The sequence below is a fragment of the Callorhinchus milii genome, unplaced genomic scaffold (assembly GCF_018977255.1).
Source record: "Callorhinchus milii isolate IMCB2004 unplaced genomic scaffold, IMCB_Cmil_1.0 Scaffold3, whole genome shotgun sequence".
Lineage (NCBI taxonomy): Eukaryota > Metazoa > Chordata > Chondrichthyes > Chimaeriformes > Callorhinchidae > Callorhinchus > Callorhinchus milii.
Window position 1 is genome coordinate 846,329 of NW_024704744.1, and position 51,912 is coordinate 898,240.

Here is a 51,912-nt window from a genome sequence, read left to right on the forward strand (position 1 = left end):
GTGGATAAGAACACAGTGAGAATTAACAATAATCTGCCTTATTGTCTGTATAACCAGTGCCCCAGCTTCCTCTCGCCATGTTATTTGGTGGCTGTGGTGTCTGGTGGCTGTGGCGTCTGGTGGCTGTGGTGTCTGGAGGCTGTGGTGTCTGGAGGCTGTGGTGTCTGGTGGCTGTGGTGTCTGGAGGCTGTGGTGTCTGGTGGCTGTGGTGTCTGGTGGCTGTGGTGTCTGGTGGCTGTGGTGTCTGGAGGCTGTGGTGTCTGGTGGCTGTGGTGTCTGGTGGCTGTGGTGTCTGGTGGCTGAGTTCCTGGCAGGTTACAGTTTCTGTAGGAATTTGAGCACCACATCTCGCAGCTTGGTGCGGAGAGGTTCGTTGTTGTCACAGATGATGTGCGTGGAATCCTCGTCGATCTGGATCAGGGTGTCCTCTGCCTGCAGGTGGATGATGTGGCCCTCAGGGGTGTCCTCAACCTTAATGTCTGCGATGCCATGCTGTGTGACAGGGAGCGGAGAGAGGGCACAGCTCAGCAGCAGCAATAACACAACCAACAGCAATTACATTTACATTTACACAGGGCCTTTCACATCGGGAGGACGTCCCAAGGCACAGGACAGGCAGTGATTTGGACCCGAGCTGGGGTTTGGGATCAGCAGGGGGGAGGCCAGGGAGGGTGGGGGGGGTAATAGGATGGGTGAAGACGCTTTCGAAGAGGAGGGTCTTGAGACGTGCCTTGCACCCTCTGCCTGCCTTTCTGCCCGTCTGTCTGTCTGTCTGTCCCTCACACCTGTCGCTCACACAGAGAAGACGGGGCAAGGAGCGTGTACACGAGGGTAGGGTTACTAATGGGCCACAATAAACCTCGGCAGGAAGGTGATGTGATGTAATATAATATCCAGTCCTGCGGTAGGAGAATGGAAAATCAATGGAACAATTTAAAGCAAATTGCAGCCTGGCTCAGTGGCAGCTCTCGTCAGCGAGTCAGAAGGTTGTGGGTTCAACCCCCACATCAGGACTTGGTAACGCTGACGCTCCAGTGCAGGGTTGGGGGATGTTGCATTGTCGGAGATGCCGTCCTTCGGATGAGAAGCCGAATTGAGCTCTCGTCTTGTTAAAGACGTTAAAGATCCCGCGGCTCTATTTGAAAAGAGAAGGGAGGTTCTCTCTCCCTGTGGCCTGGCCAACAATCCCCCAAATAAAATTGATCATTCATTTCATGGCTGTTTGCTGCGCACAATCCGGTTGTCACGTCCGCCTAAAAATATACAGTCACTAAACATCACAGTAGAAATTCTGTGAAGAGCCATCAGATGTCCCAACAACATGACAAGGCGCTGTATCAAATGCAGGATTTATTATTCTAATATAAACTACAACCTGCTAGCGACTAAGTAACAATTTGTTGATTAACAGCATTACTATGTAGTACACAGGAAACTATCAGCTATATATATTAACAAGATGTCCTCGGCTTAATCTGGTCCCAACAGGAGGCATCTGCAACCAGTAACAAAGAGATACTGTAATTGCATTTGATATAGTGACTTATCACATCATTGAGATGTCTGAAATGCCTCACAGAATAAACCGTAAAATGAGTCGAGTATGTATTTTGTCGGCAAAACGCAGCAGCCAATTGCACACAGTAGCTTTCCACAAACAGTTACGGATTGAGTGACCATATTATTGTTATTTTATTTATTATGAAGGGATTATTTCTCCCAGAAAGTGATCCGCCAAACAACTAATAACCGGGTTCCTATTTATTGCTGGGTAACACAGAGGCGTGTGGAGTAAGGAAACTTGCCTAAGGTTTTCACCCGCCTGGGAATCGAACCGGGGTCCTCTCGCTTGCGAGGCAAATATTCTAACCACTGAGCTACAGGACTCGACTAACTCTGTCTCTGTTGGTTAGATCCAATACTTCGCTGGTTTTGCTTCCACACACTTCACTAAAGCACCAGCCTGCAAACTCACAGTCACTACACTTCACAGTAATTCCCTGTTAGAGATGTGAATCAGTTGCAAGTAGTACTATTCGTAAGAGGATCTGCTAATCATCTTTCAATGTCCTGTGGGAACGACTGTGAGAGGAGGTAGGAACATACCCCGGGCTGAGAGACTTGGGCTGTTTTAATAATAATTCTTGCATTTGATACAGTGTCCTATCACGTCGGAAGCACATCTCAAAGCGCTCACAGGATTTACTGTGAAATGGAGTGACTGTGTATTTTGTGGGCGCTTTGTAAGGTCCCACAACAGCCACTAAGTGAATGGCCAATTTTATTTGGGGGACTGTTGGCCAGGAGAGTGAAAATCCCTTCTCTTTTCAAACAATGCCATGAGATCCTTAAACATCCACCTGAACAGGCAGACGGGGTCTGTGCTTAACATCTCATTTGCAGAACGGCAACACCTCCCCCCAGCACTGCCCTGGAGTGTCAGCTTAGACACTAATGTGTGATGATAAATCCCAATGTATGACGTGAACCCACAAACTTCTGACTCAGAAGTGAGAGTGCTACCACTGCGCCAGCCGTAACCAGAAGGCAAAGATTTTAGACGGCATCAGAGAGCTGTAGGGATTAGAGTCAGTCACACACAGAGTGCACAACCACACGCGAACACCGATAGAGCCACAGGGACATACACACACACAACCACAGATACACACACATACAGAGCCACAGGGACACACACAACCATAGAGCCACAGGGAAACACACACAGTAAGCCACAGACACACACACGGTGCCCCACACACAACAACAACAAATTTCATTTGTATAGCACCTCTCATATCAGGAGGACACACACGCAGAGCGCCGTGGTGAGGGATGTGATAGCCTGTGATGTTGGTGTGAGGGGCAGGAGGTATTGAGGATCCCACAGGTACAGGCCACAGGGCTGCTCACCTTCTCCAGACTCTGCACAAACTGCTCGATGCTGATGGAGCCGCAGAGCAGTGGTTTGGGAGGTTTGAATTCCGGGGTGCACTCCATCACCCGTTTCCTCTTCTTCCCCGTTACAGGGGGCGCTGGCTTCGGCAGTGACTGAGGAGAAGATCAGCACGCGCGTCAGTCACCAACAGTAACACATCAACAATAATCATCCTTTTATTTGATATCGCACATTATTGCATGTCGTCGAGACGTCTCAAAGCCCTTCACAGGATTTACTGTGGGTGTATTTAGTTTGAAGCTATGACTACCATTTCCCTTCCACGTACCACCGTCTTTGTTTATGCCACTCAGTGTCAGGGCAGAGATCATTCCCAACCCTGTCAGTAACTAAAGACAGATTTGGAGGGCGTTTTATACCCACGTGATAATAATAATAATAATATTAATAATAAGAAGAATCCTTGCATTCGATAAAGCATCTTATCACGCTGTTGGGAAGTCTCAAAGCGCGACTGTCTGTGGGACACTACTGTCCACAATTGGTTGCCGTGTTTCTCCCACAAAATAGATAGTCAATTCACTTTCCAATATATTCTGCGAAGCGCTTTGAGATGTCTTGATGAAGCGATGAGACATTATATCAAATGCGAGAATTATTATTATGGAACCTACATAGAAAACAGTCACTACACTTGACAGTAATTCCTTGGGAAGCTGATTGAGGCATCACAATGTGATGAGAAGCCAGTTTTTGCTGTTTCTGTCCTGGTGTGACCAGGGCCTTCCGCCTGCTCTCACCTGTAGAACATGTTTGTTGTCCTTGGTCTGTAGCACGGCTGAGACTGTGGCCATGCAAACACCGGGCTTGATCTCAGAGGGCACCAGTGATTCAGCCAACTGTCAGGGAAGCACATTGTGCAAGTCATTACCTGGATTAAGAGCCATTTTACCCTTCCCCGTCCCCACCCATCCAACCTTTACCCCCACCCCGACCCTCACCCGACCCAACCAACATCCCATCCTACCAACCCACCCACTTAATCTGGAACTCTCTCCCCCAAAAGGCTGCGGATGGTGGATCTATTCACATTTTCAAGCCTGAGGTGGGTAGATATTTGTTAGTCAGGGTATCAAGGGATATGGGACAAAGGCACGTAATTGAAGTTGAGGTGCAGATCAGCCATGATCTCATAGAATGATGGGACAGGCTCGAGGGGCTGAATGGCCTCCTCCTGTTCCTATATTCCTACCCATCCAAGTAACCTACCCACTCATCTCATTAATGTACTGTATTGCATTCCATCCAATCTGTGTGGCATCAGTAACAATAGCTTGTTTTTATATAGTGTCCTCCATGCAGGGTAATGTCTCTGGGCTCTTTACAGGGATAGGGTTCAATGTCAAGTGGGATGGGGGGGTTTGGCATTAAACCCATTTAACGCGGCAGGATTTGAGGCAGACCTTTAAGACAGAAAGAGGGAGCGAGACAGAGTGGTGCGGGAGTTGCAGAGGTTAGAGACGCAGAAACACCCATGAAGTGAGCGACTAATTTTATCTGGAGTATTGTTGGCCAGGACACGGAGACAGAAACTCCCTTCACTTTTCAAATTATGTCATGGAATCTTTAACATCCATCTGAACAACAACAACAAGATTCCATTTATAAAGCGCCTTTCACGTCAGGAGGACGTCCCAAGGCGCTGAACAGCCACAGTCAGGACCTCGGTTTAACGTCTCACTCGAAGGACGGCACCTCTGACAATGCACCGCTCCTCCAGCACTACACTGTAGCGTCAGTATAGACCATGAAGCATTGGCCAGTCTCTCCTCTCATCCCAGGTGACAAGACGCGGTCACTTACGTCACGCATGAGCTCGATCCTCTCGAAACGACGTTTGAAGGGGAGGGTGAGGACCTCTGCCCTGCGATAGGCCATGGCTGCCGGCTGACAGTCAATCATCAGGTCTGTGCGGTGGGACTGTGCTGGGGGGGGCTGTGTGTACTGCTCCGGGCACACAACGTGTAAGGGCTGGAGGGGAAACAAACACAAGTCACTAAACTGTGCCAAACACTCAAAATATTCATACAGTAAACCTCACGTAAGGAGGGCGTCTTCGAGCGCTTTACTCTAAAGTTAGTGGCTATGTACTTTGTGGGCAAAAGCAGAAGCCAATCTGTGCTCAGCAGTGCCCACAAACAGCCATGGAGTGAGTAACCAGTTTTACCTGGGCAATTGTTGGCCAGGACACCAGGAGAGAGAAACTACCTTCTCTTTACAAATTACACCAAAAATCTTTAGTGTCCATCTAAACAAGCAGATGGGCCCTCAGTTTAACATCTCATCCAGAGGACAGCACCTCTGACAATTCAGCACTGCATTGGACTGTCAGCTTAGACTATTTAAGTTCCATAATCTTCTGACTCAAAGGCGAGAGTACTACTAACTGAGCCAGGCTGATAACGATACACACTCAGCAAAGAGCCTCATTCACTCTCCCTACTTACCTGCACCTCCTTCAGTAACTTAGAAACTTGTATAAAGTTTAGTCGAGTGTCAATGGGACAGTAAACACACTTCATAGCCAGTGGCTGGTAAGGTGCCAATGCATCAAGGTAGGAGAAATCTGGCTCTGGAAAGGGGTGGAAGAGAGAACAAGATCAATTTAAGATGCCCAGCATGGAGCAAAGCAATACACTTTACGTAGCGCTGTCATGTGCGGAGGACATCTTAAAGTGCTTCATTTTTGGGGAGCAGCCGGGTGTCTGACACACGAGGAAACCTGTGGAGTGTGAATGTGCAGGAATGTGGAGTCCTGTAGCTCAGTGGTTAGGGCACTTGCCTCGCAAACGAGAAACCTGGGTTTGATTCCCTGCAGTGTGAAACCTTGGCCAAGTTTCCTTGCTCCACACGCCTGATAATAATCCCTCAAAAAAACAATAATAAATTGGTCACTTCAATCCATGACTGTTTGTGGGACGCTGCTGTGCGCAACTGTCTGCCATGTTTTAGACCAGCTAAAACTGCATAGCTTCCCATTGCTGTTGCTATTGAGAGCACTGCCTGGCAAGGTTTCCCGCTGCTTGTCCAGTTTGGAGCACCCTACATTAGGGCTTTGGTTTGTAGGGTTAACAGGAGCTGAGCAATGTATTGGCGTATTGTGGATCTTCCAGGCTCAGGAACCGAATGAGAGACCGTTAGAGGGCTGGTGTGATTCCGATATTCCAGTACCAAACATGTCACCTTGGAGCCAGTTCATCTCCCACCCCCCCACCGGAGGATAAGCTACCTCACACAGCTGTGGGACGATACAGTTACTAGATTTGATAGTAAAGGCTGTGAAGTGTGTTGAAATGTTTCAGTGATGTAATAAGGTGCTGAAAACCATAAAGAGAAGGGTTCCTGTATGATCTGACCCCTGTGCTCTTGCTCTTGCCTGTGAAGATGATGGTGTTGAGGCTGGACTTGCCCCAGAGCTCCAGGAAGTGTACCACATCTCCGAAGCGTAGGGAGGGGTGGCCGGTGAACACCACACACGGCTGCTTGAAGTCGTTGCTGAAATCCCCATGGATGCTGGGGTAGTGCTTGAGCTTGTTGGTCTGGATTAGCTGTAGGAAAGGAAGCCGAGTTGAAAGGAAGCCGAGCAAGCAGCGTGAGATAGAGCCAGCAGGACACAGCAAGTCTGAGCTACTGAATATTTTACCCCTTCTCGCGCTCTCACTCTGTGTGCATCTCTCTCTGTCTCTCTCACTCTCACACTCACTGTGTGTTCTCTCACTCTGTCTCTCACTCTGTGTGTGTGTGTGTGTGTCACTCTGCGTGTATTTCTCTCTCACTCTGTATGTGTGAAACTATCTCTGAGTGCGTTTCTCTCTGTGTGTATGGTCTCTCTCTCTCTCACTTTTTGTATGTGTGTGTCTCTCTGCCGCGCTCTCACTCTGTGTGGGTGCGCGGGTGACTCTCTGTCACTCTGTGTGTGCGCGTGTGTGTGTGTCTCACGCTGTGTGCGTATCTCATACCCTGTATTGTTGGCGGTGCCATCCTTTGGATGGCGGGAACCGTACCATTTTGAATAGTGCCCTGGGATCTTTAACATCCACCTACCGTGAAGATCCCAAGCCACTGTTCTAAAACAGAAGGCAGTCTCTTCCTTTGCCAACAAAGCCTCGGATACAATTGGCCATTCACTTCATATATTTTATGGGCAAACGTAGCTGCCAATTTACACACAGCAACATTCCACCAACAGCCATGAAGCAAACACACACAGACAGACACACAACCAGCCATAGAGTAAACACACACACAAACAGCCGTAAAACAAACACCCACACAAATAGCCATGGAGTGAATGAGCAGTGTTATCTGGGGGATTGTTGGCCAGGACTGCACCACAGGAGCTTTACTGTCCACCTGAACAGGTAGACGGGACCTCTATTTAACATCTCATGTGAAGGATGGCACCTCTGACAATGCTTTGCTCCCCCAGTGCTGCACTGGAGTGTCGGCTTAGATTATATGAGTTCCGAACGTGAGGCTTCAACCCACGACCTTGTGACTCAGAGGAGATACTGCTACGGACTGAGCCAGGCTGACACTCTTCAATGGGAGAAGGCGCCTATAAAAAAGCAATGTCTTACCTCCGCGTGTGGGAATGGGGGTTCCGGCAGATAGACCTTTGATTGCTTATTGTGACAGAGCCTTGTGATGGAGGGAAAGAGGAGAAGAACAGGGCTATTAGCTCAGAGGTCACAAAATTAATGCCTATCGCCCCCTATTGTTAGACAATAAGACCTGCAGTTAGGTATTAATCTCTTGCAGAACAGCCATCACCATAGGATCTTATTCTGGTCAGTGAAGTGTCTGACACAGACCAAACCCATCACCAAGTACTCACACCAGACCGAGAGCTGCACATAAGTAAGTCACCAAGGCTTGGGGACCCCAGAGTGTGCGTCAGGGTAACTGTTGGAGTCTAACAGATAAAACTAAAACATAGCTTGTCATTGAGAGCACTGTCTGCCAAACTTTCCGCTGCTTCTTCAGCGAGGACCACCCTAAGTCCTGCTGATGAGTCAGGCTGGCTCCAGAAAGACTCTAACCTCTCCACTTCTCACCCCCTGAGCACAGTCTGAGTACGTGGAGCGTCCCCACCACCCCCATTTACCATTCTGCAAAGATCTGTGAAAATTCGAGTGAGCTGTTGGCAACAGGTGAGATGAAGTAGAAGGGGACGCTGGACAGGCCGGCGGAGTCGATGTACTGGTACAGACACTCCAGCAGGTCATAGATTACCCCTGAGGGGTAGCATGGAACCAGCACGTTCCCACCACTCCGGATGGTCACAGCTGAGGGAGGAGCAGAAGAGGGATTTGAATCAGTGTGGCTGTGAATTATAATGTGAACCCACATTGTTTAGTCTGACAACATCAAATATAACACTCAGTTCACTGAACAGCGCTGGACATAGAAACAGGAGGAGGTCATGCAGCCCCTCAAGCCTGTTCCACTAATCTATTAGACCATGGCTGATCTGGACCTCAAACTCCAATTACCCGCCTTTGCCCCATATCCCTTGATACCCTGACCTAACAAAAATCTGTCCAGCTCAGTCTTGAAGATGTGAATGGATCCAACATCCACAGCCTTTTGAGGGAGACAGTTCCAGATTTCCTCTACCCTTTGCATGAAAAAATACGTCCTGATTTCACTCCTAAAATTGCCTTGATTTTAAGATGATGCCCCTTGTTCTGGATTCCCCCACCAGAGGAAATAGTTCTCTGTAGCTGCCCTATCCTGTTATTATCTTAAACACCTCAATCAGATCACCCCTCAACCTTCTAAACTCAAGAGACCCCAGCACAACCCCACGGCCTGACCCTTCACATCTCGCCCCTCCCTAAGCCAGGGTTGACTCATTGAAACACCATCTTCTGGGTTCAATATCTCAGAACTGCCTTATAAAGTGCGAAAAGGACCTGGTCAAGGCTTGCTTTGAGACATTCTGCTGATGTGAAATGTTCTATAAGGTTATTATTGTCAGATCACTACCGACGCCACTTCTTAAATACTCTAAGAGTGAGAAGAACTGCTAACAATATTCTGTGTGAGCAAAATCTTTCTAACCTCTCTCCCTCCCTCCTTCCCTCCCTTAATTCTCCGCAGACCCCAGAGTCTGATTGCCACTTTAGATAAATAGTAAGTAACCCTTGTATCTAATACAGCATCTTTCATGTCAGGAAGGCAACTCTGAAAGCTTGACAGGATTTTACTGTGAAGCGTAATGACCGTAGTTTATAGGCAAACGCTGTACCCAATTTGTGCACAGCAATGCTGCACAGACAGCCATGAAGTGATGACTAATTTACTTGGGAAGATGGTTGGCCAGGAAACCAGGAGAGAAACTCCCTTCCCTTTTCAAGCCACAGGAGTGTTAATATCCACCTGAACAGGCAGACGCGACCTCAGTTTAACGTATGTTCCGAAAGGCATCTTCCACATCAAAGTGCTGCATTGCTCAGCCTGGACTGCGGGCTCATAGTCCCCAATTTGGGGCTTGAACCCACAACCTTCAGTCTCGGGGGCGAGTGTTAATAATAATAATCCTTGCATTTGATATAGCGCCTTATCATGTCATCGAGACGCCTCAAAACGCTTCACAGACTATACTGTAAAGTGAATTGATTGTATATTTTGTGGGTGAAACACGGAAGCCAATTGCACACAGCTGTATCCCACAAACAGTAGTGGATTGAGTGACCAATATATTATTGCCTCAGGTTTCGCCCTGCCCAGGAATCAAACCCAGGTCCTCTTGCTTGCGAGGCGAGCACACTAACCACTACTCTACAGGACTCCAGTGTTACCGACTGAGCCAGACTGATTATACTTCTGATTAAACTTGAGAAAGCTCAATGCCCTCCCCCATCCCCGTCACCTAAGTTACTGCAGAACTCCCCCAGCATGCCATCAGGGTTGGCGGTGGGAATCTGTGTTAGTCCGGTCAGGATTAGCACATCACTGTTCTTCAGTGATGTCTGTTCCATGGGCTGAAAGAAAAAAAAGAGACATTTTTCTCCCAGTTTATTAAATAGTCACCCTGCCCAGGAATCGAACCCAGGTTCTGTCACTGCGAGGCAAGTGCTCTAACCACTGAGCTACAGGACTCCATTATAACATGTGCCACGTACCTGGGGGTGGGTGGTGAGCAGGGAGGACCCCGACACGTAGGCCACTTTCTCATAGTGCGACTGGATGATCCAATTAGAGCTGCCCAGACAGTAGCCGGAGCTGAGTGGAGTAACCTGCACAGCCCCGAACAGCTCCTGACATCCCAGAGAGAGAACACAGTCAGCACTTCAACATGGTCCACGGTTTATTATCCTCTCTATCCTCCGGGGAGATCAGCGGGCTCTCCTTACTCCAACGTGATATGGTTTGGCCACAGAATGTCAGAGTCCAGTCAACCCTAATGTGGTCGTCGCTCAATGGAAAGGGGCGTGTGTCCGAGCTGTGGGCAGGAAGATGGTGGCAATGCCCTCACGCATTTCATGCTGAAATGTGTTCCCCACCAGGAAACTGGTACCTACCGTCCACCCAGTGAGGATCAAACCCACACTTGTCGGATGTCAAATTACTAACTAGTGACTGTTCTCTTTGGGGGTGGAGGTAAGTGGGGTCAGCTTACAGCTGATATGACTGTTGTTCTTGAGACAGAGGGGTCTACAGTATTCCAGGGCACTGCTGATGACAGCATAGCCTTGGAAGGGAAGACCAGTCACTCCCACTCAGCCCGTTAACCCTGCAAGCCAAACCCCTAAAGATAGGTTGGTCTTAACGTGGACTAGCATCGGGAAAGGTTGCCAGTGTTTGCAAAGGTAAGCCTTATAATAATAATAATCCTTGCATTTGATATAGCGCTTTTCACGTCGGGAGGACGTCCCAAAGCGCTTCACAGAACACACTGTAAAGTGAATTGACTGTATATTTGTGGGCGAACGCGGCAGCCAATTGCGCACAGCAATGTCCCACAAACAGTCGTGGATTGAAAATGACCAATTTAATATTGTTTTTGGTTTTGGAGGGATTATTATTAGGCTCTGTGTGGAGTAAGGAAACTTGCCCAAGGTTTCGCCCTCTGCCTGGAAATGAACTCAGATCTCTCGGTTGCAAAGCGAGTGCTCAAACCACTGAGCTACAGGACTCCACAGGACTCCATATGGTTATAGCCTGTAAAACTAAGAGTATACGAATGCACCCTCTGGGATACTAAGCCCTGGCTCTTGCCAACCTGAACCCAAACGTTGGAATTCTCTCCCTCAATCCCTCCGCCTTGCTCGATCCTTCCCCATTTTTAGATCACGCCTGAACATCTTCCTCTTTGACCACACCTACGGTCACCTCCCCATTTCCCTGGCTCGGGGTCAGGCTCCGCCACTTTTAAGCACTCCGAGATGCTACCCTGCATGAAGGGCGCTATGCAAGTTGGGATCAGGCAAGCAGGGTTTGCCCCTCAGGGGAGAGAGCGTGCTCCATTCCAGACGAAACCATACAGATGTGGAACTCTCAGTAAAGAATCTCAATAAAGAATCTATTAATTTGGAGAATCTTAAGCTTTTCTGTGTGTCAAACATTATAGAACCTTACAGAACAGAGGCCATTTGGCCCATCGTGCCTTTGTTGGTTCTTTGAAAGAGCTGCCGAGTCGTCCCACTCCCCCGCTTTTACCCCACAGCCCTGCAAAGTTTTCCTTTTTAAGTACCTATCTAAATCCCTTTTGAAAGCTACCATCAAATCGGCTTCCACCACCCTTTCAGGCAGTGCATTCCAGACCGTAACAATTCTCTGGGTAAAAAAAAATAGTCCTCTCGTCTCCCCCCTGGTTCTTTTGCGAATTAAATTAAATCTGTTCCCTTGGCTACTGAATCACTGGCCAGAGGAAATAGTTTCTCTACACTATCTACAGCTGAGCAAAACCTTGTGTGACAGAGGGAGTGAGGAACGAGCAGGAGGCCAGAGGTGGAGGAGAGGGAGGCAGGTACAACATGTGGACTTCCATCACAACATCAACATGAGTGACAGCCTGGGAGCTGGACATGTCAGTGTGTGTGAGCACCAGCACAGATCAGTGTGTGTGAACATCAGCACAGATCAGTGTGTGTGAGCAGCAGCGCAGATCAGTGTGTGTGAGCAGCAGGAGGGGAGTCAGACTTACTATTTTCTGGGAGTAGCCGACTAGCTGGACTTTGCTGAGGGCCAGGTTCACCTCCTGCAGCGAATAACAGCGTTTCCATGTGGTAACTTCCACCGCGTCCTTCAGGCCCCCAGGCAGCAGCCTGTCATAGCACAACAACAATAGTGTACATTTACACAGCACCCTTCACACGGGTAGGGTCTCAGAGTGCTGCACAGTAGCGGGGTTGGATGCCGAGCAAAAACAACTTGCATTTATATAGCGCCCCTCACGCAGGGTAGCATCCCAGAGCGCTTGACGCTGAGCCAGGGGGAGGTGACCGTAGGCACAGTCCAAGAGGAAGGTTTTCAGGCGCAACCTGAAGATGGCGAAGGAGGGGTTAAGGTGGTGGGGCACAGTGGCTGACCACGGTCTAAGAGGCATTGATCCCAGGCAGGCCAAGTTTCCTTACTCCAACGCAGGTCAGAGAGGTAAGGAGGTGCTCGGGCCTGAAGGGATTTGTGTGAGGGGGTGAGGATCTTGGTGTTGATACTCGGGGATGGTGAGCCAGTGGAACCTGGTGAGACATGTTGACTCCTGGGCAGAACAAAATAACCAAACATATTTAACCAAACCGAGCGATTAAAACGTATCCCTGCGTCACTCCGCACCGGAATAAAGCAGTGAAGTTTGTGGCTTTTTTAACCCACCCCTCGCCATACAGGGTACAAGAGCCACGTCATGAAGCTGATTTGCCCCCTACCCGTGTGAGTCGAAAAGACAACATTCTGAGTTCTCACACAGAGTCTCAACCAGGATTAACACTGTCGCCATTACCTGAGCATTTCCCGGGACTTCCAGTTGGTGGCTGCCTGTGCCTTGGGAACCCTCTCGATAAACTTCACCAGCTCTTCCATCAGCAGCCTGCAACAACAACACACTTACACAGGGCCACAGCGTATAACACATATCAGTATCTAACACCTTACACAAGGTCACACTGTACATTGGCTCAATGGTAGCGCTCTCACCCCCGAGTCAGAAGGTTGTGGGTATTTTGTGTGCGAAACGCGGCAGCCAATTGCGCACAGCAGTGTCCCACAAACAAAAACAGAAAAAGTGGCCAAATGGTTATTAATTTTTTTTTGAAGGGATTATTACCCCACGAAAACTGATCCATCATTCGACTGACAAGCGGGTTCCTAGTTACTGCTAGGTGAACAAACAGAGGCGTGTGGAGTAAGAAAACATGCCTGAAGTTTCGCCGCACATGGGAATCAAACTCGGGTCCTATCGCTTGGGACCACTGACCGTCAGGAATGCACACCAGGCTTTTTAATCAAATACACAATGTGAAAGGTGAGAGTAGTTAAGTAGGCGTGTGAGCTGCTTACCTGCCGATCTGCATGGTGGGCTCTGTGGCGTACACTGTGCCAGTGAAGCCCGTGTGCTCCGTGATGTAAGGCAAGGCCATCATACAATGGTAGTTCGATATGAGGATCACATCGACCGTGGACAGATCCAGCAGCTCAGTCTGCAGAGAAGGCAACAAACAACATCACCAGCTGCACTCATCAACCAACTCCCTACACCCCACTCTGGTCTCCTCGTTTCTCACTATCTTAGTTAGGTGTCACACTGGCTGTGTAAGTAGGGACTCTCACCTCAGAGTCGGACGATTGTGGGTTCAAGCCCCATGTTGGAACCTGGAGCTCACAGACTAGGCTGATGCTCCAGTGCAGGATAGGAGAGAGCTGCATGGTCACAGGTGCCAACTTTTAGCTGTGATGTTGAACTAAGGTCTCGTCTACACAGTCCCTACATTTCACAGTAAAAATCCTGGGAAATGGTTTCCCCCAGAAAGCCATCCAGTAAGTAGGGTTCCTTACTGCTAGGTAAACAGAGGTGTGGAGTAAGGAAACTTGCCCAGGAATCAACCCTGGGTCCTCTTGATTGCGAGGCAGGAGCTCTAACCAATACGCTACGGAGACTCCGAACTGATGGTCTGATTTATTCTTACCTCAGGCAGGCAGAACTCTGGGACAGAGTCAACAAACACCCGGCCAGCACATTCCTTCAGCTCCTGTAGAACATAAGCAGATCATTAGTTCCTATAGTACAAGTACAAATGCATGCGGTAAGAGAGTCGGCATTAACAGCACATGAGGTAGAATCATACACAATAAACAACAACAGCAACATCTCACATTTCAATAGAGCCCTTCACAGTGGGGTGGGGGAGGGGGGTGGTGTAATGGAGTGCTTTACAGTGGGGTGACCGTAGCTACGATCGCGAAGGCAAGTCATCAGGTGTGATTTGATGACGAGCAGAAAGGGATCAAGATACAGGGATTGAGACAGATTTGCTGGAGATTCAGGATATAGTGGCTGAAAGCACAACCCCCAATGGTGGAGCAGAGGAGATGAGGGATGTGCAGAAGACCCGAACCAGCTGAGCAAATGCAATACAACAGAGTAAAACACAAGTGAGAATATTATTCATAGCAACAGGAAGCTGTGAAGAACTAAACGGTCAGGACCGGACTCGATTCTCCGTCTCTTACCTTTTCCAGCACATTGTTCCCGTCTTTCAATATCCAGCCTGGGAGTTTAGACAGCCTTGGGCTGTAGGGAAAAGGAAGCACGTTTTAGTCCAGTTCAGATACTCGCCTACAAAATACACAGTCACTACACTTTACTGAGGAATCATACATTCATAGGGATGGTGTTGAATGCTGAGTTATGGGATGAGTGTAAACTCGATCGAAGAGATGGGTTTGTAGGTGGGATTAAAAGATAGATAAAGGTGGAGGGTGATATGGAGGGATAGGGAGAGGGAGCACAAGAAGGTAGGAGTGTAGTTCCTGAAAGTTCGGCCATCGTTGGTGGAGTGGACAGGCCGAATACCCTCCTCCTGTTCCTAAATTTCACCCACAAAATACAGTCATTCCACTTTAGAATATATTCTGTGAAGCGCTTTGAGACGTCTCAATGATAAGCCTCTACATCAAATGCAAGATTATAAGTTGTGACTTACCTGTGCACAAGTGGGAGAGGAAGGAAGTGCAAGGCAGAGGTCATGTCCAGCCCGCAGTCCAACATGATCGTGGTTGACTTGAATTTGAGGACATTGCAAGGCAGTGTCGGGTGACCAGACAGGCAGTACTGAGAAAAACAAGGGTAAAACGTGGTTATTCTTATTATTAACAATAATATTGTTAATAATAATTCACATTTGAAATAGCATTGAAGCAACTCAAAGTTTTACAGTAATTATTGTTAACGGTAGTGATTTTGTAGGTAAACATAGCAGCCGATTCACAATCAGTAACAACAACAAAATTACATTTGTATAGTGCCTTTCACGTCGGGAGAATGTCCCAAGCAACTGACCAATTTTATCTGGAGGATTGTTGGCCAGGGCACCGGGAGGAGAACTTCCTTCCTATTCCAATGGTACCACGGGAGAGGGAAGGAGAGGTGTTCATAAGCACGATCAGAAAGGAAGGTCTTTAAGCGGGATTTGAAGGTGGGGAGGAAGGCGGATGGGAGAGATTGAGAAGAGAGTTCTAGAATTTCAGGGCAAAGTGGCTGATGGTGGAACAGAGGGCACGAGGAACAAATAGGAAGTCAGTGACAGCCGAGCGGAGGCAGCAGGTGGTGGAGTGGGGGGTAAGCTGGTCGGATAGGTGGGGAGGTGCGCGGGAATGAAGTGACTTGAAAACGAGTGAGAAGATCTTGAAGTCGATCCGTTCGGTGATTGGGATCCAGTGGCACGGACTCTGGCGCGATGGGGGTGCAGAGTTCCGTGCGGGCGAGTATCTGGCGGCGGAGTTTTGAATTCCTTGGCTGTTAATAATAATAATAATAATAATCCTTGCATTTGATATAGCGCTTTTCACGTCGGGAGGACGTCCCAAAGCGCTTCACAGAACACACTGTAAAGTGAATTGACTGTATATTTGTGGGCAAACGCGGCGGCCAATTGCGCACAGCAATGTCCCACAAACAGTTGTGTGCGGCGGAGCCGGGGAGACCCGCGAGGAGGGCGTCGGAACAGTCCAGCCGAGAAGTGACAAAAGTCGTGGCCGGGGGTTTCCCGACGTGTCGGTGACGAGGGACGGACGAGGTGGGCAATGTAAAACCGAGGCGGGAAAAAAAGCGGTCCCGGTCAGGGAACGGATGTGTGTCAGGAAGGAAAGCTGGGGATCGACCCGGATGCCCCGAGGGGTGCGCGGGAGAGCCCGGGGAGGTTGAGGAGTTCAGACCCGCAGGAGGGAAGACGTGGACGGGAGCCAACGCGCGTGGCTTTCTCGTGGCTGACGTTCAAGTTGCAGGAAATTTGCGCTCATCCGGGCCTCGATTTCTGTCAGACAATCAGGACGGGACATCAGCGCACTGACCGCGCGTCGCAGCGGGAGGGAAGGTCCATTTGGGTGTCATCCTCATACACGTGGAAGTGAACCCCACATCGCCGAGAGGACGCGTGTCGATAAGGAAAGGAAGGAGGCCAATGGTGGAGAGAGAGAGAGAGAGAGAAAGGAAGAAAGAGAGAGAGAGAGAGAGAGAGAGAGAGAGAGAGAGAGAGAGAGAGAGAGAGAGAGAGAGAGGGAGAGAGAGAGAGAGAGAGAAAGAGAGAGAGAGAGAAGGGAAGAAAGAGAGAGGAGAAAGAGAGAGAGAAAGGAAGAAAGAGAAAGAGAGAGAGTGAAGGGAAGAAAGAGAGAGCGAAAGAGAGAGGGGAAGAAAGAGAAAGAGAGAGAGAAAGAGAGAGAGAAAGGAAGAGAGAGAGAGAGAGGAGACATCTCACCAGCTTCATCCTGACCCCCAGGCCGCACCGCCGCTGTTACTATGCCAACCGCAGGGCGAGGTCAGAGGTCAGAGGGCAGAGGCTGCCGGGAAGGAGAGAGGAGCAACGCGCAGGCCCAGCCGCGGTGCACGGCGGGAGATGCAGTCCGCCGTTGAGGCCGCGCGCGCGGTGTTTGTGTGTGTGTGTGTGTGTGTGCAGGCCGCGCATGCGCACTCCCGATCCAAGATGTGCGCACGCGTGAGTGTGTCCGTGTGCGAATGAGGGGAGAGAGAGGGGGGGAGGAACTACACTTCCCGTCGTGCTCGAGGTGGCGCGGCTGTGTGTCGGTGTTTTGCTTCCCCCCAAACCCACCGCTGTGTGTGTCGGTGTTTACCTTCCCCCCTGTGTGTGTCGGTGTTTACCTTCTCCCCCCCCCCTGTGTGTGTGTGTGGGTGTTTACCTTCCCCCCCTGTGTGTGTGTGTGTCGGTGTTTCCCCCCCCCGGTGTGTCGGTGTTTCCCTCCCCCCCCCCCCCGGTGTGTCGGTGTTTCCCTCCCCCCCTCCCCCCCCCCGGTGTGTCGGTGTTTCCCTCCCCCCCCCGGGCCCCCGGTGACTGGGTGGCGGGAGTCATGGCGGGTGTCGCTCCGACATGAAGGCGCCGCAGCAGAAGTTTGGAGCTTCTCACCGCCCTCTCTGTACCCGTTTCCATTTGTTTAGGTATTTTTTTGAGGGGGAGTTCGCCCTCTTTTCCCCCTCCTTTTCCGCTGATGGAGAAAGAAGGACAACCACAACAACAGTCGCCGCAGCGCCGAGTTTAACACCAACGTGTCAATGGTTTAGAGCAAAAAGGCCAAAAAAAAGGCGATTAGCAGGTGAGTGACTGTAACCTGAGGGGTGGGGGAGAGGGGGGGGAGGGGGGGGAGGGGGGAGAAAAGGAGAGGGAGAAGGGGGGAGAGAAGGGGAAAGGGGGGGAAGAGAGGGGGAGAGAAGGGGAAGAGAGGGGCGAAAGAAGGAGGGGAGAAGGGGAGAGAAGGGGGAAGAGAGGGGGAGAGAAGGGGAAGAGAGGGGCGATAGAAGGAGAGGGAGAAGGAGAGGGTGGGGAGAGAGGGGGGGAGAGGTGGGGAGAGAAGGAGAGGGAGAAGGGGGGAGAGAAGGGGAAAGGGGGGGAGAGAAGGGGAAGAGAGGGGCGAGAGAAGGAGAGGGAGAAGGGGGGAGAGAAGGAGAGAGGGGGGGAAGAGGAGAGGGAGAAGGGGGGAGAGAAGGATAGAGGGGGGGGAGAGAAGGAGAGGGAGAAGGGGGAGAGAAGGGGAAAGGGGGGAAGAGAGGGGGAGAGAAGGAGAGGGAGAAGGGGGAGAGAAGGAGAGAGGGGGGAAGAGGGGAGAGAGAAGGAGAGGGAGAAGGGGGGAGAGAAGGGGAAAGGGGGGGGAGAGAAGGGGGAAGAGAGGTGGGGAGAGAAGGAGAGGAAGAAGGGGAAAGAGAAAAGAGATCGCGCGGAGAGAAGGGGAGAAGGTGGGAGAGAAAAGAAAAGAGATCGCGTGGGGAGAAGAAGGGAAGGAGGGGGAAGAAGGGAGGAGAAGGGGGAGAGAGGGAGAAGAAGGTGAAGGAAGGAGAAGGGGTTGGGGGGGTTGGTGGGGGGGTAGAGAAGAGAGGGTGGTGGGGAGGAGAGAAAGAGGAGAGAAAGGGGGGAGAGGGAGAAGAACGGAGAAGAGAGAGGGGAGACGGGGAGTGGGGGAGGAGAGAGGGAAGGAGGAGAGGGAGAGGAGGGAAGAGAGAGTGCATAGTAGGAAAAGAAATGGAGAGAAGAGAGTGAGGGGGGGGGGGGGGAGGAGAGAGAAGAAGAGGGAAAGAGAGTGGGAAGAGAGGAGGGGGAGAAGCAAGAGGGGTGGAGAAGGGAAGGAATGACTGGAGGAGGAAGGAAGGGGAGAGGCAGAAGGGGAGGGGGTAAATACCACTTACTTTTGGTACAGCATCTCACAGGATTCACTATAAAGTGTAGTGACTGTGTATCCTGCTGTTAAGTATGTCAGACGATAAAATGAATGGTCGAATCTTAACTGGGGATTTAATAGCCATGATAGGGAGGAGGGGGTATTTGGTTGTGCATTGGGGAATAGGAAGGGGGTTGGGATTTGAGGTAATAAAAGTCCTTGTGTTGAATACAGGGGCTATAATGTTAATGACTGACACAAAAACCTTCAGAGGCCACTTGCTATGTGTTCATGTATTGACTGTGTGCCGTAGATTCATCAGAATGATACCAGGACTTGGGAGGGTTTGATTATGAGACCAAGTGCATAAACACGGTCTGTATTCCCTCGAGTTTAGAAGGTTGAGCGGTGATCTGATTGAGGTTTTTTAAACAATAAAGAAATTCGATAGAATAGCTACAGAGAAACTCTTTCCTCTGGTGGGGAATCCAGGACAAGGGGCATCATCTTAAAATTAAAGCTTGGCCATTTAGGAGAGAAATCAGGGGCAGTTTTTCACCCAAAGGTTAGTGGAAATCTGGAACTCTTTCCCCCAAAAGGCTGTGGATTCTGGATCCATTCACATCTTCAAGATTGAGGTGGATAGACATTTGTTAGGTCAGTATCAACGGATATGGGGCAAAGGCGGGTAATTGGAGTTGAGGTACAGATCAGCCATGATCTAATAGAATGGGGGAACCGGCTTGAGGTCCTGAATGGCCTACTCCTGTTCCTATGAGTTTGCGCTGCTCTTGTTGAATATAAATGGTTTAAAGTTTCTTTGGTGTAGTTTTAAAGCCCTCCATGGCCTTGCTCCTCCCTACCTCTGTGACCTACTAACCCCATACCAACCTGTCCACTCCCTTCACTCAGCGGACTCTGGTCTCCTCCACATCCCCCACAATGCCTGCCCCACCATTGGCGGTCGGGCCTTCAACCTTTCTGCCCCATCCTTTGTAACCATCCAACAGTTCCTTCGCCTTGCTCCCTCCCTTGCCTCCTTCAAGGCTCATCTCAAGACCTTTCTCTTCGATCGTGCCTTTGGCCACTCTCTTACTCTTTCCCTCCCTGCCTTCCACCTCTCCTGATCCCAACCCCCAGCTCGAGTGCCAAACCTTGACTGTCCAGCACCTTGGGACATCCTCCCGACGTGAAAGGTGCTATGCAAATGTAATTCGTGGTTGTTATTGTAGTGACCGTGTATTTATGTGTAAAGAACTTGCCTTATGCACAGGGGAATTTGCTATCAGTACTTGTGATCTAATTTCCGAGGGCTGAAGAAGCGTTTTGTAATCCTTGCTTTTGTTTGGATCATTCGGGTGTCTGATGCATGTGGTAACCCATCACCATACTTAAGAGCATCAGGACCACACTCCACATGAACTCGCACATGGAGATTCCTGTGTTTTGGAATGGAATGTGTGCTCGCTCCCCAGAGGGCTGCGTCTTGTGTGTCAGCCAGGCTCAGTGTATCCTCTGAGTCAGAAGATGGTGGTTTCAAGCCCCACATTCAGACTTAGAACTCATATAGTCTAAACTGACACTCCAATGGGAGTGTGCTGCGTTGTCAGAGGTGCCGTCCTTCAAATGAGATGTTTAACGTGAGGTCCTATCTGCCTGGTCAAGTGGATGTTATAATCCATGGCACTACTCAAAAAGAGAAGGGAGCTTCTCCTGGCCACTGTTGGCTTGGGAGTTGATAAGTCTCAGACACCAGGGAATCAAGTTCACAGAGATGGAAATATGTTTTCAAAACTTTATTGCAGCATAAAACATTTACAGAAAAGGAATAAGCAACCGAGAGAACAGAGATACCAGTGGCTTCTGTGTGCTTAATCTTCTATCATTCTGTTCTTCTCCCGGATCTGTTCCAAAAAAATCAACAGCTACGTTTATACTCAACTTGTTTACTACATTCATAACTTCCTTCAGTTAAAGATTTACAAAGGATGTGTAGCACGGAAACAGAACATTCAGCCAACCAGCTACACAAGTCTTCACCCGCGCGCTTACTGACTTACTGAGCCCTGGGGAACACTGCACACGATGGTGCGATGGCTGGAGGAGAACTTGTTAGAAGATATTTACAGGATATTGTTGTGGAGCACTTTGGGGGGAATATGAAAGGCACTGTAGCAGATTTCTTTTGCTGCAGCATTCTTACATAACAGGGTGACCAAAAAAATCACATTACCATTATAATGTCTAATAACTCTTAAAGAAATGATGATATTTGTTTTTTTTAAATAGGGTAATTATCACAACTTTTTGGTCACCCTATATATCTTACTGCCTCAGCTATCTCCTCCCCAGTTTCCCTAATAATCCCTGTGCGCAGTCCATCTGGACCAGGTGTCTTGTCCCTCTAAATTTATATTCCTCTAAATTTGCATTCCTTCTCCACAGCTTAACTGTTGTGTTTTTACTCCCTGCCTGAATTGTTCTTACTAAACCTTCCTTATTTTTTTTTTACTTTGAAGCGTTTTGGGTGAGTTGTGGCGGCATAAAGTGTGGTACTTCACACTTTTTTTTCTGATGCTTTAGGCGGGTGCTGTTATACTGCTGTGCATTTTGCGCCGCTGGAAAATGACTGGGCATTTGTTCCGCTGTACTTTTAAGTGAGGTTATGTTGTTAACTTTGTAACCTTGTTTGATCTGATTAATGCCTGTGAGCTCGGTTTGGTACAGTAGTGAAGAAGAGATAGCTTTGTCTTGTGTGAGACACGGAGGCTGTGTCTGTGTATGATAACTCTGTGGCCTTACTGTCCATGGTTGAAAGAAAGCAAAGGCTCCTTATCTAATGTCCTTGTGTTACCAATGCAGTCACTTGGGGGAAGGAATGTTCAAATGAGATAGTCTTTGTTGGGTGAAGTTGGATAAACAAGAACGTGGCATCTGTGAGACCAATTAAATAGTTGGAGTTGAAGGAAAGGCTATGTAAGCAATTTAGGTATAAATGTAGCTATTGTAGCTGCTGATTTTATAACAGACCTCGGATAGAAGACCAATATGGCGGCGGGGTGGCCCTCATCTCCAAAGCCTCCCTTGGTCTTTCCCCCTACTCCTCTGGCTGCTTCTCCTCCTTCAAGCACCTCACCCTCTTCCATCCCTCTCTCCCACTGAAAATCCTCCTGATCTACCGCCCCCCCACCAGCCCCCCAGCCCCTTCCACACAGATATCTCTACTCTCCTCTCTTCCCTGTCACCCTACTCATAATGGGTGATTTCAACCTCCACCTAAACTCCCTGTGCATCACTTCTGCCGACTTCACTGCACTTCTCTCCTCCCTAAACCTCACTCTTCATATAAATTCACTCACCCACAATCGTGGTCATGCCCTCGACCTCATTATCACCCAGGGCCTTCACATTTCCCACCTTAGCATAGTGGACAAGGCCATCTCGGCCCACTTCCTCATCTCCTTCTCCTCTCACATCCCTCTCTCCTCTACCAAGCCCTCAACCATTCTCTACCGCCCTTGGAAAAGGCTACCCCCTGATATCAAATCATCAGACATCCTATCCGTCTGGCCTTCCACCCGCGGAGATCCTGAAGCAGCCGTCCAGCTGCTCCATGATCGCCTCTCCTCCACCTTCAACTCCCTCGTTCCCCTGAAACTCAGGACCATCTCCAAACCCACCCGATCCCCCGGTATAACAAACATCTCCGCCGCCTAAAAACCCAAACCCGGCTGCTTGAGCGCAGGTGGTGGAAAACCGGCCTTACAGTCCACCGCCAACTGGGGCTCCAGCATCTCCATAGCTACCGGCGTTCTTTGACACGAGCAAAAAACGGCTTCTACTCCAACACCATCTTAATAATAATAATAATCCTTGCATTTGATATAGCGCTTTTCACGTCGGGAGGACTTCCCAAAGCACTTCCCATAGAACACACTGTAAAGTGAATTAACTGTATATTTGTGGGCGAACGCGGCAGCCAATTGCGCACAGCAATGTCCCACAAACAGTCGTGGATTGAAAATGACCCATTTATTATTGTTTTGGTTTTGGAGGATTATTATTAGGCTCTGTGTGGAGTAAGGAAACTTGCCCAAGGTTTGGCCCTGACCCCCCGGGGACTGAACTCAGGTCTCTCACTTGCAAAGCGAGTGCTCTAACCACTGAGCTACAGGACTTGGAGGCTAAACGCATACCCTAAAATCCTTTTTTCCACCACCCACTACCTCCTCCGTGACCCCCTCAGGCCTCCTCAATCTTCATATTAAATGCCAAGTGCGAGGAGGTCATGGACTTCTTTTCATGTAAAATTCACTACATCTGCCAGGCAGCCTCCTCCACCTGCCCGTTGTCACCCACCACTACCCCCTCTCTGTCCCCCTCCCCATCATCAGCTCCTACCACGACCCCCATCCTACATTCCTTTCTGCCCACCTCGCAAAAGTCTTCGAACGCGTTGTTGCAAATCAACTCCGCGCACACCTCTCCTCGAACCCCTCCAGTCCGGTTTCCGCCCACAGTACAGAGACTGCGCTTGTGAACGTCACACACGACATCCTCTCTATCTGTGACCGGGGCTCCCTCTGCCTCCTTGTCCTACTGGTATAGCGCCTTATCACATCTCCGAGACATCTCAAGGCGTTTCACACAATATACTGTAAAGTGAATTTTGTGGTTGACTTAAAGTTTCATCAGTCTACAATGGTATAACACTGGATAATCACACAGCGCAGAAGGAGGCCATTCGTCCCATTGTGTCTGTGCCGGCTCATTGAAAAGAGCCATCCAAATCAATGCCACTCCCCCGATCTCTCCCCATAACCCTGCGAACTTGTCCTCCCCAAATAATTATCCACTTCTCTCATAAAAGTGGTTATCGAATCGGCTTCCACCATCCTTTCATGAAGGCAATGCATTCCAAATCCGAACAACTCGTTGTGTGAAAAAATTTCTCTTAACAACTATTTTAACTCTGTGTCCTCGCGTTACCGACCCACCCGCCAGTGGAAATAGTTTCTCTTGGTTCACCCTATCGAATCCCCTCATAAATTTGAAAACTTCTATTGAGTCTCCTCTTAACCTTCTCCGCTCCAAGGAGAATAATCCCGGCTTCTCCATCCTCTCCTGATAACTGAAGTCCCTCATTCCTGGTGCCATTCTGGTCAATCTCCTTTGCTCCCTCTCCAATGCCTTGACATCCTTCCTAACGTGTGGGGCCCAGAACTGAACACAGTCTCTCGATGTGGCCTAACCAGTGCTTTATATAAAGGTTCATCATAACTCCCATAACTTAAGAACCCGGGCCCCCTCGCTTGCGAGGCGAGTGCTATAAGATACAGGACTCCACCTGTGGGCAGTTACTGTCCAGTGTAGTGACTGTTTGTGTGTTTTGCTCACAGCGCCGGCCTGGCGGTGCCATGTCTCACTACACGGACGAGCCGCGGTTCACCATCGAGCAGATTGACTTGCTTCAGCGGCTACGCCGGACAAGGATGAGCAAGCGTGATATGCTGCACGCGCTGGACACGCTCGAGAGGCTGGAGCAGGAGCACTCCGAAAAGTTTGGGCGTCGGCAAAGCTACAGCAACATTCCCACAGCCGTATCCTCCACAGTGAGCACCTCCACACAGACCCCGTACAGCGGGACTTCCCCCTCCCCCAGCAACAGTCATGACACATCCCCACCCCCCCCACTGCTCTACCCCAACAACCTGAATGGCCGGGATAGTGTGGGTGGGGAGCGTCTGGCCATCACCAATGGCACACTGTCACCAAACCGTCCCCACAGTAACTGTGTCCCCAGAGTCTTCAGTTACCTGACACCTGAGGACGAGGCTGACATTGAGGACAGGATGGAGGATCTGATGAGGTGAGCGGCAGCAGAGGTTTCATCCCTGGATGCAAGTGGAGGAGCGCGCACCAGCACAGGCACGATGGGGGAGCGCGCACCAGCACAGGCACGATGGGGGAGCGCGCACCAGCACAGGCACGATGGGGGAGCGCGCACCAGCACAGGCACGATGGGGGAGCGCGCACCAGCACAGGCACGATGGGGGAGCGCGCACCAGCACAGGCACGATGGGGGAGCGCGCACCAGCACATGCACGATGGGGGAGCGCGCACCAGCACATGCACGATGGAGGAGCGCGCGGGGGTCGAGCATTGGCACAGACACTGGCGGTGATGGGGTGGGGAGAATCACAGACACGGAGTGAGGGAGACGAGCACCAGTAAAGACACCCATTCCTGGAAAATACTATTTATCCTGAGCTGTTCTTTGATCATCGAGCGGTTGGTTATATAAAGTACTTGTGGACTTGATAATTCTTAAGTGCTTTGCTGTAATGAGGTCAGATGTCGTCAATGTATTTATCGGTCAACATAGCAGCCATTTTAAGAACAGCAATATCATAAGAATATAACAAATGCTGTCCGAAAAAAGATCAAGGTCCAGCTAGTTCACCTTTCACCTTCCTGGCAGTTGCAAGTACATATGTCCCAAACTACCTATGTACTGTATCCCATAATGTTATTTCCTAACTAAAATTATCTAATCTGTGTTTGAAAGAATCAACATTCCTGCTTCAACCGTCTCCCGAGGGAGCCTGTTCCACAGGTTCACTATTCGCTCACTGAAAGATTGTTTGCGTGGATTTGTTCTGAATTTATCCCCTTCAATCGCAGGCCGTGTCCTCCACTGGTAACATTTTCTCAGTCTGATGACATTCCCTGTACCACCACCCTCTGGGTTCTTCCGGTCAATCAATTGCATATCCATTGTAATGCACCTCCCGCTTTCTTTACTCTCGGAACCAGTCTCTCAAGAGGAACTATACCAAAGGCCTTACTGAAATCCAGACATACAACATCCACAGCCTTAACCTTATCAAGCTCCCTTGTCACACCATCAAAGAACAGCAGTAAATTAGATTGGCAAGACCTTCCTTATGAACTCATATTGGCTATTATTTATGGTTTTATTTCTGTACAGATGCTCCATGATTTTATGCTTAAGAGTCTCCATAATTTTACCCGTAATGGATGTCAAACTTACTAGTCTGCAGTTTCCTGGGTTACCTTTCCTAAAAATAGGAGTAACATCTGCCTTTCTCCAGTCCCCCGGCACATCTGTAGTACTGAGTGATTTTTGAAAGATTTGTGTCAGCGTCTCTGCGACTTCCTCCCTTAGTTCCTTAAGAATCCTCAGATCCAATTTATCCGGTCCCTGGTGGAGTCCTGTAGCTCAGTGGTTAGAGCACTCGCTTTGCAAGCGAGAGACCTGAGTTCAATTCCCCGCAAGACGAAACCTTTGGCAAGTTTCCTTACTCCACACAGAGCCTAATAATAATCCCTCCAAAAAACAAAACAATAATAAATTGGTCATTTTAAATCCACGACTGTTTGTGGGACATTGCTGTGCGCAATTGGCTGCCGCGTTCGCCCACAAATATACAGTCAATTCACTTTACAGTATATTCTGTGATGCGCTTTGGGATGTCGAGAAGACGTGAAAAGCGCTATATCAAATGCAAGTATTATTATTATCATTTATTTATCTTAAGTTCACACAGCTGTTTGGCAACCATGCTGGTAGTGATATGAATAGTGTTGCAACTTTTCTCTGTGACATCCTTGAATTCTCTTTCCAGATCAGATAGGTTACACATCTCCTCCTTGTGGTAAAAACTGATGCAAAAAAACTTATTTAGCATTATTGCAGCCTGTGCAGCATTATTTGTCATGTTGTCTCCCGAACCCAACTTCAGTGGCCCTATTCCATTGCTTGTTTCTCTTCTACTCCTAATGTAACTAAAAAAAAAGTTTTATTATCCTTCACATCTCTTGCCATGTTCAATTCAAAGCTTTTCTTTGCCATTTTGATGCCTTTTTTGCAGTCCTGGCATGCCTTCCGGTATGGAGTCTGCATTATTTCCATGCCATTTTCCTTCATGGCCTTTTTTTTTACACTTATGATTTGCTTTGCCTTTAAGCTTGGTACCTTTGCTTCGCGTGGGTAAATATTGTTCCATTGCCTTCATAATCAGCTCGTTGATGGAACTCAATACGTCCTCCATTCCCATTGCCAGGCCCACTCCGAGATATTATCTCCTCTTATTGGCTCTTTTACTGAGTCATGAAACAGTCTTGCTTTAACTCTAGAAAACCCCTTCCTTGTCTTACACATTATTATCCCAATCTATTTTGGGTAAGTTGAAATCTCTAACTAATAGCCTTCCTTATCTCATCCCACAGTTCCAGATCGAGGCTTTCAACCTGGCTTGGAGGTCTATAGCAGACCTGGCAGGCTGCTGGATTGTCTTGGTGCACGGCATTACCGTGCCTGTCTCAGCCATCACTTGGGTTGACATACATCGCTCTCCAGAGAGAAACTGTTGGAGAGCTTCAGGGATGTCTGTTCTTGGTCCATTTGCCGACCACAACTTCTGGCCCCTTTTCTAACAGAGACCTAATCTCCTCCTTTAGGTACAGGGACTCCTCTCCTACTGTCTACTCCTAGTAAGGTCTGCTCTAATACATCATCAATAAATACTTCTCCCTTCCTAATACTTTGGTGTGTGTGCAGTCGCTCGCAAAGGCTGACCACCTTGAGTGAATCTACCAGCTTGAAGTTACTGCAGATGAATTCATTCAAAACCTGGGCCTGGAAGGCAAATATCTCACAACTTCTGCAACGCACAAAGTATTCCATTGTTATATACATTATATGAGGGAAAAAGGTTTTCTCACCTGCACCTCCTTCCCCCTCTGCACTGAATTCCCACTCCCACCAAATTCCTCTTGACAGAAGAACTGGTAAGCAAATAATTAACTAATTAACTGATCCCTAACACCCGGCCTGTGACTTACTGCCAATTGGCTTGTTTACCTGTTTTGCTTGAAAAGTTCTCTCTTGTTCAAGAAACAATTCCTACTCTTTTACGAAAAGAAAGAGTTCTCTCTTGGTTTCTAGTTCTCTCTTGCTCAAGAATTCCCATTCTCACCAAATTCCTTAACAGAATTCTCACTCTGTTCCCCCTCACTCAGTTCCCTCCTCACTCTGCTGGGCTCTCTGTTCAAAAAGCAATGAAATGAATAACTGCTTAATCTGGAGGATCAAGTGAATCTGGTAATCCAGTAATCTAGTGAATCTACTCTGCACCCCCTCTAGGGCAAGTATGTTTTTTTTTAAATAAGGAGACTAAAACTGCACACAATCCTCTAGGTGCGGTCTCACCAAGTTCCCTATACAGTTGCAGTAAGACTTCCCTACTCTTGTACTCTAAACCTTTTGCAAAGAACGCTAACATGCCGTTCGCCTTCTTAGTTGCTGCTGCACCTGCAAACTGAGACTGGTGTACTGATGACTGATGTCAAAATAACTGGTCTATAGTTCCCCATCTTTTCTCTCCCATCCTTCTTAAATAGTGGTGTTACGTTTGCAATCTTCCAATCACTGGGAACCATTCCAGAATCCACAGAATTTTGGAAGTTCAAAGACAAACTATCTCAGTAGTCACCTCTTTTAAAACCCTAGGATGTAGGCCATCAGGTCCAGGGCATTTATCAGTTTTAAGACCTGATAATTTACCTAAAACCATTTCTTTACTAATATTAATTGCGTTTTTCAATGCTCTAATATCCACAGCAGGTAATAATTATAACACCTTTCACTACTGAAAGCCCTGTAGCTCAGTGTATGATGGGAGTGATGTTCCTTGTCTCTTCTGCCCTGCAGGAGGGACAACGTTGCAGTAAAGGAAGAGATCAAGGCTTTTCTCTCTAATCGGATGATTTCCCAGAACATCGTGGGACAAGTCACAGGTGAGTGTCCCCCGGCGAGACCAGACTTTACAGCTCATTTATACAAGCGCAATTCTTTGACTAAAGTGCTATTAGTTGAGAGGTTTTTAAAATAGTAAAGTGATTTGATAGGGTAGCTACAGAGAGACTATTTCCTCCAGAACAAGGGGCATAATCTTAAAATTAGAGCCAGGCCTTTTAGGAGTGAAACCAGGAAGCAGTTTCTCACCCAAAGGGTAGTGGAAATCTGGAGCTCTCTCTCCCAAAAAGGCTGTGGATGTTGGATCCATTCACATATTCAAGACTGAGGTGGATAGACATTTGTTAGATCACAGTATCAAGGGATATGGGGTAAAGGCAGGAAATTGAACTTGAGGTACAGATCAGCCATGATCTTACGGAATAGCGGAACAAGCTCGAGGGGCTGAATAGCTTCCTCCTGTTACCGTGATTCAATGTCTAAACTGAAGTTAGATTGTCACTGGGTGTTGGGTTAATCACAACTAAAATGTCCCTTTGGCCCATTGAGCTCATTGTTCCCGCCATCCCATCCTCCTGTTACAACATCGAACTGTTTCTTAGACCCTTCAACCAGCCTTCCTAGTAACCCTGTTCCAGCTGTTAGTTCTCCCTTTGGGTTTAAATAAATACTTCCTGGTGTCTGATCTGAAATCGTCTGAACAATTTCAGTTGTGGAGCTCTGTACCATAGTGGTTAGAGCACTCACTCGAGTGGATCCGGGTTTGATTCCTGGGCAGGGCCAAACCTTAGGCAAGTTCCTTACTCCCTACACCTCTGCTTGCCTAGCATTCAGTGGCAACCTGGTTGTTAGATCATTATCCAGAGTTAATATCCCGTCAAAAATAAAATTTAATAATAATAATTTGGTCGCTCAATCCCAGACAGTTTCTGGGACACATCTGCAAACAATTGGCTGCCACACTTTGCCCACAAAATGCAGTCAATCCACTTTTCAGTACACTCTGTGAAGCTCTTAGAGTTGTCTCAATGACATGATAAGGTGCTATATCAAATGCAAGGATTATTATTCACACCGCTGAACATATGCCCTCTTACAAAGGCACAGGTTTAATCAGACGCCCTGTTAAGTCTGTCGGCCAAAACTGAATTTGAATACCCCACGGGTGCCTTAAACCTTCAGTGCTTAGCACCCAGAGGTGAAAGTCTTGCCGGCTCAGTCAGGCTGACACCACAGTTAATCTCTCCACGCAGGTGATTGTCGGCTGAAGGGCATGTGGAGTGGGATGTAGGGAGAGCTCTATCTGAGAGCCGGCACCGGCGCAGTGAACGTCTTCCAGCGATTGTATGACCAGCGCGTGTTGTGGAGCGGCACAGCCTGACCTGATCGCTGCTCTGTGTGTGTGTGTATGTGTCTCTGTGTATCTGTGTGTGTGTGTGTGTGGTTACAGGTATGAGCCGAAGCTTCATCTCGCAGTGGCTGTTGCAGCAGGGACTTGATATGAGTGAACTTAAGAAGAGAGCCTTGTACAGGTGGTACCTCTTGGAGAAGACCAGCCCAGGTAATACGGCCAGCGGCTTGGCTTGGGTGTAGGAAACTCCAATTTAGATCATTATCTCCACTGTCTGCTGACAGCGATGATCAGCCTATTTGCTCAGCTCCTGCAATGAGCACATCCCCTCACTCCACACGCCGCTGTTTATCAGCAGTCAGTAGGAACCCGGCTGTTCGTTGATTGGCGGATTGCTTTCCCCCAAAAAACTGGTCATTCAATCCACGGCAGTGTGTGGGTCACTGCTGTGCACAATTGGCTGCTGCGTTTTGCCCACAAATTACAGTCAATCCATTGTACAGTATATTCTGTGAAGGGCTTTGAGACGTCGGATATAAGAAATGTCCACCGGCCACAAGACCAATATTTTATCCTGATTGGCCAGTCCCATTGCCGGGCAGTGCCTGAGCCCCTGGTGACCTTCTCCTGATTGGCCAGTCCCATTGCCGGGCAGTGCCTGAGCCCCTGGTGACCGTCTCCTGATTGGCCAGTCCCATTGCCGGGCAGTGCCTGACACCCCGGTGACCGTCTCCTGATTGGCCAGTCCCATTGCCGGGCAGTGCCTGAGCACCCGGTGACCGTCTCCTGATTGGCCAGTCCCACTGCCGGGCAGTGCCTGACACCCCGGTGACCGTCTCCTGATTGGCCAGTCCCATTGCCGGGCAGTGCCTGACACCCCGGTGACCGTCTCCTGATTGGCCAGTCCCATTGCCGGGCAGTGCCTGACACCCCGGTGACCGCCTCCTGATTGGCCAGTCCCATTGCCGGGCAGTGCCTGACACCCCGGTGACCGTCTCCTGATTGGCCAGTCCCATTGCCGGGCAGTCCTGAGCCCCTGGTGACCGCCTCTTGATTGGCCAGTCCCATTGCCGGGCAGTGCCTGAGTCCCTGGTGACCGCCTCTTGATTGGCTCGGGGCCTGGCCTGCATGTAGCCTGGATTTGCTCTTCGGACAATGATGTCGGAAATGATTTGGGCCAAAAAATATGGCCTGAGCCTGACTCACCGCTCCTGATAACTGGTCACTGTGTGACCAAGGCCTGGAGTGACGAGTTATCAGGAGTTTACAGTTCTCCTCTGGTTGAGCCTGAGTGAGGGTTTCTTTTGTGTTTGTTGAGGAGCCACACTGAGCATGAGGCTGGCCTCCTCCACCACCGAGGAGCTGGAGTGGAAACAGACGTCAACACCTTTGGGCACCGGCTTTGGCAGCTTTCGCCTGCGGAGGGGCAGCCGTTTCACCTGGCGCAAGGAGTGTCTGACCGTCATGGAAAGGTACGGCTTCAGGTGTAAACCGCATGTAAATGCTAGCGCACCGGTGACTGCCTCCCCCTTAGCCCCGCAGGCTCCGGCCTTCTCCACGTCCCCCGCCCGGATCTCTCCACCATCAGCAGTCGGGCCAGCAACCTCTCTGCTCTACCCTTTGGAACTCTATCCCCCAGGCCCTTGATCTTGGCCCCCTCCTCCACCTCCACAAATTACGTCTCAAGACCCTCCTTCTCAACTACGCATTCGACCACCCTCCAACCCTCCCTGCCCCAAACCCCCCTGATTCCAACACCACCAAACCCGCACCCACCGCCAGCTCGGATCCAAATCCTTAACTGTCCAGCGCCTTGGGATGTCCTCCTGACTTGAAAGGTGCTATACACGTAATTTGTTGTTGTTGTGGTAAACTGTGGATACACATAGTGTATAATGTGCTTTGCCCAGATACAGGTGTGTGCTATTTAGCTCAATATGAACAAGACGGAAGCTTTTCTCCTCAACTCCCAACAATATCTCCTCACCTCCATCTGTGATCTCCTCAATCTCCTCTGCCTAATATATATATTTTATTATATAATATAATAATGTGGTCAGTCAATCCATAACTGTTTGTGGGACGCTACTGTGCGCAATTGGCTGCCGTGTTTCACCCACAAAGTATACAGTAAATTCAGTTTACAGTATAAGAACATAAGAATTAGGAGCAGGAGTCGGCCATTCAGCCCCTCGAGCCTGTGCCCCACCATTTGATAAGACCATGGCTTCTCACCTAACTCTGATTACCCGCCCTCTCCCCATATCCCCTAATCCCTCTATTTTTCAAGAATCTATCAGTCTCAGCCTTGAAGATGTTGAAGGACTGACATCTACAGCCTTCTGGGGGAGTGAATTCCATAAAGTCACTGCCCTCTGAGTGAAGAAATGTTTCCTCAACTCTGTTCTAAAAAGCTGACCCTTTATTTTCAGACTGTGACCCCCGGTTATAGATTCTCCTTCCAGGGGAAACAGTCTCTCAGTGTCTACTTTATCCGCCCTTTAAGAATCTTATATGTTTCAATAAGATCTCCCCTAATTCTTCTGTACTCTAGAGAATACAGCCCCAGTTTATTCAGCCTCTCCTCATAGGTCAGTCCCCTCATCCCAGGAACTAACCGAGTGAATCTACGCTGCACCCCCTCGAGGGCAAGTATGTCCTTTTTTAAATAAGGAGACCAAAACTGCACACAATACTCTCGGTGCGGTCTCACCAAAGCCCTATACAGTTGCAGCAAGACTTCCCTACTCTTATATTCTAAACCTTTCGCAATGAACGCTAACTGCCGTTCGCCTTCTTAGTTGCTGCTGCACCTGCAAACTAACTTTTTGGGACTGGTGTACAAGGACACCCAAATCCCTTTGAATACTAACACTATCTAACTTCTCCCCTTCCAGAAAATAATCTGTTCTTTTATTCTTGCTACCTAGGTGAATAATTTCACACTTGCTAACATTGAATTCCATCTGCCACCTACTTGCCCACTCCCCGAGCCTATCTATATCTTGTTGCAATCTTTTTGCATCATCCTGAGAGCTCACTCTGCTACCTAGTTTAGTATCATCCGCGAATTTAGACACATTACATTCAATGTCCTCGTCCAGATCATTGATGTAAATGGTAAATAGCTGAGGCCCAAGCACTGATCCTTGTGGCACTCCACTAGTTACATCCTGCCAATTCGAGAATGATCCGTTTATCACTACTCTCTGCTTTCTACCCGATAGCCACTCTTCTATCCATGTTAATATTTTCCCATTAATCCCGTGGGCCTTGATCTTGAGTAACAGCCTTTTGTGTGGCACCTTGTCAAATGCCTTCCTAAAATCCAAATATACCACATCTACTGGTTCCCCCTTATCCAACCTGCTGGATACATCCTCAAAAAATTCTAAAAGGTTAGTCAAGCATGACTTCCCTTTTGTAAAGCCATGTTGACTCTGCCTAATCTTTTTATGGTCTTCCAGGTATCCCATAACTACGTCTTTTATTAAGGACTCAAGAATTTTCCCTACAACTGACGTCAAACTAACTGGTCTATAGTTTTCCCTATTTTCTCTCCCACCCTTCTTAAATAGTGGAGTTACGTTTGCAATCTTCCAATCAATGGGAACTTTTCCAGTATCCACAGACTTTTGGAAGATTATAGACATGCCATCCACTATCTCAGTAGCCACCTCCTTTAAAACTCTCGGATGCAGGCCATCCGGTCCAGGGGATTTATCGGTTTTAAGACCCGACAATTTACCTAGAACCATCTCTTTACTAATGTTAATCTCCCTAAGTTGCTCGCTAACATTGTCTTCTTGGTCCTCTATTTTTGGTATGTTTCCAGTGTCTTCTACGGTGAAGACTGTAGAAAAATACTTGTTTAATGACTTCGCAATGTCTTTGTCACCTATTATAATTTCTCCGGTCTCTGCCTGTAATGGACCCACATTCACCCTCGCTAGCCTTTTCCTCTTTATATATTTGTAAAAACTCTTGGAGTCTGTTTTTATGTTTGCTAGTTTGCCCTCGTAATCTATTTTCTCCCTCTTGATCAATTTTTTGGTCCTCCTCTGTTGTTCCCTAAAGTTCTCCCAATCCTCGGGTTTACTACTCATCTTCGCTGTTTTATAGGCTTTTTCTTTTGATTTGATACTTTCCCTAACTGCTCTAGTTAGCCATGGCTGCACCACCTTTCCCATGGCATTCTTATTCCTCAAAGGAATATGTGCTCGTTGGGAATTTTGCACTATCTCCTTGAATGTCTGCCATTGCTGGTCTACCGTCAAAGTTTAGTCTCCCAGTTTATTCTGGCTAAATCCTCTCTCATACCAGCAAAGTTGGCTCGATTTAAATTGAAGACTTTTGCTTCAGACTTAACTACTTCCCTCTCTAACTTAACGCTAAATTCCATCATATTATGATCGCTTTGCCCGAGAGGAGCCTTAAGTTCCAGTTTGCTGATCAGCCCTGTTTCATTACACAAAACAAGGTCTAATATGGCTTGTTCCCTGGTCGGCTCCTCAGCATATTGATCTAGAAAATTATCTCTAATACATTCTATAAACTCCTCTTCTATGTTACCTTTCCCAATTTGGTTGTCCCAGTCTATGTGCAGGTTAAAATCACCCACAATTAGTGTCTTTCCTTTGCTACATGCTCCACTAATCTCTTGATTTATACCTTGAGCGATACTTTGACCACTGTTTGGGGGTCTATAAACTACTGTGGAGTCCTGTAGCTCAGTGGTTAGAGCACTCGCTTCGCAAGTGAGAGACCTGAGTTCAATTCCAGGCAGAGGGCGAAACCTTGGGCAAGTTTCCTTACTCCACACAGAGCCCAATAATAATCCCTCCAAAACCCAAAACAATAATAAATTGGTCATTTTCAATCTACGACTGTTTGTGGGACATTACTGTGCGCAATTGGCTGCCGCGTTCGCCCACAAATATACAGTCAATTCACTTTACAGTGTGGTCTGTGAAGCGCTTTGGGACGTCCTCCCGACGTGAAAAGCGCTATATCAAATGCAAGGATTATTATTATTACTCCCACTATAGTTTTCTGCCCCTTGAAGTTACATTATCTACCCATACTGACTCTACATCTTGCTTTTCAGATTTAAAATCTTTCCTCTCTACTGTTTTTATCCCATCCTTTATTAGCAGGGCCACGCCCCCTCCTCGTTTACCACATCGCTTATCTTTCCTATATACCACGTAGCCGGGAATATTCAGTTCCCATCCCTGATCACCCTGCAAACCATGTCTCGGTGATGGCTACTAGATCATACCGGTTTTTACCTCTATTTGTGCAACTAATTCATCTATCTTGTTACGATATATTGTGTGAAGCGCTTTGAGACCTCTTAACGATGCGATAAGGCACTGTACCAAATGCAAGGATTATTATTTTATTATTATAAAAACCTGTCTGTGGGCTCTCACTCCCCTGCCGTTTCTACATTAAATTTGAATAACATGTATCTGCCCAAATCCTGAATCTGCCCATATAATAATAATCCCGGCACTTGAAGTGGCTCTATAACGTCAGTGTCTCAAAGCGCTTCATAGTTTTTCTGTAAAGTGTGGTGACTGCTTATTTTTAGGCAAACCCTCAAATATCCTGTCCTTGCTTATAGCGGTCTGGGACGCTACCCTGGGGGAAGGGCGCTATATAAATGCAAGTTGTTGTTGTTGTCCCCCGACCCACCCGCCCCACCATTGGCGGGAGAGCCTTCAGCAACTCTGCCCCCTAACCTCTGGAATTCCATCCCCCAGTCACTCCGCCTCGCCCCCTCCTTAGCCTCCTTCAAGTCCTGCCTCAAGACTCTCCTCTTTGACCAGGCCATCGGATTTAAACTATTTGTATCAATCACCTCCTAACTCATAATGCCACTCCCCTGCCTTCCATTACTCCCGCACTTACCGGCTGCGCTGAATTATGGCAATCATAGCCCTGACCGTCGACGCATGAGCAGAAAGAACTTGATATCCTGCGATTCCAACACTTGCTGATAAGTGCACATGTGGTGACGGGTGAAGACTCATTGAATCACGGGAAATGTAGTCTTAATCTATCACCACATGCGCACTTACCAGCTGCATTGAATTACACGTGCACAGAGTAGTTCATTGATTAAATCAGATTTTCAACGACTTATACAGTTTGTCTACAACTCGGACTTCATGCAAGTCATATTAAATGTTATAAAACCCGAGGGATACGACGTATGTGAGTTTTACTGGACTATAAAGCTTTTACGAGACCTTTCGATGTGATGAGGTGATTTCTCTCTAAGGCAGGTTTGACTGATGGCCAGCTCTGGACTGGCCGGGGCTGTGCGGTGTCACCTGATGGAATATCTTGTGTGCTTTTCTTCACTTAGTTATTTCCATGAAAATCAATATCCCGATGAAGCCAAGAGGGAGGAGATCTCTAACGCCTGCAACGCAGTGGTACAGAAGCCAGGTGAGGCATAACTTTAAATAAAACACAGCTGGTGGGATAGCTTTCAGGAGTGTGTTGGGATTTCCGATCCCATAGTTCGAAATGTGACTCGACAGTCCAAATATGGTGCAGTCAGGTTTATTATGAACAGAGTGAACACAACATGCATTAACAAGTTACTGAAACTGTCTAACAAATTATATTTGAAGATAGTCACACAACATCATGGAACACCTTCCTTGTGATTCTTAAAGGGACCTCTCCACACTCCGTCTCTCTCTCTCTCTCTCTCTCTCTCTCTGGAGTCTTCCTGTTCTTCTAACTGTTCTCACCTAGAGGTGGGCTAGTTATACCCTTTCTCCAAGTGTCCTTCCTAGGGCCCCTCTACCCACTTCTGATACTGTCACGTGCTCAGGTTAATCAATCGTTTGGCTTGGTGCCAGCCTGACCGAGTCTCCACGAGGTCTTCCCTTTGTCCTGTCTAAGATAGGAGATTGATCGGTTTAGGGCTGTATCTGGTGCTCGTTACTTTATTATGTGTAACCATTAGTACATTCCTGGGATGGTACCAAAGTCCTCCAGTTTGACCAACTTGCTCATTTGTTGCTATGGTATATGCGGGGCCTGTCAGAATCTAACGGCTTATTGCTGAGCTGAGATCCTGTGTCGACCGGTACCTTGGACCGTTACCTCTGTGGGCTTGTTGTTATTTACTGATAAGTGGTAATCCTCTGCCCTTTTCCACAGCTGCCTTGTTACTCCTTCAGAAACAGAGCAAACCAGATGTGTCCTATCCCATGACCGTCAGTACTTTCTCCATTCTACATTTGTTTAATGTTCATTATTATTAGACTACAACTTCTATAATCTAACAGGTGGGATTGACTTACAGAATGCCAGCCCCGCTCACTGGGTAGCACCTCCCTGCCTCCTTCTGCTCGCACCCACTCCGTCACTCAGCCAGCTCGGGCCTTCTGCATGCCCTCCTCTTCACCATCGGCGGCCACGCTTTCAGCCAGTACAACAAGAAGCTTGATGGTGGAGTGGAAGGGATGAGGGACAAGCAGAAGGTCAGAGCCAGCCGAGCAGAGGCAGCAGGTAGTGGAGTGGGGAGAAAGCAGGTCAGAAAGGTAGGGAGGTTCCAGGGCATGAAGGGATTGCAAGTCTCTTCATAGAGCAATGTTTATGGGCACACGGCAGTGGATCATTGCCTGTCCACATTGTCGGGTATCACCACAAACCCAGGGCTTTGGCGGCTAAACCTGACATGATCTGCTACTGTGTGGTTTTCTGTCTGTAGGTAAGAAGCTAACGGAGACCGAGCGAGTGACCCCACTGAAGGTGTACAACTGGTTTGCCAACCGCAGGAAGGAGATCAAGAAGAGAGCAAACATTGGTAATGTTTAAGGAAGTTGTAGAATCACAGACCGTTTACAGGACAGAACGAGTCTATTCAATGTGGTGGTAGACCTGTAGCTCAGTGGTTAGAGCACTCGCCTCGCAAGTGAGAGACCTGGGTTTGATTCCCAGCAGGGAAAAACCTTAGGCAAGTTTCCTTACTCCACACGTCGGATAATAATTCCTCAAGAAGAAAAAAATAATAAATTGGTCACTCAATCCATGACTGTTTGTGGACATTGCTGTGCGCAATTGGCTGCCGCGTTTTGCCCACAACTATAGTCAATTCGCTTTACAGTGTGTTCTGTGAAGCGCTTTGGGACGTCCTCCCGACGTGAAAAGCGCTATATCAAATGCAAGGATTATTATCATTATTATTCAGATCAACGTGTCTGTGCCGGAATTCCCTACTCTAACCCCATTCCCTGCTCTCTCTCTCTCCCCATCGTGTCTGTGCTGGAGCCATTAATATCCCATGGCGCTGGCCAGTGTAGGGTTGGCACCCGAGCTGGGGATTAGGATTAAAAGGGGTGGAGGGCAATGGGAGTGGGGATGAGAGGATGATCAAAGGCACGGTCAAAGAGGAAGGTCTTGAGACGGAGACGAGAAAGGGGGCCTATGTTTCCTGAACTTCTATCACAATTTTTAGATGTTTTTTTGAGCAAGAAAAGAATCTAAAAGATGTCTGCCCTTTTGAGTAGAGGTTGTTCTTTTGCATGTTCATTTTTTTCAATTTAGTCACTCAATCCACGACTGTTTGTGGGACGCTGCTGTGTGCAATTGGCTGCCATGTTTTGCCCACGAAATACAGTCAATCTACTTTGCAGTATATTCGGTGATGTGTTTTGAGACGTCTCAACAACGTGATGTGGTGCTGTATCAAATGCAAGGATAATTATTAATTATTATGTATTTTTAATGGATGTTTCTGCTTTTTCAAAGAAGCAGCAATCCTGGAAACGCATGGCATCGATGTGCAGAGCCCGGGAGCTCATTCCAACAGCGACGACATTGATGGGAGTGATTTCTTGGAGCAGGTGAGGGCTGTTGATGTGTGGCTTTGGGTGAAACTCTCTGGAGCACTTTATAAAAGAACCGCTTTCTTTTCTGCCTCGCGGTTCCTGCCAAGATTTATTCTTCACCGTTTTCTTCTCTCTTCTCTCCTCCTGTCCCCAGGGCGGTCACTCCCGCTGGCGCTTGGTGCCAGGGGCTCTACCAGCCCGGCGGGACCTCGCCCAAATAGGCCAACCCGCCCGTCCCGCACTGGCTAGGCCAGAATGTTGGTGAGTGTCAGGAGGTGGGGGAAAGCAGTTAACAGCACATCCCCATCTCCCTGCCCTCAGCCACAATCACATCTAATCAGACAACTTTACAGCACAGAAGGCCGTTCAGCCCATCATGTCTGTGCCCGCTCTCTCTCTCTCTCTAACTCCGAAAGAGCTCTCCCTCCAGTCACACTCCCTGTCCTTTCTCCAGTCCGTGCTCCCTCTCTCTCTGTAACAGAGGAACAGGAGTAGACCTTTCAGCCCCTCGAGCCTGTTCCACCATTCTTTAATGGCTGATCTGTACCGCAAGTCCATTTACCTGCCTTTGCCCCGTGTCTCTTAATACCCTTTCCTAACAAATAGCTCACCACCTCAATCTTGAAGGTATAAATGGATCGAGGATCCACAATCTTTTGGGAGAGAGAGTTACAGATTTCCACTAACCTTTTTGTGAAAAACTATCTCCTGGTTTCACTCCTAAATGGCTCTAATTTTAATGATGCCCCTTGTTCTGGATTCCCCCGCCAGGGGAAATAGTTTCTCTGTAACTGCCCTATCAAATCCCTTTATTATTTTAAGATCCTCAGTCGGATTAACAACTAACAGCCCTCAACCTCTAAACTCCAAATAGAGACCAAGTTTATGCATTTTACAGACTATTACTCTGTACTACAGACTGACTGTTGAACCCAAAACTCAGTCTCCTTTCACTGTCCCTTAAGTGGATGGGTCTCCTCACTTCCTTCAGTCTTCCTTTCGTCTTACGAGAGAGAGAAATAATGCACATTCCATCCCAACATTCTGACTCTGGGATTTCCATGTGTTGGTGGGATACATGGAATTCTCGGTTTGGTTTGGATGCTCTTAAGCCCCGGTGATGGGTTTCCGCATGTGTCAAACACACTCGCCCGGTAAAAAAAACATTGTCCTGACAATCTCCAGACTTCAACCAACAGTTTCAATCAATTAAGAATCATACAATGTTAGAAGCACAAAAGGAGGCCATTCGGCCTATTGTGCCTGTGCCAGTGCTCTGAAAGATCTTCTTGTTTAGTCCCACTCCCCTGGCCTTCCCTTCTCCCCCACACTCCATTTATATTTTTCTTTTTAAAATATCTGCCCAATTTTTGTTTGAACTCTAATGTTGTTGTTGTAATGGATTCTGCTTCAACCAGTGCCTTTAGAGTGTTGCGTGTCTGATTGGAAATGATAATGATCTTACATTTACACCCTCTCATCACCGACCAGTGCAAATAGCTTCTCCTTATTTATCTCATTAAATCCCTCACCTTTTTAAATACTGCACATAAGAACCTGAGTGGATTTACAAAGAGGAGAACAAACCATGTCAACATCCTTTAGGACACTAATAATAATAATCCGTGCGTTTGACATACCGCCTGATCACTTTGTTCAGACGTCTCAAAGTGCTTCATAGAATATGTTGTAAAGTGAATTGACTGTATATTTTGTGGGTGAAATGTGGCAGCCAACTGTGCAGTGATGTCCCACAAACAGTCGTGGATTGAATGACCAAATTGTAACAACCAGATTCCTACTTACTGCGAGGTAACCAGAGGCCTGTGGAGTAAGGAAACTTGGAACGTCCTCCTGATGTGAAAGGCACTATATAATTGTAATTTGTTTGCTTGTTGTTATTCCACATGCCAAGGTTTCTCCCTGCCCGGGAATCGAACCCAGGTACACTCGCTTGCGAGGCGAGTGCTCTAACCACTATACCCCAGGATTCCACTCCTTCTCAATGCTGGAGATGAGGTGGTCAGCAATGCTCCCTATATTAGGGGTTGGGACCCTGTGGTAAAGTGTTGTACTTTGGCTCCTCCATATGATCAGACTCTGTGCTGTGCAGGGTCTGCGGTGTGGCTGTGAGGCGGCTCTTCTGGGATCACAGGTTCCCAATGGTTTTGCCACGAATAGCACGAGAAGCCGGCAACCATTCTCACCAGCGTTTTCAGCATTTAATAATAATAATCCTTGCATTTGATATAGCACTTTTCACGTCTTCTCGACACCTCAAAGCGCTTCACAAAATATGCTGTAAAGTGAGTTGACTGTATATTTGTGGGTGAAACGCGGCAGTCAATTGCACACAGCAATGTCCCACAAACAGTCATGGATTGAAAATGACCAATTTATTATTGTTGTTTGGAGGGATTATTATTAGGCTCTGTGTGGAGTAAGGAAACTTGCCCAAGGTTTGGCCCTGACCCCCCGGGGATTGAACTTAGGTCTCTCACTTGCAAAGCGAGTGCTCTAACCACTGAGCTGCAGGACTCCACGTCCCATTTAGTGGGACTGAGGCATGAACCTGTGATACACACCAGAGATCAGATGTGCACTGCAACTCCTGTCGGTCTACAGGGTACCCACGGGAAGTGTGTGATGTTCACACAGGAAGTGATGTCCTGGGTGATTTGATGACCTGGAGGTGGCCATTTTTGTCATTCAAGATAGATCAACGTTTGGAAAGGAAGAATGTGACAAAATACTGAGAAAGAGATAGGAGTCTTCAGGTTCAGGAGAGAGTGCTTCTGGGAGTGAGGTAGCTACACAGACACGATGGGGGAAAGAGCAGAAAATGGGGTTAGATTAGAGAGCTCCAGTGGGGGAGCGAGCACCATTGGTAGCATTGTTCATGGTGAGAAAGTTGCTGTTTTCCTAACGCTCCAACCCTTCTCCCCAACCGCAGGACGATAACACAAGTCCCAGTGACCTCCAGCAGGATCCCATCTCACTGGCAGTGGAAATGGCTGCTGTCAACCACACCATCTTGGCTCTGGCCAGACAGGGGGGCGGCAGCGGGATAAAGACTGAGGTGATTGAGGATAACTGAGGCGAGGAGGACAGGACCAAGATGTGGTGCAATGTGGGACCGACCAAACCTTAATGTAAATCCCAATATATCTGTACATGATCTTGTTTTCAGCGAGCTTAGCTTCTCCTCATCCACTCGTGACAGTCAGTGCCTTGGACGGGAGGATGTGCCTCATGTCCCCTAGGGCTGGGGTTCTGGCCAAAGAAGCTGCTTGTCTTATTGTCAAACATTAGTGGGGACCTGATGTCTTCAGCCCAACGCCTGAGGCCAGTCTTGATGCAATGCTTCCTGAAGCTTTGGCTCTTCATTCCTCAGTGTTCAAGATTTCAGCAGACAGCGATGTCTGTGAAACACTTGAACCTGTTTCCTAACCATGAAGCTGTACCCAATACTGGCACAGTGCTATTACCCGAGTTCACACCCTTCCTCACCCCACACTCCAGTGACGCTCACCATCAGCAGCCCAGTAACGTTGGCTTGTGCTCCCTCAGTCTGGGCTCAAGGACTTTCGAACGAAGAAATGAGAATGATCTGGGTGGGGTGAGGATCACGGAAAGATGTCCTTCGGAATGGCTGGGATTGTGGAGTGGAGAGATAGCCTGGCTCCTTGGGTGGGGTGGGGGGGATAAACTAAATCCATTTAGTAGCCTACGGCAGCCTCCCAACGGTCTCCAGTCAGCAGGCATCCAGGACAGCGAACGCACTAACTGTTGTCCTCAGTGAGTTAGGACTGTTCACCAGTTAAGGGATGAAGTGAGTGACTGTAGTGTGTGTAGATGAGGTGAGTTATTTTTAGAGAACTCTCAGCATCACCACTTTGTTGTATCCGATGCCCTCCCAATCATTCAGGTAACATTGCCTGGTAGCCGCAGCTTCAGCATTCCAGCCGTGAAGTCTGGTAACCGGCATGGGCCGTGCCTTTACCGGGTGGTGATGGGGCTCCCTCCCTGGGTGCTGGTGGAGGCAGGTGCCAGGCTGGACACAATCTTAATCTTGCCAGCCCAACCCTGACAGCTTTCTGTAGTCCTTGTCCAGCAGCATTGGGGCTAGTGGTGTGCCAGTGTAAACCACGAGTAAACCTGGGTATATTGTGTGTATGTAAACCATGTGTAAATGTAGGAGTATCATTTGTCGTGAATCATGTGCCTTGTGTAAACACAGGCATATTACACAGCTGTGTAAAGCGGGAGGTTATGTGCTGTGTAAACTGGTTTGTACAAAGGGAATTGCAAAATGCCCTTAATTTAGCTTTACAATCAACAAAACACTCGGTTGCACAAGGGTTTGTTTACACGCCTTACACACAACTCCCACAATGTGCAGGAATCTCAGTGAGGGAGTGATCGATCTGTGACGGTCTCCCAGTCCGGTTCCTGAGCCAGGCAGGTCCACAGTATTCCAGGGCACTGCTCATGACAGCACAGCAGGACCTGGAAGGGCCGACCAGTCACTGGGGGCAGGAAGTCATCCCACTCAGCTCCTGTAAACCCTACTAATGGGTAGGGTGGTCCCATCTGGACAAGCAGCGGGAAAGCTTGCAGACAGTGATATCAGCAGTTACCCCCCAACGCACACTCTGGAGTGCCCAAGCATTGGCTCTTGCCAACCTGCGCTTAATATTTTCCGGAATTAGGTAAGCCAGGATGCATCCCTCCAGGGAGAGAGAGCGCTTTCCATTCCAACAATCTATCTCTGGGATTTCCATGTGTAGGCGGGAAGCGGGGAATTCTCAGCTTGGTTTGGATACTCTTAAGCTCGGTGATTGGTTTCTGTGTCAGACACCTGGCCGACCAAAAAAAAACTCAAGGTAAAAGTTGATTAGAAAGCAGAGACTGGGAAGTGTTGGGAGGAGAGAGAAGGGGAGCTTCATACCCCTTCGCTTCAATCCCCAAATGTCGAGCTGTTGGTCATCTCAAACAGGCGCTTAAGATGTATGACTGCGCTGAATTGAGTCTTAATGAAAGTTGGCTTTTCTGTTCTTATATGCACACAAATTACAGTCACTATACTTGACTACATTTATCTGTGAAGCCCTCGCTCCTCCCACTCAGGCCATAAACCAGGGGAATCCGATCTCCTTGTTTCACGGCCCCTGGTTCCACAGTCACTATTGCTGACTGATTCAGTGCTCAGGATGGGGCAGTCACATGATCCATGTCCCACTCCTGTCAGCGGAGATTTAGAAGCAAGTTGAGACCCTGATCAATTGAGGTGAACCCTCCCACAGCTGATGAGCCACTGCACCATTACCAATGACCGGCTTCTCCCCACGAGCTAACGGCTAACATTGTGCTAACCGGCTGAGTGGGAAGAAAGCCCTGGTAGGTCACGGGTTGGGTTGACTTAGCGGATCTCAGTCATGGCAGCACAGAGCACCTTTCACGTCAGGAGGATGTCTCAAGACAGTCAGGGATTTGGACCTGAGCTGGGGGTGGAGGGTAGGGAGGAGGGTGGCCGAAGACATGCTCGAAGGAGGTTTTGAGACATGCCTTGAAGAAGGCAAGGAGTGAGGCGAAGGCACAGACACAATGCACTCCATCCACATCCTAACCCACAGCTGTGGAAAGGCATTAGCACTGAGGAAGGTCATGATGTCCTGGTCGTGGTTACTGCACAGAGTAAAGGCGGCCTGGATCAGGGAGGCCACTCACAGGAACTTTTTTAACATTAAAATAGAAAATGTGAATGGGATTTAAATAAAAAGCCTTAGATTATTTTTTTAATTCTATGGATCGAGCAGTTACTTTGGGGTCCTATGGTGTGGTCCCTCTCGATCTCTGGATTAGTGCTTGTGTTGACATAGACTTTTCGCAGAAACAAATGTAAAGTTACTTTATGCCGTTTGTACAGTTTGTTTTAACAAATTTATTTTTTAAAGAAAAATGTTGCGTTTATTACTCTGTATCTTTCCAGGTAGAGGAAAAAATAAACTAATTTAAAATTGATCTGTCTCTGAGGCAGTCCTGTGGTTTCACGGTTAATATAATTAACGATATAATAATATTCTTGCATTTGATATAACGTCTTATCATGTCATTGCAGTGTCTCAAAAGCGCTTCACAGAATATACTGTAAAATTAATTCATTTTGTGGCTGAAACGCAGCAGACAATTGTGCACAGCCAGTGACCCACAAAAGAGTTGTGGATTGAGTGACCATTTTTTTTTTGATGGATTATTTTTACCCCTGGAAGTGATCTGCCAATTGACTTAAGTTCCTACTTACTGCTACATAAACAGAGATGTGTGGAGTAAGGAAACTCGCCTAAGGTTTCGTCCTACCCGGGAATCAAACCCAGGTCCTCTTGCCTGCGAGGCCCACGAAGGCACAAGTGTCTAACCACTACCGGTACGGGACTCCATAAAACCACGGTAACAGCAGCACAGAGGACCAGGATAAGGTGACCATAGTTTCGTGAACCAAATCCCACACATATATATGTATAATTTAAAATTCCACGGTTGCTGATGTTGGGAGTTCCCGGGGAAGGAATCGTGTTGTGGGGATTAATAGCTGTGTTTCTGTGATGAGTGTATCTGGTTTAGAATGTTAATGTTGTTCCAGTTTGTTGCTGAACTCAAGACGAGGCCAAATTTGGACCCAGGGACAGACCACCATCCTCGTGGGGACTATCCCGGGTACAGCACCGAAACAGGCCATTCAGCCCAGTCAGTCCGTACCAATGTTTATACTCGACAGCCCAAAGCTCAGTAGACACTGAAATTTCACAAACCAGATCCGCAGCGAGAACAAAAGACAGACACTTGTTTTTTTTAAATAAAAAATTTAAATTACCCCATCGATTTCCACCTGATTAAAAGTCGCTGTGAACAACAGTAAATCAATGATAATGTTTAATCACCCGCTGTTAGCATATTTCCCTTCCGATCGAGTCAGAAAATCACATTGTCCTGATATACACATATATAGATTTAGATTCTGGTATAATATATATATATAAAAGCCTTGTGTGAATCAGAAAAGGTCATTAATTACAATGTACATTAGTTTGCAATATCTCACAAGCCTATTAGGAGAAGTGTCATTCCAGCTTCCTGCCAGGTTACCGAGTAAAAATCTAATATAAAAACAGTAGCTCAGGTTGTCAGCATCTCCCCCCTCACTCCCCCCCTGTCGTGGTGTCTGAGATGATGAGCTGGTGAATGGGGGAGAAAAAGAGAGAAAGTGTTGAGAAGACATTAGTTCAGCCTGAAGAGAGAGAGAGAGAGAGGGTGGGGGGGGCCCAGTGTTAGTGTTACACAGCTCTCATGCCCGTAACGGTTCTTAGGTGTCTGAGGCGATGGTGCGCTGGGGCAGAGAGAGGTATTGATATTTTTAACTGGATGGGAGAGAGAGGGCAACTGTTCTACACTCCCTCACCCGCAATTGATTGATTGTCAGTGTTTACACCCCCCCCCACCCCACACACCAACCCCCCCGGCTGCTCACTGAGGTTTCTGCTCTGGCGGCCCAGGATTTCCTCTGCTCACCTCCTCCTGGTTGCCTTGTCTGTGCGGGTGGGCCCAGCGCGGCCAGGTTGGGGTTGGAGCTGGTGACGTTGCCGTTACGCCTAACCTCGCTGCGGAGGTTAGCTGGAGCCGGAGCCCGGCCCTCGCCTCCTCCGGGCCCCCGAGGCCCTGCTGACACGGTTGGGTCTGACCAGCGCTCCGTATCCTGGATTACACCGGAAATACTGATGTCCTCCAACACTGCCGTCGTTCTTACCTACAAAACACAACAGGAAACAATCCTTCAAACAACAATACAAAGGCTTACAGAGCCTTTCGTGTTGGAGGACATCCCAAGGCGCTGACAGTCAGGGATTTCCGAGCTGGGGTTTGGGATCAGGAGGGTGGCGGGGTGGGGTAGGTGGGGGGCTGACGAGGGGCTTGAGACGTGCCTTGAAGGGCAAAGGGGGTGAGGTGGGACTGAGCTGGATTTGCAGAGGGTGGGGACAGAGAGGCTGAAGGTCTGACAGTTCTAGAGCCCGACTCTGAGGCGGGAGGAGGTGACTGTAAGGCACAGTCTTGAGATGTGATTTGAAAATGGGGAGGGAGGCGGCAAGACAGAGGGATAGAGGAAGAGAGTTCCAGAGTTTCGGGGAGTAGTGGCTGAAAGCACGGCCCCCGATGGTGGAGTGGAGGGGACAAGGAACAAGCAGGAGGCTGGAGACAGCCGAGCAGAGGCAGCGGGTAGCGGGTAGCGGGTTGAAATTGATCCGTTTAGTAATTGGGAGCCAGTAGAGCCTGGCGAGGGCTGGCGTGATGGGAGGAGGGGTTTTGTGTGGGTGGGTATGTGTGTTCAGCCGATCCAAAAATTCCAAACAATTCATGCAAGAGGTGGATTCCCAAACTCCCCACAAGGCTGGAGCTCACCGTTTACCCCACTCCTCCTTCACACCTTTCAGACTTTTTCTATTGATACACATTCCAAAACAACAACAATGTGAATTACACAGCGTCTCTCACACAGGTTAGTGTCTCGGGGGCTGCACAGTGGGGAGGTCAGACACTGAGCGAGGCAGAAGGGGATCATAATACACGGTTCAAGAGATGAATTAAAGCCAGATAAAGAGGGGGTGAGGCTGAGGGATTGACACAGAGGATAAGGATGTAGCAGCTAAAGGCATGGCCGTTGGTGAATGTTTTGAGCAGAAATTATAGAACAGGACAGAAAGAGGCCATTCGGCCTATCGTGCCTGTGCCATCTCTTTGGAAGAGCCACCAACTAGTCCCACTTCCCCAATATTGCCAATCGCGATGGAAAGCCTGTACTTGCTGCCATTCAGCCACTGAGCACAGTCTGGTCTGCCGTGTTATCAGACAACAACAACACATTACATTTATACATTTATTCACATTGGAAAGACGTCCCAAGTCACTGGACAGTTGAGTTTTTTTTCACCGTATCTTTGTACACCAGTGGTTTGAGGTGGCACCTGCCAGGCCCCAGGTTGTTGTGATGAAGTAAAGTGCCCCACCCACTTGTTTGACTTTCCGCTGAATGTTGGGTTGAGCTCTGGGGCTCACGCCCATGTGGTGAGGTTTGCACTATTCTCGTTAAGCACTGATTATACAACGGGTTTTGCACCAGGTCTCCCCGCCCTCACAATACGGCAATGACTTTCACGTCGGGAGGACGTCTCAAGCTTAACAACAATAAGACTTGCATTTTGATACAGCGCCTTATCACGTCGTTGAGACATCTCAAAGCACTTTCACAGAATATACAGAGTACAGAGTCACTACACTTCACAGAATTTACTGTGAAGCGTAGTGACTGTATATTTTGTGGGCAAAACATGGCAGCCAATTGCACACAGCAGTGTCCCACAAACAGTCATGGATTGAGTGACCAAATAATCATTATTTATTTTATTGAAGGAATTATCCCTGGAAAATCAATCCACCAATCGACTAACAATTGGGTTCTTACTTACTGCGAAACAGAGGCATATTGGAGTAAGGAAACTTGCCTGACCTTTAACCCTGCCCAGGAATCAAACCCAGGTCCTCCCGATGACCGAAAAAGCAGTCAAAGAGGTAAGTCTTGAAGAACCTTGAAGGTGGTGTGGGAGAGAGCAAGTCGGTGGGACTCCAGGATTGCGTTCCAGAGAGAAGTAGGGCAGACAAGAGGAGAACATAAACCTCACTCTCTCGCTAGTTATGGCATTGACATGTCTCAAAGCGCTTCAAAGGATTTACTGTCAAGTGTAATGACTGTATTTTGTAGGCAAACGCAGCAGCCGGTTGCTTGCAGCAACTCCCACAAACAGCCATGGAGTGAATGACCAATTTTATTTGGGGGATTGTTGGCCAGGACACGGGAGAGAGAAACTCCCTTCTCTTTTCAAATAGCGTCACGAGATCTTTAACATCCAGCAGTTTAATGTCTCACCAAGGACGGCACCTCTGACAACGCAGCCTCCCCCAGCCCTGCTCTAGAACCAAGACTGTACATCAAATTCGGTCCATAAAAGGATTTGTTTTGCCCAGCCAGGTGTCTGACACACACTAACGCATCACCACGCTTAGGAGTATCCAAACCAAGCTGAGAATTCATTCCATGCATCACATGCAAATCCCCTTATATTGGAGTAGAATATAAAAATACAGAAAATGTTTGTTTCAAGAACAAATTAAATAGATTTTTGCTAGAAAATGTTACACAGTATAGTTTGGGAGACGAAATGTCAAGCAATTGCCAGGTTGGTGGAAGGCAAACTCGATGGACCTTGGTCTTCTTTGGCCAGCAAATTCTTATGTTCTTACTCTCTCCCTGGAGGGAAGTCTCCTGCTGACCTAATTCCGCAAAGTATTAGGCGCAGGTTGGCGACAGCCAAGGCTTGGGTGTGCGTTGGGGTAAGTGCTGGAGTCTAGCCAGCTAAAACCGCATAGCTTGCCATTGAGAGCGCCGTCTGGTAAGCTTTCCTGCTGCTTCTGCAGCTAGGACCACCTTACCTGCTAGGGCTTTGGTTTGCAGGGTTAACAGGAGCTGAGGGGGAAGAGTTCCTGTCCCCAGTTATAAAGGGATAGGAAGGGAGGGGAGGGGGAGGTGAGGGAATAACAGGTGAGGAGGGGTAACGTCTCTGGTCTTACCTGCTGGTACATCCAGCTCAACACCAATCCACACGCCGTCCGCAAACTCCGTGGTTCCGATATACCTGACAGTCCCACACTTATTGGTGCCAATACTGACATACTCGCCCTCTCTCAGCCAGCTGGGCACAGCTCCTCCATCCTCTGTGTCGGAGGCCGTGTCAGACGTGTGGCTGGGGGGGTGCGAGCCCTCGGGGCTGCCCACTTACCCTCGCTCCCCTCCCCCGTCTCCCCGTGTCCGGGCTCCAGCTGTGCCGGTCTGCGGCCGAGCGTTTGGCTTCCCGCTCGGACCCGCTCCGGCAATCCTCCTCCCCAGGATGCGAGTGAAGGACTTGAGCTCCGAGGTGCGGACCTTCTGGATGGTGAAGGGGTTTGTGAAGGTGATGGCGGACGCAGTCACAGTGAGGCGGGGTTTGGCCAGTCCGGGCGGGGCCCTGGGTTGGGAAGCGGGGGCGGGGCTGAGGGTGGAGCTGAGGATACGGGAGGGCAGGCCTTTCCCAGCTTCCTCACACACAGAGAGGCTTCTTCCCGACTCCGCCACAAACTCTGGCTCCGTTCCTTCTCCTTCTTCATCAGCAGCAGCCGTTTCCTCTTCAACATCATTGTGACCCTCACGAGGATCAGTGTCCATGTGGCTACCGGGCTCCACGTCACCCCCTGGGTCTGAGCTGTGGACAACGCTCCCTCCCTCTGGCTCCACTTCTCCCCCTGTGTCCGTCTCCTCGTCTCCCCTCTCTCCAGCTGCACATCACCCTCGCTCTCCGACTCCACCTCACTCCCTGTGTCTGAGCTGTACACAGGGCTCCTCCTCATGTCAGGCTCCGCAGGGTCCCCTCCCTCTGTCTCCATGGTGCCCTCTCCCTCTGATTGCTTGTCCCCTCCAATGTCTGGCTCAACCATTCTCTCTGGGCTGTGCACGGGGCTGGTCTGGGCTGCAGCCTGGCTGGGCTGGGGTTGAGTCGAGCTGGTGTGGGCTGGACTGGGCTGGGGCTGGGGTTGAGCAGGCCTGGTTGTTGGCCCAGCACAGTCCTTGTTGTCCAGCTGGGACACCCCGTCGCAGCTCCAGGGCCTGTGAGTGTGGGTGATGTCTGTGTCGGGGGTGGTGTGGGAGGATGGGGGCTGCCAGCCAGGGTGGAGGTGTCGGAGAGCGTGGCCATGGAGACGCTGTGGGAGAAGTAGCCACTGGAGACCTCGCTGAGCGGGCTCTGGGGCTCTGAGTCTTGGCTTGGGGTCTCGGCGGGCTCCTGGACGCTTACCAGTGCTGGTTTGGTCGTCGTTGGCAACGAAGCAGTGGCCATTTTCCTCTCGTTGTCTTTGCGAGCCTGATGGGAATGTACAGAGACACCGTGTGTTGGGGAACATTGGGGCCAACACATCACCACCACCACCGGGGGGGGGGGGGGGGAGTGGGAGAGGGGGAGAGGGGAGGGAGGGCGAGGGGGGGGGAGAGAGGTACAACACCATTCCCCTCCCTCTCCCCCTCCCTCCCTCCCCCTCACCAGCTCACACAATAACACCGCTCCCATTGACCAGCAGAGAGGCAGAGATTGATGCCGAGACCATGGAGAGCTCCACAAGGGTATCTGAGCTGATGGAGGTCCTAACAGGGGAACGCAGAGCATCCCAGTTCACTGACCACTTGGCCGGCTTTGGTTGGTAAAAAGAAAAAAAGAACCATCCTGTGTCTTCGTTGACTATTTTCTGACAATCTGAGACGTCTTGAGGAGTGTGTGCAGCTCTGAGCTCCCAACCAACCACACCCCTGGGTTACACTCACTGAAATCAGCTTGTGTTGGGCAACAATAACAATTTGCACTTATATAGCGCCTTCCACGCAGAGTAGCGTCTCAGAGCGCTTAACAGTGGCGGAGCCTCCGAGACTCCGAGCTGGAGGGAGGCCTGGAGGTGGCCGTAAACAGGTCGAAGAGGAAAGGGAGAGGAGTTGTCTGGACGATGAAGAGAGGCAGAACAGAGGGGCTTCATCGCCGTGACTGACGTGGGTTCCAGAACACTTCAACGTAGGACACAGAATGACCCCCCACCTCCCCATGAGAGCCCCCCCCACACCTCACAAAGACTTTGGAAGTGAAGGGGGAGCAGGAGAAGGGGTTGATAAGAGCAGGGAGGGAACGAGGGCAACAACAACGAATAAATCACATTTGTATACTGCGTTTCCCATCGGGAAGGTTTCAAGGCACTGAACATTTCAAGGCACTGAATTACACACCCATCCTGGGGGGGCAAACACGGCGCATAACACACCCGCATTCCCAGTTTACAACAGAACCAGCCTCTCTTTACTTCCACAAACAAATGTCATCATCGGTCCCTCTCTTCAGCAATATATGACCAGGAATTATTATTTATTCTGTAATCATTATGTTATTCCCTGGACCATCTCTTGAATGTCTCTGCCCAGTGAGTGCTGGCGCAGTGCAGGGTGAAGGAGTGACAAGCCACC

General features: G+C 48.8%; 2 protein-coding genes across 4 annotated transcripts; one reads left to right on the forward strand and one right to left on the reverse strand.

Annotated features, from left to right (window-relative positions):
• Positions 1-252: 252 nt before the first annotated feature.
• On the reverse strand, positions 253-16,936 carry LOC103188518 (integrator complex subunit 9). The gene is made up of 17 exons (XM_007908551.2): positions 16,879-16,936; positions 15,109-15,236; positions 14,636-14,696; positions 14,092-14,154; positions 13,466-13,605; positions 12,909-12,995; positions 12,114-12,234; positions 10,090-10,224; positions 9,837-9,948; positions 8,067-8,247; positions 7,540-7,600; positions 6,336-6,507; positions 5,407-5,531; positions 4,763-4,930; positions 3,700-3,798; positions 2,914-3,051; positions 253-492 (listed from the first exon to the last, which is right to left on the reverse strand). The coding sequence occupies exons 1-17, from the start codon at positions 16,885-16,887 to the stop codon at positions 316-318; spliced, it is 1,977 nt and encodes a 658-aa protein (XP_007906742.1). The 5' UTR covers positions 16,888-16,936; the 3' UTR covers positions 253-315.
• Positions 16,937-17,468: 532 nt separating this feature from the next.
• hmbox1b (homeobox containing 1 b) lies at positions 17,469-42,895 on the forward strand. Of its 3 annotated transcripts, none has more exons than XM_042332921.1 (9): positions 17,469-17,728; positions 24,184-24,653; positions 28,521-28,606; positions 30,016-30,126; positions 31,235-31,388; positions 36,293-36,375; positions 37,655-37,750; positions 38,695-38,789; positions 41,728-42,895. In XM_042332921.1, exons 2-9 carry the CDS (start codon positions 24,202-24,204, stop codon positions 41,869-41,871), a joined length of 1,221 nt encoding a protein of 406 aa, XP_042188855.1. In that variant the 5' UTR covers positions 17,469-17,728; positions 24,184-24,201; the 3' UTR covers positions 41,872-42,895. The 3 variants fall into 3 exon arrangements, with proteins under 3 accessions (XP_042188855.1, XP_042188856.1, XP_042188857.1); XM_042332922.1 differs by having other exon boundaries at positions 38,698-38,789; XM_042332923.1 differs by having other exon boundaries at positions 38,701-38,789.
• Positions 42,896-51,912: the final 9,017 nt, after the last annotated feature.

What these genes read in the sequence shown, in the direction of transcription:
- LOC103188518 (XM_007908551.2), bottom strand. An exon ending in CAGAGTTCTGCCTGCCTGAG is followed by an intron (nt 13,606 to 14,091) that starts GTAAGAATAAAT and finishes CCTTCTCTGCAG; the next exon opens with ACTGAGCTGCTGGATCTGTC. An exon ending in GGATCGAGCTCATGCGTGAC is followed by an intron (nt 3,799 to 4,762) that starts GTAAGTGACCGC and finishes CTTCCCTGACAG; the next exon opens with TTGGCTGAATCACTGGTGCC.
- hmbox1b (XM_042332921.1), top strand. Translation starts at nt 24,202, where the DNA reads ATGTCTCACTACACGGACGAGCCGCGGTTCACCATCGAGCAGATTGAC. An exon ending in CTTGGAGAAGACCAGCCCAG is followed by an intron (nt 30,127 to 31,234) that starts GTAATACGGCCA and finishes GTGTTTGTTGAG; the next exon opens with GAGCCACACTGAGCATGAGG. An exon ending in CGCAGTGGTACAGAAGCCAG is followed by an intron (nt 36,376 to 37,654) that starts GTGAGGCATAAC and finishes TTCTGTCTGTAG; the next exon opens with GTAAGAAGCTAACGGAGACC.